Source organism: Nuphar pumila, chromosome 10 (assembly GCF_984573655.1).
Source record: "Nuphar pumila chromosome 10, dmNupPumi1.hap1.1, whole genome shotgun sequence".
NCBI classification, from domain to species: Eukaryota; Viridiplantae; Streptophyta; class Magnoliopsida; order Nymphaeales; family Nymphaeaceae; genus Nuphar; species Nuphar pumila.
This window is the reverse complement of record NC_143258.1, coordinates 85,434,725-85,506,813: the sequence shown is the minus strand read 5'-3', so window position 1 is coordinate 85,506,813 and position 72,089 is coordinate 85,434,725. Positions and strand designations below refer to the sequence as shown.

Here is a 72,089-nt window from a genome sequence, read left to right as displayed (position 1 = left end):
AACGACAAGTGTCAGTACAGTGGATCCTACAGGTCAGATTAGGTGTTTCTGCAAGATTTGTAAGAATAATCGATTTGTAGAACCTCATAGCGTTAGACATCACCTATACAGGAAGGGTTTTGTGAGTGATTATCAGAATTGAACATTTCATGGAGAAGAATTTAGAAACGATTTTGATGCACGGGTGAATGTGGTGCACGATAATCCATATACGGATTTGATATTTGATGTCGCAGGAACAGAATTGGGTTCTGCTATGAGTTCTAGTGATGTAAGAACTGCCGTAGATGAAGAATCACCAAACGATGCAGCTAGTAGATTTTATGATTTACTTAGAGATACTGATGAGCCACTTTAGAACGGTTGTGAGAGTCACATTATCTTGTCTGCAGTTCTTCAACTAATGAATTTGAAGTCCGAGTATAATTTGAGTCAATCATGTTTTGACCGTTTGTGTATGATTGTGAAGAGTATGTTGCCCAAAGATGAGAAATTGCCACAAAATTTTTATCGTGAGAAAGTTATGGTCAACGCTCTAGGTATGGGTTACAAAATGATTGATGCTTGTCCAAATCACTGCATGCTGTATTTCAAGGAGCAGAAAAACAACATATCATGCCCGTCATGTGGGCATCCTCGGTTTAAGCCAAAGACAACAGGCAATGGTAGCACGAGATCAAAGGAAGTTTCATACAAGTCGCTCCGCTACTTTCCTATCACTTCTAGATTGTAGCGATTGTATATGTCTTCAAGGACAGCTAAACACATGAGATGGCATGCAAATAAAGTTTGACACGATGAAAACAAGATCACACATCCTGTTGACGCTGAAGCTTGGAAGCACTTTGATCGTACTTATCAGAACATCGCAATGGAAGTGCGAAATGTTAGACTCGGTCTATATACAGATGGATTTAATCCATTTGGTGGTAGATCAACTCCATACTCATGCTGACCAGTATTTGTAACTCCATACAACCTTCCACCAAGCTTGTGTATGAAACGTCCAAATCTTTTCTTGTCTCTGTTGATCCCTGGTCCGACCTCACCTGGCCAAAATCTTGATGTATATTTAAGGTCATTGATTGATGAATTAAAAGTACTGTGGGATGACGGTGTTACCACGTATGATGCCCACAAAAAACAAAATTTCAACATGAATGCCGATGTTCTATGGACAATCAGTGACTTCCCTGCATATGGTATGCTATCTGGTTGGAGCACACATGGGAAGTTGGCTTGTCTGTACTGCATGGAGGATTCCAAAGCTTTTAGATTGAGGCATGGAAGGAAGCCTTGCTGGTTTGAGTGCCATCGTCGATTTCTACCCAGCGATCATCCGTTCTGACGACAAAAGAATGTGTTTAAAGCAGCCACAACTGAAACAGAAGGTTCATCCTCAAGATTGTCTGGCATAGAGATTCTAAGAAGATTGTGATACTTTCCAGATGCCCGCAGTCCTACACTCTTCGGTGGATTTGGGAAGGATCACAATTGGACGAAGAAATCTATTTTTTGGGAACTACCGTATTGGTCGACCCTATTAATACGACATAATTTGGATGTGATGTATGTAGAGAAAAATGTGTTTGATAATGTGTTCAATACAGTAATGAATATTAAAGGAAAAATGAAGGATAATCCGAAGGCCCGTATAGATTTAAAATTAATATGTAAAAGACCAGAATTGAAACTCAAAGAGTATAATGGCAAAGTACTTAAACCAAAGGCAAAGTATGTGCTCGGACCTGATCAAATAAAACATGTATGTCAATGGTTGAGACAACTGAGATTTCCAGATGGATATGTCTCCAACATTGCTCGGGCTGTGAAGATTGACGATGGATAGTTATATGGGTTAAAGAGCCATGATTGTCATATCTTTATGCAACGATTGATACCCCTAGCATTCCATGATATGTTAGACAAACCTATATGGGGGGTATTGTCTGAATTGAGCGGATTTTTTAGAACATTATGCGCATCGGAGGTCGTAGTATCAGATGTAAAGAATCTCGAGCCCTCTGTCATCACCACTGTTTGTCTGCTAGAAAAGATATTTCCGCCAACATTTTTTGATGTTATGGAACATTTGATCATACATCTGCCATATGAACTAAGAGTTGGTGGCCCTGTGCAATATCGATGGATGTACTCATTTGAAAGGTATATGTTTTTTTATATTTGTCTCTTTAATGACAGATATTTAAAATTTGAAATGTATATTCTTGTCAGATGCATGTTCGACCTAAAAAAAAAGGTTCGTAATAAAGCAAGAGTACAAGGCTCTATTTGTGAGGCGTACACTTTAGAAGAGATTTCAAATTTCTCATCTATGTACTTCAAACCTCATATTCCAACACGTTACACATGCCCGCCCCGTAACGATGATGGAGAACAAGTAACTGTAGCTGACAAGCTGTCGATATTTCAATCACTTGGGCATGCATTTGGTAGTTGTCGATCAAGGCTATTGACAGATCGAGAGCAAGATGCAGCACACATCTATATTCTTTTTAATTGCTCAACGATCGACCCATACATCGAGTAAGTATATGTATATGCAACTCAATTATAAATCATTTTATGTTCTATATATGGATACATGGCTCGGTAATATAAGTATTTGTGGTTTGCAGACGATTTGATCTGGAGTTGCAAAGCAAAGTTTCACATCTCACTGATGCAAAAGTACAAAAAGAACGTGAAACTAAGTTTATGGAGTGGTTGAAACAGTTGGTAAAGAAGCTAACATAAATTTTGTACTTATAAACAACACTAAGTGACTTAATTGATCGTGATCACAATCATTGTTTATGTCTGTGCATAGGTTCGCCATGGTGATGTTAAAGATCAAGGAATATGTGATTTAGAAAATGGTCTGACCAAAGTTGTGCAATGCTACAACGGGTATATCGTAAATGGTTATTGATTCCATACAAAAGATTACGGTATAAACAAATCAACGATAAATAGTGGCGTGTGTGTCAAGGGTAGCAGCTACGGTGAAAATGAACATGATTACTACGGTGTTATAGAGAAAATAATGGAGTTGACTTACTTAGGCATGAATAACAGGGTAACTTTATTCAAGTGTCATTGGTTTGATCCAACTGCAACATGACTCGACAAAGCTTCAGGCATTGTGGAGGTGAATCATAAATCCAGGTTTGGAACATATGAACCATTCATATTAGCCTCGCAAGCTCAACAAGTTTATTATACTTCATATCCGAGTATAAAAAAGTCAGATAGAAATGAATGGTGGGCAGTTTGCAATGTGAAGTTCAAACTATACCCGAGTATGATCAGTTACAGAAAGATGAGTTAGCTGAAGACAGCGATTACTATCAATTAGATGATGTCTATGACTTCGCTTATGGTCACGATGTTGCGCATGATATGCATGTCATATCTCCATTGGTCGATGAAACATTCATAGAGGAATGTGATCCAAATGATGTATCAAGTGGATGGGCAAACAATGAAGAAGAAGAAGAAGAAGAAAGTCAAACTAGTGACGAGGAAGAATTCTCAAGCTAGTGAGCAAAATCTTATACTATAAACCTCTATTTAAATGCATTGCAGTACTTGATGTGAGTTGTATTGCAATACTTGGTGTGAATGATTAAAATTTTTATTTGAATGTATTGTAATACTTGATACGAATGATTCGAATGCATTGCAATACTTGATGTGAATGATTTGAATGATTTTAATGTATTGTAATACTTTATACGAATGATTCGAATGCATTGCAATACTTGATGTGAATGATTTAAATTATTTGAATGTATTATAATTTATGCAACGAATGATTTGAATTATTGCAATACTTGATGTGAATGATTTGAATTATTTGAATGCATTGTAATACTTGATGCGAATGATTTGAATGCATTGCAATGCTTGATGTGAATGACTTGAATGCATCGCAGTACCTGATATGAATGATTTGAATTATTGTAATACTTGATGTGAATGACTTGAATGTATTGTAATACTTGATGTGAATTATTTGAATGTATTGTATGACATATGTTATTTGTTAGAATATGGTTCGTGGAGGTTACAGTGGTCGCTCATCTAGTAGTAGCCAAGCCCAACCTTCATCTTCATGGGCTCCTGTGATAGGTATATTGATTAACTAATTGGATGCTTGATTAGTTCAAATGCACATTCTGAGAACTTCTAACGTATTTTTTTACAGATGATGTTTCGCCTACAGACGACCTACCTACACCAGTTGATCACACAAGTCAGGAGCCAACACAGGAAGCAGGGTTTTCTCAGTCTGGCACAAGAAGACTCATTCGAATAGTGTATATCGATAATCGACCATAAGTATTTTGTTTTCAATTATTGCATATCTTATAAATATTTTATATTGATATTTACTGTGTAACAATTCATGTGCAGCACGAGGTTTGAGCCACAAGAAGTAGTACGGGAGATTAGGAATTCACTTCTTCAACATCTATCAAGACCGGTTGCTCAATGAAAAGAGTACCCAAATGAGGTGTTAGACAGATTGTGGTCCTCATTCACGGTATACAGTTGTTCCTCATAGTTAAATGTGTTTTATATTTAATTTATTTAAGTAATGTCTACTAACTTTCTGAAAATATGCGTAGGCTTCGAATCGCTTCGCAACTACGGTGGAAGAAAATGATGCAAGGAAGGTGTGACAGAAGGTGGCTGTCAATCGATTTGCAGACATGTTGCACACTATGAAGACTGCAGCAAAAAAAGCATCTGGCGTAGTAGATGATCCATAACTGTAAAAGGGCAATGGCCCTATTACTATCAGGAGATATTACTGGGATGAAATGTGTGATAAGTGGGCAGGAGATGCATTTAGAAATCGCTCTGTGAAGGCTGCACAAAATCGATCGAAGATGCCCGAAGCCCATCTACACACAGGTGGATCTAAGACATTTGGGAGCCACCTGAAGAAAATGACAACTCATTAATATATAATATTAATTTTATAAGTATTGATGCAAACTTGTGTACTAAATCTTTTGTCATTTAACTTCGCAGGAAGCAAAAAAATTAGGCAGTGTACTATATAAGGATGTGTTTGTTGAAACACATAAGTGGAAGACCACGGGAGTCTTCGTATCAGAGAAGGCGAGAACGACAATGGTATGTATTTATTCTATTAATAATCATTGCAATATATATGCAAGTTATCATAATGTTATCATTAATTATTAATGAATACTTTAAACATTATTTTGTATGAGGCATATGAGCAACAGATGATAGAGCGATATGGCGATGACGCTACTTAGCATCCATCATTTGATCCTACAGCATGGGTGACTACAGCAAGTGAACCCAAAAAAGGTCGCGTGTTCGGGTTTGGGAGTAATATGAACACTTTACCAGTTATTGCTTCTTCCAGTTACGGCTCATCGACTTCTTGCACCGACATAAGCTCCAAGCAGCAGACTATTCTTTTCGGTGATGATGTACGCCAGATCGTTACAGAATCACTGAATAACTACTTCCATGACACCGTCGCCCCCTTTCTCCGAAATGAGATCAACAATCTTATTCTGAACAGGGGATCTTTGATTCCAGGTCCCTTTCAGGTATAATCACATATTCAGTTTTTTGTCTGCCTTAGAACACATATGAGCATAATCGAATCACATATATAACTTTTTGCCTGCCTTAGAGCACATATAAGCATGATAGAATCACATATAGAGTTTTTTGCCTGCCTTAGAGCACATATGAGCATGCTATAATAACATATAGAGTTTTTTTATTACCTTAGAGCACATATGAGCATGCTATAATCACATATAAATTTTTTTGTCTGCCTTAAAGCACATATGAGCATGCTATAATCACATATTCAGTTTTTTGACTGCCTAAGAACACATATGAGCATGATAGAATCACATATAAAGTTTTTTTGACTGCCCTAGAACACATATGAGCATGATATAATCACATATTCAGTTTTTTGACAGCCTAAGAACACATATGAGCATGTTATAATCACATATTCAGTTTTTTGACTGCCTTAGCACACATATGAGCATGATAGAATCACATATAGAGTTTTTTTATTGCCTTAGAGCACATATGAGCATGCTATAATAACATATAGAGTTTTTTTATTGCCTTAGAGCACATATGAGCATGCTATAATCACATATAAAGTTTTTTTGCCTGCCTTAGAGCACATATGAGTATGCTATAATCACATATTCAGTTTTTTGACTGCCTAAGAACACATATGAGCATGTTATAATCACATATTCAGTTTTTTGACTACCTTAAAACACATATGAGCATGCACAAATCACATATAGAGTTTTTTTACTGCCTTAGAACATATATCATTTATGATAGAATCACATATAATTTTTTTTCCTTTGCCTGCCTTAGAGCACATATGAGCATTCTATAATCACATATTCAATTTTTTTACTACCTTAGCACACATACGAGCATGATCGAATCACATATATAGTTTTTTGCTTACCTTAAAGCACATCTGAGCATGGTAGAATCACATATAGAGTTTTTCTAACTGCCTTAGAACACATATGAACAAGCTATAATCACATATTCAATTTTTTGACTGCCTTAGCACACATATGAGTATGATAGAATCACATATATAACTTTTTGTCTGCCTTAGAGCACATATGAGCATGATAGAATCACATATAGAGTTTTTTTATTGCCTTAGAACACACATGAGCACATGATAGAATCACATATACTGTGTAATTTATTTCATTATATTTTGTTTATCAATATTGACTGTTCTTTTCTTGTGTAGGCTGCTAGCAATAATCAACGTAGTAGAGCTGAAGGGACAGATAAGGCAATGAACAAGAAGACGCACAAAATCTTGGCGATGATTAGAGAACTGTGTTGAAGAAGTTCTATTTTTTTATGTTTCCTAATTGTAATTGTTGAATTGTAAATAATTAAACTTGTTAATTTTAAGGTGGAACTATTAATTGTTGTAGATTCTTTTTATATGGAACTTTTTGTGTGGTTTGTTTTTTATTTACAGGAAATATAAATTGTACAGTACCGTTCTCGGTATTTAATTTTCAAATAAAATTTTTTAAATTTTTTTTCGTGTTTGCGACGGATTAGCGACGTAACCATTCGTCGCTATTCATATAAATCTAGCAACGGCCTAGCGACGAACGTAAATCCGTCGCCAAGCCGTGGTCGCCGTTTAGTACTGGCGGATTGGCGACGGAATAAAGCGCTCGTTAGTCCATCGCAATTAGCGACGAACCTGGCGACGGAATAAATCTGTCGCCAGTTAGCGTCGAAAAATTCGCGACGTATGCATACCATCGCCTCGTCGTCGCTAATCTGTCGCTACGCCTGTTAGCGACGGATTAGCGACGGAATGTGGTCATCGCTAATCCACTGCTTTGTTGTAGTGAGCGGTTATGAGGGGCCGAAGTTACCATATATATATATATATATATATATATATATATATATATATATATATATATATATATATATATATATATATATTAGCTACTTTACATGAAAGTAAGAAACTAATGAGTAGAAATCAATCTTTTGATCAAAAACTTTCAATTTTTTGTAGTTCATATGTGATCTATATGATTTGTTTGGTAGGAAACTTGTTTTGATCATGAAATTATGACAAGTAACCTGGTGATTAAAGGGGGCAAAAAATCAATAGCCCACAATGTGCCAAAAATTCTAAACTCAAAAGATCACATTTTTACATTAGAAAAGCATGATTCAGGGCTTTGATCCTTGGCAAACAAACCATGCTAGACACATCTACGTGGTTAGGTTGAGTCTATACATTTCTAGCTCATTAGTTTCGTACATTCATTAGTAGCAAATACTCTCTCTCTCTCTCTCTCTCTCTCTCTCTCTATATATATATATATATATATATATATATATATATAGAGAGAGAGAGAGAGAGAGAGAGGGGGGGGGATGGGTAGGTTAGATGCCTAACGCTTTTTTGTGCCTACTGTATGCCTACCGAGCAATGACCATGATTATCATGTTTATTGTTTCCAACAATGAAGTAGATGACACATACTTTTGAAATCATTTCCTATTTTGGCCGAGACTAAGAATATGTCAAACAATTATTATTTTAATAACTTCATAAAAAAAGTTATTATTTTTATAACTTTAAATTTGCGCCCTTAGTTCTTTGTTCTTTTTATGAAGATGAATATCCCGTGCATGCCAGGAAAAATGATTTTTGACCAATTAAACACTTATGTAGAGCAACATAAATCCCAAAGTTTTTACAATCTCCACTTTGTAAATCTCTCTCTCTCTCTCTCTCTCTCTCTCTCTCTCTACCAATTTCCCAATACTCCCGCACAATCCCCAGTTGTCCTCCACAATAACCTAATCTTTGTTTAGATGCTATCTTCTTTAAAGATAATTTACGTGGATTTATTGTACAAGCAATTAATTGACGCTTAAGCTCTTTGTTTGCTTATGTCAGGAACAAGGCAAAACTAAAAGATAAGATTGTTGCGAGGGTGGTAACTCAACTAGATAAGATTCCCTTGTATGTTGCAAAATACGATACTGGAATTGAGTCTCGTGTTAAGAAAGTGATGGACCTTTTGAAGACTGGGAAAGAAGGCCCATTTATGATCGGAATCCATGGGATGGGGGGCATTGGAAAGAGTCAAGGCTGTTTACAATAAACTGTTTCGTGAGTTTTGAAGCCAGTGTTTTTCATTTCAGATATCAGGCAAAATTTTGGAAGCCAAGGGGTCGAGTTACAGAAGCAACTCATTCTTAAGATCTCAAAAGTTCAAAACCCATCCATAAATAACATTTCAGAAGGATTAAGCATGATCAAAGAAAGAATTAAATCTAAAAAGGTTTTAATTGTTCTAGATGATGTTGACCATGGAGACCAATTAAATGCATTTGGTGAGAGGGAATGGTTTGGTAGAGAGAGTGTGATCATCATCACATCAAGGGATAAGGATGTACTGCTGAAACCAAGCCAAATTTATATGGCTACCGAGATGGACAGAGATGAATCCTTTAATCTATTCACAAAATATGCCTTTAATGATCAGCAACCAAAAGAAGAGTACCATGACTTACCAAATCAGTTTGTTGAAGCTGTTGGACGGCTACCTTTAGCCCTTGAAGTATTTGGGTCACTGCAGATTTCGGTTTAAACGGGTTTTTCATTGCAGATTTCGGTTTTTGTCCCTTGCTCTTAAAATATTCAGTCGTCATGCTCACTTTAGGCTATTCAATTGGCATCACGATCTGTTTCTGGCTTTTATGTTCTTCTTCAATTGCAATGGCTACCATAAGATCATCTAGGAAAATCTTCCCTCTACGGTGCTTGAGAGACATATCAAAGTCTACCCAAGACTTAGGAAATTTTTTCACGATGGTCATAACTTAAAACTTCTCAGAAAGTTTCATATCAGCCTCAGCCAAACTATGAAGTAACAGCAGAAACTCATGTGTCTGTTCAGTGACCGACTTGCCTTCTACCATCTGATATTTCAGAAACTTGACAACAAAGTACTTTTCAAGACCTTGGTCTTCGGTATTGTACTTCTTGTCAAGTTGATCATATAGGCCCTTAGCAGTGGTAGACGAGGAACAATACGCATCGAACAACGTGTTGGACAGAGCCAACAGTATGCAACCACGGTATATACTGTCCTTTTCTTTCCACTCTACAGCCGCAGAGACCGCAGCAGGGTCAGTATCAGAAACCGAAGGGCAGTCGAGTTCCAGAACCGACAGCAGCCCTATCGTAGTGAACCCGATTTTCATGCGTTGTTGCCAACGCTTGAAATTCTGACCGGCAAACTTTTTCGGCATCCCCGACATGTCCACTTTTGGTACAAAAGCAGAAGAGGTCGACATGCTTAGAATCTTCTGTAAGACTGTTGGATCATTTTTCAGATCACGCTGTTTCACAATCATCATCATGATATAAATCAGGAAATATAACAGTATAGACATCATGATCAGCAGACGATCGAAACAATAACAGGGAGCAAACATGTCGGGTTCCACCATATACCAAAATCCAGATATATGAAAATGAACATACATATGCATAAAACATAGTATAAACAACAGAAGCATGTTAATACTGTATAAACGGTTAAGGCGTACGAAAGTACTCCCCTTAGAAAAGATTCGCCCTCACATACAATGCAAAACAGGGTTTGGCGTCCTTTTCCCAGGATATAATAGCCTCGACGATCAGAACGGTGCACTCTGATGGATCGTGAGTTGAGATCCGTTAAAGAAATCCGAAGAGCCATAATGGGCACGGACTACGAGGAGTCGTTACTCGTTATCATTTTCCATAACCCGTTAAAGAACAAATACTTTGGTCTTGATTAGATATCGCCCTAAAGGGCCAATTACCCAAACCCGAACCGGCCCGGCCCGACACGACACGGTGAGCGGGTTCGCGCGCATGTGTGTGGTAGTCATCCCACCCTCTTGTTCTCAGGAACAAGTGTAAGAGTTTACATGTGGATTATAAATCCTACAACAAACTCAAACACGATCAATGTGGGACTATTCCACGTCATCAAAACCACTTATTCCAAAACCAGCCCATGTTTCTTCTTTTGAATTCTCTCTCCCCTCTCTTCTTACACCTAACAGTAACCAGCGGAAATCCAGTAGAAGAAGCAGATCTGTCCTCACCAGTGTCAGCAGGAGGAGGAGGTGGGTTCATCTACCACGTTTTTCTGAGTTTTAGAGGGGAGGACCTTCGAAATGGTTTCATAAGCCATCTCCATCAAGCCTTACAAGAGAAGGATGCACGTGCCTTTATAGACAGCAAGGATTTGGAGAAGGGTAATAAGATCGATGAGTTATTTAGTTACATTGAGAACTCCAAGTGCTTTCTGCCCGTCATCTCAAAGGGCTATGCCGATTCAAAATGGTGCTTAAAGGAGATAGCAAAGATCGTGGAGGTAGCCAATAAGTTCCTGGGCAAGAGGCTAAATTTCCCCGTGTTCTTTGATGTAGAGCCTTCCGATATTCGTCACCAGCATGGGCCTTTTGCAATAGCATTTGTGGAGCACGAACAGAAATGCAAAGAGGATGTACAGAAGTGGAGGGATGCCTTGAAAAATGTTGCAGATATCAGCGGATTCAGCCACCATAATGATGCAAATAGGTCTCTCGCTCTCTTCGGTTCATGGGTTCAACATTTTGTTGATCTTCATGAGTGGTAATGTCTCTCTCTCTCTCTCTTTTGTGCCTACTGTATGCCTACCGAGCATTGACCATGATTATCATGTTTTTTGTTTCCAACAATGAAGTAGATGACACATACTTTTGAAATCATTTCCTATTTTGGCCGTGACTAAGAAATATGTCAAACAATTATTATTTTAATAACTTCATAAAAAAAGTTATTATTTTTATAACTTTAAATTTGCGCCCTTAGTTCTTTGTTCTTTTTTTATGAAGATGAATATCCCGTGCATGCCAGGAAAAATGATTTTTGACCAATTAAACACTTATGTAGAGCAACTTAAATCCCAAAGTTTTTACAATCTCCACTTTGTAAATCTCTCTCTCTCTCTCTCTCTCTCTCTCTCTCTCTCTATACCAATTTCCCAATACTCCCGCACAATCCCCAGTTGTCCTCCACAATAACCTAATCTTTGTTTAGACGCCATCTTCTTTCAAGATAATTTACGTGGATTTATTGTACAAGCAATTAATTGACGCTTAAGCTCTTTGTTTGCTTATGACAGGAACGAGGCAAAACTAAAAGATAAGATTGTTGCGAGGGTGGTAACTCAACTAGATAAGATTCCCTTGTATGTTGCAAAATACGAAACTGGAATTGAGTCTCGTGTTAAGAAAGTGATGGACCTTTTGAAGACTGGAAAAGAAGGCCCACTTATGATGGGAATCCATGGGATGGGGGGCATTGGAAAGAGTCAAGGCTGTTTACAATTAACTGTTTCGTGAGTTTGATGCCAGTGTTTTCATTTCAGATATCAGGCAAAATTTTGGCAGCCAAGGGGTCGAGTTACAGAAGCAACTCATTCGTAAGATCTCAAAAGTTCAAAACCCATCCATAAATAACATTTCAGAAGGATTAAGCATGATCAAAGAAAGAATTAAATCTAAAAAGGTTTTAATTGTTCTAGATGATGTTGACCATAAAGACCAATTAAATGCATTTGGTAAGAGGGAATGGTTTATCATCATCACATCAAGGGATAAGGATGTACTGCTGAAACCAAGCCAAATTTATATGCCTACCGAGATGGACAGAGATGAATTCTTTAATCTATTCACAAAATATGCCTTTAATGGTCAGCAACCAAAAGAAGAGTACCATGACTTATCAAATCAGTTTGTTGAAGCTGCTGGACGGTTACCCTTAGCCCTTGAAGTATTTGGGACACTTTTGCATGGAAAGATGGAAGAACAATGGAGAACTATATTGGATAGTTTGACAGAAATTTCACACGGAGACATTAAAAAAAGGTTGAGGATAAGTTATGATGGACTCGGGACATCAGAAAAACAAGTGTTTCTATACATATGCTGCCTTTTTATTGGTGAGGATAGAGAAAGGACAACTTATTTGTGGCAAGATCGTAAATGGACTCCTAAAGCTGCAATTGAAACCCTTCAGAATAGGTCTCTCATTAAGGTGGACAGTAGCAATCGGTTTCATATGCATGATCTTCTCCGAGAAATGGGGAGGGACAGAGTTTGCGAAGAAAACACAATAGAAATTTCGAAGAGGAGTAGGTTATGGGAGTTGGATGAGATATTCAATCTGTTGCAAGAGAAGGTAGTGATCTCTCTCTCTCTCTCTCTCTCTCTCTCTCTCTCTCTCTCTAGGGGTGCTGACTATTTTTTTAAGCCTTCGATCAACCATGCCGGTCGTATCCTTATTTTGGGGAAACAATCTTTAAATATTTCTCAACTGGACATGGGTCTGTTGCCTTCACCTTGCAAGACAGTGGCAGGAGGGTTGTGGTCACTGTTGTATATGGCCCTAATCACGCTGTCATGAGGCCTGCTTTCTGGAATGACTTAAATAGATCGTCGTCTCAAACGGGGAGTACCATTTTCTTATGGGAGACTTTAATTGCCGCTTGTCTATTCATGATTCTAATAACCCCGTTCTTCCCAATCCATCTATGCGAGGTTTTCAAGATTTTGTTCATCGGCATCACCTTTACCCAATTCCTTTTAGTGGGGAGCGTTACTCTTGGTAGAATAGGCGAATTCGCCCATGCTGCAGAGTTCTTGAAAGGGTTTTTGTCACTCCAAATTTGCTGGATCTCATTTCAGATGTCAAATGTGTCTTGTTGGCTCCTTCTATCTCGGACCATGGTCGGTTAATCACTACTTGGAGGGGTGGTTTTAATTCCGCCAGGAGTTTTGTGTTTGAACAATGGTGGCTCCAGGAGCAAGATTTTCATACTATTATTTCAGACTCTTGGAACAAGCCCTTCAATGAGCAGTGGGCAGCTATCCGGTGTCATGAGAAGCTGTCAACTCTCGCTAAGGATATCAAAGCTTGGCTACATAATCGAGACGTGGTTAAATTTCAGCAAATGACTGCTTGGGAGCAAGAGATTTCAGCATTGTATCAAACTATGTCTTCCCCGGAGTCTCTATCTGATTCACACTTGCAAAGTTTGCAGGCCAGATCTATTGAGTTATCAACGCTTTTGAAGGACTGGAGGGTCAAAGAGGAAATTAAATGGAAGCAACGGGCAAGGGTGAAATGACTTGCGGCCGGAGACGGTAATATTAAATTTTTTTACTCATATGCTTCTCATCGTCATAGGAGGAATGTCATCCCATCAATCACCATTGGGAATGTTTCGTTCCTTAATCAGCACGTTATTTCAGTTGTCACTCAGTATTTCAAAGATTTATATTCTGTTTCTCTTACTGCGAATGGTGTCATTGGTCCTGTTTCTGTTGGTTCGATTCGGCAAGATCAAGCTAGAATTATGCAAATGAAGTTCTCTGAAGATGAGATTTTTAGGGCAATCAAAGGTTTGTCAGGGTGGAAAGCTCCAGGTTATGATGGGTTTCATGTGGATTTCTTCAGAATTTTTTGGCCTTGTGTGAAGCCTGATGTTATTAACATGTTTGATGAGTTCTATCGCAACTCCAGATTGCCTATTCAAACCCACTTGGCAATTATTTCTTTAATTCCGAAAGATGATGCTGCTACTGATATCTCTAGGTTTCGCCCGATTTCTGTTATGAGTGCCCTTTATCGGATGATTGCCAAGGTGTTGGCTAATAGGTTGAAGGTCGTGGCTCACCAAATTTTTTCGAACTCTCAGTTCGCCTTTATCCACAATAAGAGGATTCAACATTCATTCATCTTGGCCTCTGAAGTCATTCACTCCTTACATCTTAGTGGTCAGGCCTATTTTTCTCTTAAATTAGATTTTCATAAAGCCTTTGATTTTGTGCATTGGCCCTTCTTATTTCAAATGTTATCCAATTTTGGCATTGGTCATCGTTTTTCTGGGTGGCTGAGGGAATTGGTCTCTAATGCTCAGGCCATGATTAAGATTAACGGCACTAGAGGTGGTCAGATCAAATTGGGGTGTGGACTAAGGCAAGGCTGCCCTCTATCGCCTTTGTTGTTCAATGTCATTGCTGAGGGTCTCGTGGTGTTGCTCAAGCGTGCTGCGGAGAAGCGCCTGATAGATCCTCTAGATCTTCCGAATTTTTCAGACCATATTCTTATTTATGCTGATGATATGATTATTTTTGGGCGAGCAAACATGCAACAAATGCTTAGATTCAAGCTTATTCTCCAGTTTTTTCTTTCTCTTTCTGGGCTTTCCCTAAATGATAGCAAATGCTCTATTACTATGTTCAATGTTCAGTATCCTATGCTTGCAGCGGGTCAACGGATTTTCAATTGTGCAATCTCTGAGTTGCCGATGACGTATTTGGGCATGCCGTTACAAGTGAAGTGCCTATCTTCCGCTGCTTGGGCTCCAACTATTCAAAAAGTGAAAAACAAGCTTTTTTCGTGGCAGGCGTCTTATCTCTCCATTGCTGGTCTTCTGACTTTAATCAGACATGTTCTTTCTTCTATCCCTGAATTCTTCATGTCAATGTTCGTGATGCCTGTGGGCGTGGAGAAGCAGATTTGTCGTTTAATGACGAATTTTATTTGGTCTGGGTGTCAGCTTAAGAGTAAGCGCCATTTGGTTGGTTGGCGAACATTGGTGTTACCTAAGCGTATGGCTGGCTTAGGTGTTTTTGCTCCAAGACAGAGGAGTATTGCTCATGTGGCCAAGCAATGTTGGATGGCCCATCAACCAGGTTCTCCTTGTGCTCGTTTGCTTCATGCTAAATATGGTGCTCCTGATTTATCTAACTTTCTTCATGGAACCCGGGGGCTGGCGATCTCGCACTTGCGAAGCATGTGGCTGAGAGCCTTATCGTCCTTCAGAGATCAAATTGGGGATGCAGGTAATTATGATCAGTGGTTGCATTGGGCTATTGCACCAAATGGTGCGTTCCACACCAATAAAGTGTATAGATCGTTGCTCCCCCCAGGGGCAGATTGGTTCCCTGAGTGTGCGTTATGGGGTAAGGGCCCTACCCCAAGATCTCAGGTCTTGGCTTGGTTAATTTTGCATGATAGGGTTCAGACTCACAGTTATTTAAAGAAGTTGGGCTTTCAGTTCCCAAGTTGGTGTGTGTTGTGTCAAGCTGCTGAAGAAACTACTTTTCATTTATTTTGGTCCTGCCCAATCTTCGTGGCCCTATTTAATAGGACGTGGAGATCTCTGAACGTAATTGTTAAAGAGGAGTCTTTTGTGCTTGATCTGCTCCTAGGCCATATTGAAATGAGACGTTGCAAGCGGTGGAGACTGATCTGAAAGACATGGTTGCTTACTACTTGGTGGTTTGTTTGGATGGCACGCAATGATGCTACTTTCCGTCAAATTCCGGTCATCCTTAACAATCTTGTCCATAAAATCTTGGTTGATGTATACGCGATTCTACGTATGCATCTTAGAGACCTCTCCTTCTGTCTGAACAACCTTCACTCATCGATGGTTTCCTTCTTTTTCAGAGGATCCTGGTTGAGCTTGGCTTTGTTGTTTGTTGCTAGCTGGCTATAGTTTCTTTTTCTTTTCCTTTTGCTTTTGCTTTTCTATATTTTAGTTTTGTTTTCTATTTTGTGGGGTTCATGGGTTCAACATTTTGTTGATCTTCATGTGTGATAATGTTGATCCTCTTTCGGCTCTCTCTCTCTCTCTCTCTCTCTCTCTCTCTCTCTCTCTCTCTCTCTCTCTCTCTCTCTCTCTCTCTCTCTCTCTCTCTCTCTCTCTCTCTCTCTCTCTGACGTGCTCTCTCTCTCTCTCTCTGCTCTCTCTCTCTTTGCTCTTTCCCTTTCGTCTGAACCCCAGCATCGCTTCGCCTCCGTCGTCCGGCACCTCCCCGCACCCCCACCCAACGGAGTCCGACGATCCCTTCCGACGAAACCCTAAACCCTAGTGGAGGATGGCCACCATATGGCGAGCGAATCCCCTCTTTCCGTCTTTCGACTCTTAATCCCCTCTTTCCTTAGAGATGGCTAAACCCTTCTGATGAAGCCGTTGTCGACTAGTCCTGGCGATGGAATCATCTCCCGGTGCACGGCCGCCCTGAGCAGCAGCCACCAGCCGAAAACCCCAACTCCGCTCCATTTTCTGTTTGCTGCAGACACCAACTCGGCGACGCCCGACATCCACCATGCCTGAGCTGCCTCCCTCGGCTCACGATGTCTTGTTCTTCCCCTGATTTTTTTCCACTGTCGATGCACCACCACTGCCACCATTTCGGCGACCTCACTGTTTTCCTTTTCTTCTCAAACCCAAGTTGATCCTCACGGTGGGAGCTCGTGTTTGCTTGAGCCGTGTAGCCACACATCCAACCGCATCAGCCTCCCTCCAGTTTTGAGATTGGCGAGCAGCGCGGTGCCTATTGATGCTAAACCCGTGGGAGCCACGAATTCGTTTTCTCTCTTTTCTCCGGTGCCGAAGGGAAGGCCGATGCTGCCATTCTGAGCCCAGGATCCGCCGACGTTTGCCTCCGGTGGTTTTCTAGTTTCGTCGGACGTGGGTTTTCTCCCTCCTCTGCTATTCGTCTTCTTCTTCAAGTTGTTGGCAATCTGACTGCAAGTCTGCAACTGCCAAGCTTCAGTCTGACGAAGGCGTCAAAGTCTGCATTTCAAGCTGCAGGCTCGAACGGAGGTTGCCCTATCTTGTGCTGCATTGGTTGGTTGTGCCGATCACCGCCGGAGCCCCCGACCCTCGCAGGTGTGCCTCTATCTTGTTTATTTCCTTTTTCAGAGTTTCGTAGGCTCCTTCATTGGTGCCTTTCGTCTTTCGATTATGCGCCCCTCGTCTAGCCATTTTTTGGGGACTTGCTCCCGATCTCCCATTGAGGGTCAATCTGCGAGCCCTACATTTCATCAAGGAAGCAGTGAACGACTGGGGTGCAGCTTTTGTGCTTCGCAGATGGGGATTGGATGTCGTCTTGCCTTTCAGACTCAATCGTTGGTTCTTCTCTAAGCTTTCGGAGTCCCTCCGATCATGCCTAGATGTGGGCTCTCTTCGTATTTCGGACATTAGGTTTTTCCTGCGAGCTATTAGACGGGAGCCTCTCGAAGTGTGCTCTGTTAAGGCTTTGCTTGTTTCTCCTTTCTTCATTCGTGAGCTTCCAGAATGGGTTGCTGATCGAGGATGGAAGCAGGTCCCATCTACTTGGCAAAGCTCATTCCATGCTATTCGTTATAGATCCCAGTTGAGTCATGTCAGGCCGGGGGATTGGTGGTGTGCTAATTGTTTTTCTTTGAACTTCCACAAACGTTGTGATTGTCATAAGTGCGGCTTATCTTTTCTCTCTCGTCGGCACCCAGTCTGGAAGTGAAGACGATCTAACCCCTCACATTCTCATTCATCGGGGATGAATCTAGTCTCTAAAGATTTTTCTGGGGTGGTGCGTCATCCGGCAAGTCGGAATCCTGAACGGCCTTCCCAAAAATTATGCTTCTCGCCATGGGTGCAGATTGGCAATCTCCACAACCTGGCGATTTCATTCAATGCAGTCAAGATTGGGTCTATCTGGGTCCTGGTCCAGCCGCAGCACTTTGGGCTATCTTTTTCGTCTATTGCTCCAACTATGTTAGACTCTTTGCCAGCTTTTGATGGCATCTCCCAACCTTTGCAAGTTCTGCCAGGGGTGGGCCCCAAAAAATTTGGGTCTGCCATCAATGCTTTCTCTCTTGGAGATTTGCCGCTTACTATTTATAATGCACAGAGCTCGACGTCTGATTCTTTTTGCGCTAATTCTCGTGGCAGACTGATGGCGCGGTTGGGTAGGCATGCTCGTGGGAAGCAGAGAAAATTTTTGCCATCCTCGCCATCACGAGCTCTGTCTAGGGTGAGCCCACAAATATTTGACCATGATAGCAATGCTTTCTCTAATGGAGTTCAGTCGTCAGCTTTTTCTCAAGCTCGGGGCCTGGTATCTGCTTCTCTTTGTACCAATTGCCATTTCAGCTTGGAGGTGCGGTTGGGCAGGCTTGCGCGTGATGGACAAAGGACGAATCTGCTATCGTCCCTTATTATTTTTCCCTCCAAACGCTATGACTATCTGGTTATCAATCTTATTGCGTTTAATGTTAGAACCAACATGGCAATCAGATACATGGTGCTTGGCTCCTCGGTTCCTCGTCCTTTCCCTGTATCGCATTATGTCTCTGAGGTTTTTTCTTCTACCAAATCTTTTGGTATTCCGCCAAACGCGGTCTCCTACATTAGTCCAGCACAGGCTCAGCAGCATCCTAGTCCACAACCCCTGGGTGTCACGATTGTCGATGCAGCTAAGTTGCTGGATATCTCTCTCTCATCTTCACAGCTGCAAGCGATAGCTGTTGATATGGATTCTACGATTTCAGCTATTTCTGCGATTATTGGGGACTCTCTCTGCAACTCTGGTGGGGCAGATTACGAGCAGTTGGGCATTTTCGATGGTCACTTGAGGTCGTCTGTCAGTGCTGGTGGTCAGCGAAGAAGAAGGAGGCCTTCGTTAATTGTTTCGGCTACCGATGCTAGGTCCCCAAGAAGGTCATCTCGGTGCCACCAACCATGGGTTTTTCCATATTTTGTTCCATGAAGACAGTTTGTTGGAATGTTAGGGGATTAAATTGTCCCAATAAATGCTTGTTTCTGGCTAATTGGGTTAGGGAGCAAAAGCCTGACCTTCTTGCTTTATGTGAAACTAAAATGGAGGTCATCTCGCTCGTGGTCGTTTCTAGCATCTGGCAGGGAGCTGACTATTTCTATAAGTCAGCGGTAAATCATGCAGGAGGTATCCTTATCTTGGGAAAGCAATATTTAAATTTATCTCAGCTGGATGTGGGTCTTTTCTCTTTGTCTGTTGCTTTAAATTTGCAGGCAGTTGATAGAAGAGCAGTGGTTTTTATTGTTTATGGACCTAATATCGCCGCCAAGAGGCCTGCTTTTTGGGATGATTTGGATAGGGTTGTCGTTTTCAGCGCGGATTGTCACCTTCTTATGGGGGATTTCAATTGTTTGTTATCTATCCATGACTCTAATAACCTTGTAATTCATAATCCCTCTATGCGAGGTTTCCAAGACTTTGTTCACCATCATTTTCTCTACCCTATTCCTTTAACCGGGGAGCGCTTCTCTTGGTCGAATATGTGGTCTCGTCCGTGCTATAGGGTCCTTGATAGGGTTTTTGTCACACCTAATTTATTGGACCTCATTCCCGACGTTAAGTGTGTGTTGTTTGCTCCCTCTATCTCGGGTCATGGGCAGATCATCACTCATTGGGGGGATGGCTTTCAACCCACTAGGAGCTTTGCGTTTGAAGAATGGTGGCTTCAGGAGCTAGATTTTCTCACGGTTATTACTAATTCTTGGAACAAAATTATTGATGTGCATTGGGCCGCACTACGTGTTCAAAATAAACTTTCTCGTCTAGCTAAGGATATCAAAGCTTGGCTTCATAGTCATAAGGTGGAGAAATTTCAGCAAATAGCCGCATGGGATCAAGAGATTTCTGAGTTGTATCAGTCTATGTCTTCTCCTGACTCTCTTTCTGATTTGCAACTTCTCAATTTTCAGGCCAGGTCCTTAGAATTAACTATGCTCTTGAAAAACTGGAGGATCAAAGAGAAAATTCGTTGGAAGGAAAGGTCTAGGGTGAAATGGCTTGCGGCTGGTGATGGCAACACTAAATTTTTTCACTCATGTGCTTCTCATCGTCATAGGAGGAAGGTTGTTCCTTCTATCTCTATTGAGGGTGTTTCTTATCTCAATCAGCACGTTAATCTGGTAGTCTCGCTATACTTTAAGGACTTATACTCTGCTTCATCAACTACGGAGGGTGTCTTTGGTAATATCCTAGTTGGCTCAATTCAGCTAGAGCAAGCCAGATATATGCAAAGAAGGTTCTCTGAAGATGAGATTTTTTCGGCCATTAAGGATATGTCAGGTTGGAAAGCGCCTGGCATTGACGGGTTTCATGTCGACTTTTTTAGAATCTTTTGGGACTGTGTTAAATCAGACGTGGTGTGTATGTTTGATGAGTTTCATCGTAACTCCAGACCGCCTTATCATTTGCATGTTGCTATTATTTCGCTCATTTCGAAAGATGATGAGGCCAATGATATTTCTCGATTTCGACCAATCTCAGTTATGAGTGCTCTCTATCGGATGTTTGCCAAAGTTTTGGTGAATAGGCTGAAATCGGTGGCTAACCATATTTTTTCAGACTCTCAGTTCGCCTTTATCCGTAATAAGAGGGTCCAGCACTCGTTCATCATGGCGTCTGAGGTGGTCCATTCCTTGCAGCATAGCAGTCAACCTTACTTTGTCCTTAAATTAGACTTTCATAAAGCTTTTGACTTTGTGCATTGGTCATTCTTATTTCAAATGTTAGCAAATTTCGGTATTGGTCGCCGTTTTTCTGGTTGGGTGAGAGAGTTGGTCTCAAATGCCCAGGCCATGTTAAATATCAATGGTATTAGAGGAGACCGGTTCAAGCTAGGGCGGGGTTTGCGGCAAGGGTGCCCCCTATCACCTTTGTTGTTTAATGCAGTTGCTGAGGGTCTTGTGGTCTTGCTTAAGTGGGCTGTTGTATCGGGTTTCATTGATCCTTTGCAGGTTTCCGACTTTCCGGGTCATATTCTTACTTATGCTGATGATATGATCATTTTTGGTCGTGCAAATGTTCAACAGATGCTTAGGTTCAAGCTTATCATTCAGTTCTTTCTCTCCATGTCCGGGCTTTCTCTAAATGAGACCAAATGCTCTATTACCATGTTCAATGTTAATGCCAATATGCTTGCAGCTGGAAAGAGAATTTTTAATTGCACTACTTCTGACTTGCCTATTATGTACTTTGGCTTGCCGTTACAAGTGAAGCCCCTCTCTTCAGCGGCTTGGGCTCCGACACTTCAGAAAGTGAAGCGCAAATTGCTTTCGTGGCAGTCGTCTTATCTCTCTAGCGCTGGACATCTAACCTTAGTCAGACATGTTCTTTCAACTATTCCAGAATTTTTCATGTCTCTGTTTGTGATGCCTGTGGGAGTAGAGAAGCAACTGACGCGCTTGTTGGCAGGCTTTCTATGGTCTGGGTGTAAACTCAAAGGTAAGTGTCACTTGATTGGTTGGCGTTCGGTGGTACTACCTCGGCGTATGGGTGGTTTAGGCATTCTGGTGCCCAGACTGCGAAGCATTGTTCTTGTCGCCAAGCAATGTTGGTTGGCCCACCAACCGGATAACCCTTGTGCTAGTTTTCTTCTTGCTAAATATGGGGATCCAACTTGTATTCCGGTTCGTCTGGGAACCCGAGGTTTGGTGCTCTCGCACTTGCGTAAATCGTGGTTGAGGGTTTTAGCCTGCTTTAGAGACCATTTTGAGGTCTCTGAAAATTTTGGTCAGTGGTTGCAGTGGGCGTTGGCACCAAGCGGAGAGTTTCTCACCAAAAAAGTCTATAGATCGTTGCTACCGCCAGGGGCTGATTGGTTGCCCGAGGATGTGCTTTGGGCGAAGGGTCCTTCCCCCCGTTCTCGAGTCCTGGCTTGGTTAATTTTGCACGATAGGATCCAGACCCACAGTAATTTAAAGAAGTGGGGCATTCAACTCCCGAGTTGGTGCGTGCTTTGTCAAGCTGCAGAAGAATCTACATTTCACTTGTGCTGGTCTTGCCCAATTTTTATGGAAATCTTTAGTAGGACCTGGAGGCATCTGGAAGTATTTCTTAAGGAGGAGTCCTTTGCGCTAGATCTGATCTTGGGGCCGGTTTGTATTAGGCGCAGCAAGAGGTGGAGGTTCATCTGGCGGATGTAGTTGCTTACTTCTTGGTGGTTTGTTTGGATGGCGCGAAATGATGCTCATTTTCGTCATATTCGAGTTAACATTCAAAACCTGGTGCATAAAATCTTGGTAGATGTTTATGCGATCTTGTGTATGCATCTTAGTGATCTTCCACTCCCTTCTGCTGATGCTACCTATCCTTTGTCGCAATCTGGGCAAGCGGCTCTGGCGTGAGCCCATTTTATCTGTCTAATGTTCTTTTCTCTTGTGCTTTCTTTATTTGTTTTGGCTTTTGTTCTTGTTCAGTTCATGGGTTCAACATTTTGTTGATCTTCATGAGTGGTAATGTTGAATTACTTTCGGCTCTCTCTCTCTCTCTCTCTCTCTCTCTCTCTCTCTCTCTCTCTTGAGTTTGTTTGTGCTATTCAATTTTGGAGGATTTGATTTAGAGATTACAAACCTTCTTTCAAAAGAGATTTAGAGAGTACAAACTATTGACTGGTTGGCACCTTGCAGCAAGGGACACCACCTGTAGGTTTCAAACACATGGTGTCCAGGCAGCTAGGTGACATTCATGGAGGGCTTGATTTGCGAACAGCCATGCATGGACAAGGACACTCAATGACATTTTTTTTTCAAAGTTGTCAAGGGTGCTATGTCCCCCCTATTCCAGGGAAGAACTCCTCCAGACGCCAAAATGTGTCTCAAAGGGACGTGTGGGATGTGGTGTCCCACCCGTTCATGTGTCCTATGTTTGAGTGCATGTGTGGCCCCATGCATTGCACACAGTGGACACCACCGTCCGCTAATCCATAAATAAAGTCTGGTTGACACCAAGGGTTGGAAACAGAAGCAGTCCAAGGCACCTCACCTTATTGAGGTTATAACACCATCCATATTTGGAAGCTTTAAAGCATATTCAAGTACCATATTTGTTTGGGCTGTTAGCTGGAGTCTTTGTTCATACATGGGATAACCAGCTGGAGTTTAAGGAAATAGTAGTAACTGAGTTAAGGGCCTGTTTGGAATCTGTAACTGGAATGGGCATTCATGGAGTTTATGCATTTGAAGAAGTGGCAGCTGCCAAATCCATGATTTAGTGTAAATACAAAAGAGAAAGGGCCTCACTCCCATCCCAAATGCATAAACGCCCCATCCCAGCACCTAGATTCCAAATAGGCCCTAATGTTGCTTGTTTTCTCTAGCACTGTAATTGAGTTAATGTTGCTTGTATTCTCCTCGGGGACATGCGAAAGTCCAAGGAATTAGGCTCAATCAAGGCACACAGAAAGCGCTACTTATTAATACTGAATGCTTTAAAGAAAAGAAGTCTCTCAGGTTTCTTCACATTGAGAGTGTGAAATTTAAAGATAAATTCCATTTTCCTACAAGTCTGGAATGGTTGGGATTGCCGTCGTGTGACTCTAACTTACCACCATCTAATCTTAACCTTCAAAATGCCGTAGTAGTTGATCTATTAGAGAGCAATGTCATGGATGAAGCTCTTGTTACTCAATCCTTTCCTGGAGGCAAGGTTAGTAGTACTACGAGCGAATCCTTTCTGATATTTGTTACACCTTAGATCTCTTTGTTTACCCAAACCTGAAACTTACGAAAACAATTTGCAGGACCTGCACAGTTTGAAAATTCTTGACCTCAGCTATACAAAGATAACTACGATGCCTAATTTCTCCTGACTGTCCCTTGGTGAAATTGATAATCACCGCATGTGTAGAGTTAAAAGGAGTTCACGAGTCCATTGGAAAACTCAAAAGATTACAGTACTTGGATATGCGAACGTGCATGAAGCTGCAGGAATTGTCCGGCGCCATTGGCCAATTAACCTCTCTTAAAGACCATCTCCAATGGTGTGAAGAGTTAATTGGAGTTCATGAATCCATTGGAAAGCTCAAGAGCTTAGAGTAATTGGAAATGAGAACATGCAAGAAGCTAAAGACGTTGCCTAACACCATCAGCCAATTAATCTCTCTCTTAAAGTCTTTAATCTTGGATGGTGTAGAGAACTTAAGTGTTTGCCAGCACAATCATGGAAGATGGAATCACTAGAGGAGCTTCATCTTAACCACACAGGCATAACAAATTTGCATGATTCAATAGGTGAGCTTGGAAAACTGTGTCAGCTAACTTTAGATCATTGCCTCCGCTTTTTGGAAAAGTTGTCGAATTTATTTGACAGTAATTGGCACCCCCCTTGAAGGGATTAGAGGATGGCATTATTGATCTAATGGGCATCCGTGAACTAAGAGTTCCATCGTGCGAGTTGCTTGCTGCACTGCCCAATTCATTGTGTAGAAAAATAAGAGAAATCTATTTAACTGCTTCTTTGATTGAAAAGTTACCAGATGATGTCAATCGACTGAAAAGCCTCGACACCTTGTCACTAAAATGCGAGAAAGTTAGAGATCTACCTGATTGGATTGAGGATCATTTGGGGAACCTTAGGATTTTTGAAGTAGAGTGCAAGAATCTTGAATCACTACCTGATTCAATTGGGAAACTAGAAAGCCTTAAGATCTTCAAACTCAAGTCCAAGAAACTGGAAACTTTACCCCACTTGATTACGTCATTGGGAAGTGTTAAGGAATTGAAATTAGAGTGCTCGATCCTGAAAGCTCTACCTAATTCAATTGGAGAAATGAGCAACCTTGAGACCTTTGAAGTGCACTGTAAGGATCTCAAGGCTCCATCAGACCCAATTGGGCCATTGCCAAACCTCAAGAAGTTCTCATTGAAGTACCAGAAACTAGAGACTTTATCTTACTGGATTGGTGGCATGTCAAGGCTTGAAGAATTGTCATTAGATCTGTGTGAGGATACCAAATACGTGCCAGATGCCTTAAGTTTGCCTGGTTCACACCTGCTAAGATTCCTCTAAAGCCACCCAAGTTTGAAGGTTTTGTGCATAACTAACGCAGAAAGTGAGACGGCTTACTACCAGGTTGAATTATAAAGCAGCCTCAATGCAGCGAGTGGCTCGCAAGTTTGAGGGTTAAATGTGACACATCCTTTCTGGTAATCTTTCCTATCTCACAACAATAGAGAAACTATTTTCCTGGCAATGTAACTGGTCAAACAGTGCATTCCAGACTAATATGGCATATATATTTGATCTGTATGATATTTTCTCTTAGGCTAGAGCAAGGTTGCCCGACTAAAAAGCAGAAAACAATGCATTTTAAAATGTATAGAAGCGAGAAATAAAAAATCAATGTAGGAATTGAATGAGAAATGAATTGAAACAAAAATAAAAACTAAAATAGAAGTGAATATTCTTAAATTTCATAATTTTATAGTGTAGAATTTATTTTTTTAGCAAAATCTAAAAATAATTATTGTCAATTTAAAGAAAGCACATGGAAGTGAGTGAGAAGCGTGAAAGAAAACATATAAAAATATAAAAATCGAGTGAGAAAATATATAAGAAGAATATATGAAGTGTGTAGAAAAAATAAGAGAAGCATGGAAGAATCAAGATTCCCATCAAGTTTCAAAAACATGGAGTATCGTACTTCTGAAACGAGTTTTCGAAAAGCAGACTTCCCACCAATCTTAAAAACTTCTGGTAACTATTAGAACGAGATTCTATCTCAGTCACGATAATCTCTATCATAACTGAGATAAAGATAAAGATAAGCATCGCATAACTATAAGCTTATCGTTATCCCGACTTATTTCATGGAGAAAACCATAATGTTTTTGTATATATATGTGACTCTTGTACATGTGTAAAAGTATTAAATGAAACAATTTTTCCCAGCTTGCATTGGCTCTTCTCCTGAGACATTTTCTTCAACTACATTACCATAATCTTAATATGGTATCAGAGCAATCGACAACCTGGTCGACTTTGTTTTTTTAGCGCTAATTTTTTTCATTTTTTGCTCGCGCTGAAACACCTGAATTCTTTACAGCGAGTCTTCCCTGTGTAACCGCGCTTATATGCATGTCCCTGCAAATCATCGCCTTTCTTCTTCCTGTTTTGGTGAGGACTCTCGAAACCTATGTCTTGGCATCACCCTCAGACATCGCACTCGCGGGTTTGCAGTCGTAGTCATGCACGCAGAACTCACTACAGCCAGCCCTTCCTGCGTATGCGTCCTTCTCTGCGCCAAAGCCTGCACAACCATGCACGCTTACTCTTTCACACTGCATGTAGGCCGCACGTCACCGCTTGTGCACTCCTGTTCGCCGAAGCCATAGAGCACTCACTTCCCATTTCATTTTTGGGGACACCTCAAACCCTTTTGGACGTGTCTCTTACGTGTTTCTTCTCCCACCAGCACTCGCCACAAATTGTTGATCTTGTTGTTCATCTTGATCTTTCGCTGCTACATCATGCACTGCATTGCACATTTTATTTTGTTGGTCTGAGCACCAGCATGTTGCTATGACGTTACTCCTTTTAATGATTGTGTGAAGGTTGTTTAACGTGAAAAGGCAGTCACACCTCTTTTTGTTTCTTTTCACTATTTGTGCTATCGCTGGAGGACTTTTTGTTGTTGCACATCTAAGATCCAGAGATATATTGTTTTGCTCGTTGATCTGAGGATCAACGATCAGAATTAATCTTTGTTTCTATGTGTCTATTGATGCTTCTTCTCTTGATCAGACTAGTGATCAGGTTTGACCTCATTTCCTGTGCATTAGTTGTTCCTTCTTCTCTTGATCAAGATCACCATGGCTATAGAAACCACGACATCCTCCAATACCGAAGAAGATTTGTTGATGTCGTCTCCACATATCACATCTGAATAGTATAAACATTTCATAACCCTCATGTCACAAGGTAAACCTAAAACCCAAGTCAATCTAGCAGGTAAAACTCTAGCTTTTCTATATTCTTCTTGTTGGATAATAGACACTAGGGCTACTGACCATATAGCTTCTAGCCTAGATTTACTACATTCTCCATAATCTATCATTTGTCTACCAATAGGGTTACCCACTGGACTATCTTCTCCATTCACCGCATTGGCATAAATCCACAAATATCTCTCATTGATGTCTTATGTGTTCTAAGTTTTAAGTACAATTTGATATCTGTTAGCAAGTTGACCAAAGATTTATAGTGTGATGTCATTTTTACTAATGAATCGTGTACTTTTTAGGATTGTCGCTCAAAGCAAACGATTGGAGTAGGTGAGATGTAAAATGGACTTTATATGATTGAAATCAAGAGTGGTGTCATTTTTTTTAGTTTCACTCATGCTCATCTTTAGCATTATCGACTTGGGCATATTTCAAGTTCTCATTTTCAATATTTTGTTATTTCTAATAAATTGAATTCTTTTAAATTTGATGGAATATGCTTACTTTGTCCTTTGGCTAAACAATCACGTCTTCCTTTTTCGAACGGAGTCATTAGTTCAACATCAACCTTTGAACTCATCCATATTGATTTATGGGGCGGATATCAAACTCCATCCCTATTTGGTGCACATTATTTTCTAACCATCGCAGATGATTACACTTGTTCTACTTGGGTCTACCTCATGTGTTATAAATCAGAAACATTTTTCCTTATTCAAGATTTTTTTTTCGTGATCAAAACCCAAATCCAAAAAAGTTAGAAGTGATAATGGGAGTACATTTTTTTCAACCGATATGCAGACATTTTGTCAAAATTAGGGTATAGTTCATCAACATAGATGTATATATACCTCTCAACAAAATGGAGTGGTGGAACGCAAGCACCGAGATCTCTTTAATATGTCTTGGGCCTTGAGCTTTCAAGTCAATCTTCCTATAAAATTATGGGGGGAATGTATTATGACTATTTCATACCTCATAAATCGTGTTTTCAGCACAACCCTTAATGGAAAACCCCCACATGATGTTTTATTTTACAAAGGTCCTAATTACCAACATCTCAAAGTTTTCGGATGCATGTGCTATACTCACAATATTCATCACTCCCACAAATTTGACAGTAGAGCGAGAAAATGCATCTTCCTTGTATATTCATATGGCTAAGTTGCTTACCATTTATATGATCTTGAGTCCTATGCTATTTTAACCAGTCGAGACATGGTTTTTCATTAACACATTTTTCCTTTCCAATATGTTTCATGTGCGCCATCTAACTTTAAAGATATCTCATTGTCTGATTTTTCATCAGATGTCTCCCATTCACTCCACCCAATTGATACTCAAGATAATATATCGGTTTTCCAAACTTGTCCACGTCCATCACCACCTATTTTTATCCCTTCGACTACTCTGAGTCCTCCCTTGGCACTCCTTGGATCCGCTATCCTTGTTTAGGGATCCTCCAAGACAAAGGCTTCATCTGCTCATCTTCAAGATTATAAATGCTACGTTGCATTTTGCTTGCCTCAATCAGACACTCTGAGTGCTCACCAGAAAGATATAAGGTATCATCTTTCTCATTACTTTACTTATGATAATTTTTCTCTATCTCACCATGCCTTTTTAGTAGCACTTACCAAAAACCCTGAACCCCGGACATTTGCCAAGCCATAGGGTATGAACATTGATGAAAGGCCATGGTGGTCGAAATTCATCCACTTGAAGACAACCATACATGGACCGTTACACACCTTCCACCAAGTAAACGACCAATCGATTGCAAATGGGTTTACAAAGTGAAGCACAAATCCGATGGGTCAGTTGAGCGTTACAAAGCACATCTTATTACAAAAAGTTATACACAGGTTTAAGGTCTTGACTATCACGAGACCTTTACTCCTGTCACTAAGCCCATCATCGTTCGGTGCCTCTTGGTTGTAGCTGCCGTTAAACATTAGGACCTCCATCAATTTTATGTCAATAATGTGTTTCTACACTGTGATCTTGATGAGAAAATCTATATGACACTCCCTCCTGGTTTTCGTCGACAGGGGGAGCAACGAGTTTGTCGGTTCAATAAATTCATTTATGGACTCAAAAAGTCATCTCAAAATTGGTTTGCAAAATTTTTAAATTTTGTTAAAAGGACTGGTTTTACTCAGTCTAGGGTAGATTATTCATTATTTTCCTGCTTCACAAAGCATGGATACATATTTGTTCTGATATATATTGACGATATCAATATTTCTAGAGACAACATTTCAATAATCAGCCAACTAAAGATACTTCTAAATAATGCTTTTTGCATCAAGGATCCAGGTGTACTCAAATATTTCTTGAGAATCGAAATCACAAGATCCAGTAAGGACATTTTCTTATCACAACACAAATACGCATTGGACATCATTAGAGATCACGAGCACTTAGGGGCAAAGTCGTTAGATTTTTCTATGAAACAATACAAAAAGCTTAATTCAGAGGAAGGAAAGTCATTGAATGATTCAACTTATTATTGAAGACTTGTGGGTCGATTGATATACATCACCATTACAAGGCCTGACATAGCCTATTATGTCAATATTTTAAGCCAATTTATGTATACACCAAGGAGGCCATATCTTGAGGCTGCACAGAGGGTCTTGCGCTATCTTAAGTTCACACCAGGTCAGAGCATACTATTGTCATATGATAGCAAACTTCAACTGTTTGTCTATTGTGATTCAGGTTGGGCATCATGTTCAGAAACTCAAAGATCTACCTCAGGTTATTGTACCATGTTGGGAAAGAGTCCAATATCTTGGAAAACAAAGAAGCAGACAAGCTGAAGCAGGGTATAGATCGATGGCACTTGCAAGTTATGAATTAACATGATTAAAATATTTATTGACAGATTTAGGAATCAAACATCCCCAACCTATGTTGATGTTTTGTGACAACCAAGCAGCATTGCATATTGCAGCCAATCAGGTGTTCCATGAACACACTAATCATATAGAGATCAACTCTCATGTTATAAAAAAAAAATCAAAATGGTTCAATCAGAACTCAATTTATTCTGACAAACTTATAGAGCGCAGATATGTTTACCAAGCCATTGGAACGAGATCAGTTTCTTCAACTCAAGAGCAAGTTGGGTGTTATCAATCCTCATGCTCCAACTTGAGGAGGAGCATGTTAGAACAAGATTCTATCTCAATCACAATAATCTCTATCGTAATTGAGATAAAGATAAGGATAAGCATCGGATAACAATAAGCTTATCGTTATCCCGACTTATTTTGAGAAGATAACCACAATATATATATATATATATGTGTGTGTGTGTGTGTGTGTGTGTGTGTGTGTGTGTCTTGTACATGTGTAAAAGTATTGAAGGAAACAATTTTTCCCTTGGCTCTTCTCCTAAGACATTTTCTTCAACTCTATTACCTTAATCTTAATAGTAACGTTGGGCTAGGGCAACTTCTGCAGCCTTGTTCTTAGAAGGCATGTTCCAGTGATCAGGCCCAAGTAGCAAAGTAGTCAGACCACACAAAACACAGAAAGTGGCTGGCCATGTAGCGATTTTTCATGCAGTGACTGCACATCCCGAGATATTTTTTGTTATGTGTGGCTTTTGTACTTTGTAAAATACTCGGGCCCAATCACTGGGTCTGCCCCACTGAGAAACTCAATATGGTTAGTCTCATGCACAAATTCCCCCATCCGCACTGGACCTTAATGCTAATAAGTGTTGATTTGAAAACAATAACAAGCATTTCAAGCTTGAAACTTGGGAGCTTTTAGGTCCTAGTGAATGCAGAAGCGTTTGTGATAATTTTCAAGAAAAGAATGTTAAATATATGTTAGTCGTTTATGTTGTTTATTTTGTAATTCCATTTGAAAGGTGTCAGTCTAAGCTGCTTTTTTATTTTGTAATTCCGTTCGTTAAAGGAGGTAACGCTTGTGTTCCTTTGATTGTCAAGAAAAAGAATGAGCCAACTGGTTAGACGTCAGCATGTTTATCAAAGTGTGGTTATTCTAACAGCATTTTTGGCGATCAACAGGAAAATTCAGCCTTGAAAAAGGAGTTGCTGCTTATTTTTGCTGAACAAGGGCTCTGCTCTGGAGCGCACGGTTGCAGACCTCGCAAGCACGCGCGCACATAAAGGCAATAAATATGTAATTTCCTTTTTGTTTAATAAAAGTGGTAGGGGTTCTGCCTAACCCCAGCTTTCTCCTTCTAAACAAAGAATATTGTACTTTAGAGTGGAACTGAATGTTAGAGAACGATGCATAAGTTCATATGCGGAGCAACTCTACAAACTCACTAAGAAAACACAAGTTAGAAAACAGGTCAAGTTTGCTCGGCTCCCATGAGAATGATTCTCACAAGTACCATTTTCTCAGGTCATTGCAAGCGTAAAAAAATGTGATTTGAAAGAGTGAATCGAATGTGACCAATCAAGTGTGATCCATTGTCTCACATTTTGTGAGGGATGGGATCACGATAGTAGATCATAATTCTCATCAGTCGTAGAATGGCCAAACAAGTGTGTCATACATGTCCTTTACGTGAGGACTAAATGGAACATCATCCAGAGATGTAACCCTTTAAGCCTAGCATAGTCAATCAATGATAGCATTCATCGCCAGTACATGCATGTCCTAGTACATGATTGTTCGAGACCATCCAAATGAAATACTCGTGCAAACAAGCATATAAACGTACTCAAGTGGCAAGTTTTTTCCTACAAGTTAAAATCTCAATTCTTAAAAAGCTTTTTTTGGAGTCGTTTGGGGGCAGCTTTGTCCAGAACATCACTTCCGACCACTTTCTGGCCTCTCCATGACTGGATCATCGATAAATACAGAAAGAAGGCGGTTTAAATAGTATAGAGTTTACAAGATTCCAATCCATCCCTAGATTAAGCATCAGATACCGTAAAATATGAAAAGAGAAGGCAACCAAAGATCATTCAGCTCTGGTGCCTGAAGCCCGTACGATAGATAATTGTTGCTACACTATCAACTGCATTCACTCACTCTGAAACTGAACTCCTCTTAAAGACTCTAACATCATGCTATGCCTTCAAAGAGACCAATTAGAGTTTTTGAGATTGAGGACCAAGAACGGACAATGATCACTTAAAGCAAACCTCTTCTGCGTTTGTAGTCACTAACAGTCAAGGTCAAGGTGTGCCTTCTCCCATCATTCTCCGGCACTTTCACACCAATTGTGGCTTCCACCCTCTGTTTCTTTGCCATGAACGCCAAAAATGCGCCCTGCGGCCCGCTAAATTTCTGCAGCCCGGCAAGCGAGATGGGCAAGTCAAAGTCATGCAGCAAATGTAACTCGGTTCCTGAGCCAACAGGTGCCTTCGTGTCAACAAGCTTTCCGGCACCAGCAGCTGCCTCAAGAGCAGCTGCAGTTGCCACCTCTCCAGCCTTCTCTCGCAATGCTGCAGTAGTTACTTCTTTGGCATCACCTTCTCCTGCTGGATCAGATACGTAGTAGTTTCTAGAACGAGTCCACCTTCTGGAGAAGGGATCATACCCAGCCTCACCAGCTTTCAGACTCGTATTGACTGGCTTGAGCTCAGATGCATTCTTGAAATTCTCTGCCCTATTCTTCCTGTTCATCTCTGCCAGCTTCATTGCCTTGGAGTCTTTATCCTTCACTTGCCGCGACATAGCCTCTAATTCCTGCAACTTCCCCTTGATCCTCTCCACTTCATCATGGTCATCCTTGCTCGCTGCCACCTCCATCTCCTTCCTCAGGCGATTCTTCTCTGCTGCTATGTTCAATGGCCTGGTAGAAGCAGATTTCTTTTCTTGCAGCATCTGCTTGACTGTTGCAGCTGAATACACAAAATTGCTGACCTTCTGGATGGCTTCGTGCTTCTGCAGCACATCCTCCTTGCTTGGCATGTGGCCACCACTGCGCTCAATTTCTCGTAGCAACTCCGAGAACTCTTCCTCCAGTGGGGGTGAGTCTGAGACCCGAGCCATCTGCCATCTCGCTGCTGCACTTTCATTGCCCCATACACAATTGAGGTACTTGTGTGTGGTCTTGTTCTCAAACTTGTACTGTCTATCAGGATCTGAGGAGTCCACATTTCGGACCTGGCAAAGCCTGTATATGCTGCGCCCTGTCTTGGACATTCCAATCCCAACACGAACAAAGCATCCAACAATCATATCTTCAAAGAAAGGCTCCATGAACCATTTCAGAAGCCTGGAGCGGCGAACCGTGATGCCTTTGATGTCCTCGAAGGTTGCAGCTGCTGTGGCCGATGTGTGTTCATCCTCATCATCGCTTTCAGCCAAGTTCCTTCCACCACTTGCTGCATCATCAGCGCTTGCTTTCCTACTTTCAATACTGCTGCCTTCACTCTCACTGGCACTGGAGCTGCTGCCTTTGCCTCTACCTCTGCCTGGAGGTGAATCACTGATAGGGCTGGCTGTCAGAGATTTTCTCTTTGGAGAAAATCGCCCACCTCCACTGGTAGAGAAGTCTCTTTTCTTCCGTTGACTGCTAGCATCCTGAGCCTTGCGCCTAGCTGCCAATTCAACCAAAGCGTCCTTGTATTCGCTCTTTCCAGGCTTTGATGTAGATGCACGCCCTCGGGCCGGTGGAGGAGCGATTTCTTTTGTAGGCCGGCCTTTCTTGTCACCCTGCCATGCTCCAGCTTTCTTCTTCTTCAAAATATCATCCCTGGACTCTGCTCTGTCTGCCAGGATCATCTCCCGCTCTAATTCTGTCATTTTTGACAACTTTTCCCTGTCATCATCATCTTTGTAAAGGTCACTACCCACTGCTGATGAATCATTATCGGAGTCATCACGCCCACTGTCATCGTCATCAATATGACCCTCACCCCTGTTGCCTCTGTCATCATCTTTTTCACCAGCATCAAATCTCTTCTTAAGAGGAACTTGAGATCCTGAAGGCTTTCTGCTGGCAAAACCTGGATCGTCTGAATCTTCATCCTCTGATGAGGATTTGGAATAACTGGGTTCATCAGAGTATGAAGCCTCGTGTCTCCTCTTAGTCTGTACCCTTGAGTGATGCCTACTTCCAGATGCAGTTGTCCTCCCTGCTGCCTCCAAAAGCAAGTTCTCCAAGTCTGCCATGCTTTTGTGCCCTCACAACCTCCTTGTACCCAATTATCTGTATGAATATTGATCAAATCAATGGATGATTAAACTAAAATGAACATCCTTTTTCTTACAAACCCAGAAAACAAAAGCCATAAACCAATAATGCAATCACGAATGCTTTCTGATCGATGGCATAAGAACATAGACGCAATGGACAATAAAAAACATAAGCAGCATTTTTCAAGGTCTGAAATTGGATTGCTCAGTACTCTAGTTTCTCATCCTGATTATTAAGTTATGCAGTTTTTATCCATGGAGACTTTATTCTTCTATCTTATTTTCAAACTCATGCAAATCTACAGTTCGAAATTTGGGTGGAAGTTTGGCTATGCCTCGACCGCAATCGGATGATGTTTCTGTATAAGTTTGAATTGGCCATGTTTTGTCATCATTTTATTTTCGCTTGCATTTTCTTTCTTCTTTCTTTCTATATCATGAGGTATTTGTTGAAATCTTCTCTAAGTCACCAGCCTAACTTCAAGTTAGTTTACAAGCAGCTATTCCAACTAACACTATTTTCTTATTTTTATTTATTAAAATAAAAATAATAACATTTTCTTCATAAAAACACAAAATAGAAATTCTGAGTTGGAATGTGTCCTTTTGATCTTTGATAAACGGGTGTTGAATTACAAAATGGATTGTAATTCTTCATTTCTCTTTCACCAAGATCATCTATAGATTATTTTTTCCCATGTATCAGACAGTCAATTTGTTTATCTATTTCCTCTCCAGAGAAGGAGAACCTTTACTGAAGTTTTTATTAGATCATTTGCTTGTTAATCAGAATATACCACCAAAAACATGATATTTTTATTTTACGAGAAATTTATTGGGAAAAAACTTTAGTTTGTTTGTTAATGTACTTTCTGGAGTTATGATATTTTCATATGTTTATTTAATTCATTACATTTATTTGTACGTTGCCAGACGTTCTCATGCACATAATACATATGGTTTAGGTGCTAAGCTTAATATACAGATCAATGCCTTAGCTAATTGCTTTGGGTTATTTTAATTGCAGTCCCCTCATTAGGATCATAGGCGATAGATTTCCTTGGCAGGTTAAAAGTGCCATTCTTCCCACTTTGTACATTATAATTAGCAAAGGAGGTGTTGCATTGAAGTCATTGAAGCAAAAGTACTGACTAGGAGAAGATCTTAGTAGAATCAGCTTTTTGATAATAGGACATAACAGTGCTTTTTGAAAGTTATCTAAGTAACCCCATCATCAATAAACAAGAAGAAATACTATAGGGGGAATTCACATAAATCTGGCTGAGACCAATAAAAATGTGATTGATATGCTCAGGTCTTAATTAGATGACAAAGGATAAGTGGATGCTTTTATTCCATAGTGGAGAAGGCCATGAACCAAAGACAGAGTTGAGCCATGACCCACCTCCAAAAATTGAAGGCATACTGGGACCACTTTTAGTTCAGTTGATCCTACACCTGTAGACCAGGGTTTTTAGGTGGTAATGATGAGCTGTCTTTTACAACTACAAAGCAAAAAGGATATCAACCAGCTAATATCCAATCGGGTAATAAAAATCTTTACATTCCATCCAGATATCCTATAATAATTAAAATAACTAGCAAATGCAGTAGAAGAGGAAAACAAAAGACAAACTGAAAAGGGCTTAAGGATATGGTTATTTTTTAAGAACTTTTTTTTGTAATTTTTTGGTATACATATTTATCTAATTGTTGACTGCCTCAATAGTACAATATCACAGCAAACAAACTGCTTGATAAATTTCTTATGTATTTGTGTGAAAATTTCTTATGTTTATCTAATATTAGTTGCTTAATAAATTTCTTATATATTTGTATGTACATCTGAAATAAAAAAAATTCGGATGTCAGAAAAACAATTGCCTTAAACCATCACTATTTTCTTATTTTTATTTATTAAAATAAAAATAATAACATTTTCTTCATAAAAACACAAAATAGAAATTCTGAGTTGGAATGTGTCCTTTTGATCTTTGATAAACGGGTGTTGAATTACAAAATGGATTGTAATTCTTCATTTCTCTTTCACCAAGATCATCTATAGATTATTTTTTCCCATGTATCAGACAGTCAATTTGTTTATCTATTTCCTCTCCAGAGAAGGAGAACCTTTACTGAAGTTTTTATTAGATCATTTGCTTGTTAATCAGAATATACCACCAAAAACATGATATTTTTATTTTACGAGAAATTTATTGGGAAAAAACTTTAGTTTGTTTGTTAATGTACTTTCTGGAGTTATGATATTTTCATATGTTTATTTAATTCATTACATTTATTTGTACGTTGCCAGACGTTCTCATGCACATAATACATATGGTTTAGGTGCAAAGCTTAATATACAGATCAATGCCTTAGCTAATTGATTTGGGTTATTTTAATTGCAGTCCCCTCATTAGGATCATAGGCGATAGATTTCCTTGGCAGGTTAAAAGTGCCATTCTTCCCACTTTGTACATTATAATTAGCAAAGGAGGTGTTGCATTGAAGTCATTGAAGCAAAAGTACTGACTAGGAGAAGATCTTAGTAGAATCAGCTTTTTGATAATAGGACATAACAGTGCTTTTTGAAAGTTATCTAAGTAACCCCATCATCAATAAACAAGAAGAAATACTATAGGGGGAATTCACATAAATCTGGCTGAGACCAATAAAAATGTGATTGATATGCTCAGGTCTTAATTAGATGACAAAGGATAAGTGGATGCTTTTATTCCATAGTGGAGAAGGCCATGAACCAAAGACAGAGTTGAGCCATGACCCACCTCCAAAAATTGAAGGCATACTGGGACCACTTTTAGTTCAGTTGATCCTACACCTGTAGACCAGGGTTTTTAGGTGGTAATGATGAGCTGTCTTTTACAACTACAAAGCAAAAAGGATATCAACCAGCTAATATCCAATCGGGTAATAAAAATCTTTACATTCCATCCAGATATCCTATAATAATTAAAATAACTAGCAAATGCAGTAGAAGAGGAAAACAAAAGACAAACTGAAAAGGGCTTAAGGATATGGTTATTTTTTAAGAACTTTTTTTTGTAATTTTTTGGTATACATATTTATCTAATTGTTGACTGCCTCAATAGTACAATATCACAGCAAACAAACTGCTTGATAAATTTCTTATGTATTTGTGTGAAAATTTCTTATGTTTATCTAATATTAGTTGCTTAATAAATTTCTTATATATTTGTATGTACATCTGAAATAAAAAAAAATCTGCTGTCAGAAAAACAATTGCCTTAAACCATCACTATTTTCTTATTTTTATTTATTAAAATAAAAATAATAACATTTTCTTCATAAAAACACAAAATAGAAATTCTGAGTTGGAATGTGTCCTTTTGATCTTTGATAAACGGGTGTTGAATTACAAAATGGATTGTAATTCTTCATTTCTCTTTCACCAAGATCATCTATAGATTATTTTTTCCCATGTATCAGACAGTCAATTTGTTTATCTATTTCCTCTCCAGAGAAGGAGAACCTTTACTGAAGTTTTTATTAGATCATTTGCTTGTTAATCAGAATATACCACCAAAAACATGATATTTTTATTTTACGAGAAATTTATTGGGAAAAAACTTTAGTTTGTTTGTTAATGTACTTTCTGGAGTTATGATATTTTCATATGTTTATTTAATTCATTACATTTATTTGTACGTTGCCAGACGTTCTCATGCACATAATACATATGGTTTAGGTGCTAAGCTTAATATACAGATCAATGCCTTAGCTAATTGCTTTGGGTTATTTTAATTGCAGTCCCCTCATTAGGATCATAGGCGATAGATTTCCTTGGCAGGTTAAAAGTGCCATTCTTCCCACTTTGTACATTATAATTAGCAAAGGAGGTGTTGCATTGAAGTCATTGAAGCAAAAGTACTGACTAGGAGAAGATCTTAGTAGAATCAGCTTTTTGATAATAGGACATAACAGTGCTTTTTGAAAGTTATCTAAGTAACCCCATCATCAATAAACAAGAAGAAATACTATAGGGGGAATTCACATAAATCTGGCTGAGACCAATAAAAATGTGATTGATATGCTCAGGTCTTAATTAGATGACAAAGGATAAGTGGATGCTTTTATTCCATAGTGGAGAAGGCCATGAACCAAAGACAGAGTTGAGCCATGACCCACCTCCAAAAATTGAAGGCATACTGGGACCACTTTTAGTTCAGTTGATCCTACACCTGTAGACCAGGGTTTTTAGGTGGTAATGATGAGCTGTCTTTTACAACTACAAAGCAAAAAGGATATCAACCAGCTAATATCCAATCGGGTAATAAAAATCTTTACATTCCATCCAGATATCCTATAATAATTAAAATAACTAGCAAATGCAGTAGAAGAGGAAAACAAAAGACAAACTGAAAAGGGCTTAAGGATATGGTTATTTTTTAAGAACTTTTTTTTGTAATTTTTTGGTATACATATTTATCTAATTGTTGACTGCCTCAATAGTACAATATCACAGCAAACAAACTGCTTGATAAATTTCTTATGTATTTGTGTGAAAATTTCTTATGTTTATCTAATATTAGTTGCTTAATAAATTTCTTATATATTTGTATGTACATCTGAAATAAAAAAAATTCGGATGTCAGAAAAACAATTGCCTTAAACCATCACTATTTTCTTATTTTTATTTATTAAAATAAAAATAATAACATTTTCTTCATAAAAACACAAAATAGAAATTCTGAGTTGGAATGTGTCCTTTTGATCTTTGATAAACGGGTGTTGAATTACAAAATGGATTGTAATTCTTCATTTCTCTTTCACCAAGATCATCTATAGATTATTTTTTCCCATGTATCAGACAGTCAATTTGTTTATCTATTTCCTCTCCAGAGAAGGAGAACCTTTACTGAAGTTTTTATTAGATCATTTGCTTGTTAATCAGAATATACCACCAAAAACATGATATTTTTATTTTACGAGAAATTTATTGGGAAAAAACTTTAGTTTGTTTGTTAATGTACTTTCTGGAGTTATGATATTTTCATATGTTTATTTAATTCATTACATTTATTTGTACGTTGCCAGTCGTTCTCATGCACATAATACATATGGTTTAGGTGCAAAGCTTAATATACAGATCAATGCCTTAGCTAATTGATTTGGGTTATTTTAATTGCAGTCCCCTCATTAGGATCATAGGCGATAGATTTCCTTGGCAGGTTAAAAGTGCCATTCTTCCCACTTTGTACATTATAATTAGCAAAGGAGGTGTTGCATTGAAGTCATTGAAGCAAAAGTACTGACTAGGAGAAGATCTTAGTAGAATCAGCTTTTTGATAATAGGACATAACAGTGCTTTTTGAAAGTTATCTAAGTAACCCCATCATCAATAAACAAGAAGAAATACTATAGGGGGAATTCACATAAATCTGGCTGAGACCAATAAAAATGTGATTGATATGCTCAGGTCTTAATTAGATGACAAAGGATAAGTGGATGCTTTTATTCCATAGTGGAGAAGGCCATGAGCCAAAGACAGAGTTGAGCCATGACCCACCTCCAAAAATTGAAGGCATACTGGGACCACTTTTAGTTCAGTTGATCCTACACCTGTAGACCAGGGTTTTTAGGTGGTAATGATGAGCTGTCTTTTACAACTACAAAGCAAAAAGGATATCAACCAGCTAATATCCAATCGGGTAATAAAAATCTTTACATTCCATCCAGATATCCTATAATAATTAAAATAACTAGCAAATGCAGTAGAAGAGGAAAACAAAAGACAAACTGAAAAGGGCTTAAGGATATGGTTATTTTTTAAGAACTTTTTTTTGTAATTTTTTGGTATACATATTTATCTAATTGTTGACTTCCTCAATAGTACAATATCACAGCAAACAAACTGCTTGATAAATTTCTTATGTATTTGTGTGAAAATTTCTTATGTTTATCTAATATTAGTTGCTTAATAAATTTCTTATATATTTGTATGTACATCTGAAATAAAAAAAATTCTGCTGTCAGAAAAACAATTGCCTTAAACCATCAATGGTTCAGCATTTAGCCAGGGATTATTTTATGTTGTTTGGGAGATTGCATGTGAGAAGGGAACTATAAAATCCAACAGTTCTAACTGAATATCCCAAATAAGTTCAACATAGATTTGGTAAATTGTTCGCTGGGATTCTGATAGTGCTCACAAACAAGCAGGCAAAAAGTGTCAAATCCATTGAAGTTGTAGATATCATAGTTCTCATACTAGCTACCACAGACTGCCAGTTTTAAAATATAGCCTAAAATTCATTGAACCCCTGAAAACAAAACCCTAAATCCAAAATCAACCAATTAACAAACCAAATGAACCTTAGAATGAAACCAACTGAACCATCGCAAAATAGAAAAGAAATAGCTCTAAATAAAATCGAAAGAGAAATTATCGTTGCAGATGGAAGAGACTCTAAAAATAGAGGTGACGCCAGAGATGGAAGCAAGCCAGAGCCAAATAGAAACAATAGCAAAACGTTTTGGCTCGTTTGTGGCTGTATCCAGCGTCGTTCGTGAAACCTCCTACAGGTGAGCGCTCTCTCTCTCTCTCTCTCTCTCTCTTTCAGTGATGCAGAAGAAACATTTTGCTAAGATTTATATTTGGCTACGGCTCGCTTCCATCTTCAGCATCACCTCCATTTTCAGCGTCTCCTCCATCTATAGCAATAATCTCTCTTTTGATTTTATCTAGAGGTATTTATTCCCCATTTTGCGATGGTTCGATTAGTTTCATTCTAGGGTTCGGTTAGTTTGTTAATTGGTTGATTTTAAATTTAAGGTTTTGTTTTTAGAAGTTCGATGGATTTTAGGTTATGTTTGGAAACTGGTAGTCTGTGGTAGCTAGCATGAGAACTATGAAATCAACAAATTCAGTGAAATTGATACTTTTCGTCTACTTGTTTGAGAGCACTATGGGTCGACGATTTACCAAATCCATGTTGAACTTGTTTGGGATCTTCAATTAGAACGGTTGGAATTTATAGTTCTCTTTATAAGAAAGTGAAAAAACACCACAAAGATATCTCTCAACAAGCTCTCACAAATGCACCATAAGAACCACTAAGGTTCACAAAGAGAACTCTCAAATATAAACTACCCGAAAAGGGTATAAAAACATAAAATAAATGACTTTAATGAATAGGGATAAAATCCCATACAAGAAGTATACAAGGGGGAATAGTGGAAATATATATAGGGAAGAGGAGAGGAGCCTCAAGGGAGTCATTGGACTCCCAACTGCTCTATTAGAGCAGTTAGAAGTCCAACAGCTCCCTTTGGGGCAGCACCTTTTTTACTTGGTCAAAAAGGTGAAGCCTATATGGGTCCAAAAAAGAGGATTTAAGTTAGTTCTAGTTGGGTTTAAACTAGAACTAATCAAACTAAAAACTAACTAGAAAAAAAAAAGAAAAAATATTACAAGGAAATACTTGAGCTGCCTATGAGATTACATACGAGATATAAGATTTCATATTTTAACACTCTCCCTCAAACTTACGGTTGGATAACCGAAAGTTTGCCTAAGAGAAAGTAAAATCTAGGAGCAGTGACAGGCTTGGTGAAGAAATCAGCCAAGTGATATTCTGAAGCAACATAGGGAAGATTGATGGTGCCGCGCAAGAATTCCTCTCAAACGTAATGATAGTCCATTTCTATATGCTTGGTGCGTTCGTGGAATGTCTGATTGCTTGCAATGTAGATAGAACTCTTGTTGTCACAACACAGATTTGAAGCTTTTGAACTTTCAACTCCCATATCAAAAAGGAGACGTCAAAGTCAGACTAATTCCATAGTGGTTGTGGCCATTGCCCTATATTTAGCTTCTCTTGATGAGAGGGAGACCTTTTGTCGCTTCTTGCATCGCCATGACACCAAGGATTCTCCCAAGAAGACACAAAAACTTGTAGTTGAGTGGCAGTCATTTGGATCACCACCCCAATCTACATCAGTATAAGCAAGCAATTCTAAATTAGAAGAAGCAGATAAAAATAAACCTCGAGAAATTAAATTTTTAATGTATCTAATAATGCGTAGGACTGCACACATATGAATAGAAGTTGGGGCATACTGAAATTGACTAGCTGTATGAACAGCATGTGCAATGTCAGGTCTTGTGATAGAGAGGTACGATAGAGCCCCGACAAGTTGTCTACATGGAGTTAGATTCTCGAGTAGTTCTCCATCATCAATCTTCATCTTGACATTCACAATTTCAGGAGTATCAATATGTCTTTCATCTGAAATATCTGACCTGTCAACAATATCCAATGCAAACTTAGATTGAGTTAGCAAGTATCCCCTAGGTGAGTGCAACTTCTATACCAAGAAAGTATTTCAAGAAACCCAAATCACTCATTTCAAAATGTGTTTTTTAATGTCATATACTCCCTGTTTATCACTTCCGGTGATGATCATGTCGTTAACATAAAGTAGAAGGATGATAATACCTGTATTAGAATTCTTAACAAACAAAACTGTGTCAGTAAGACAAAAACCAAAACCAAAATCAAGCATAACCTTACTAAACTTGTCATATCAAGCTTTTGGAGCTTGTTTGAGACCATACAAAGCCTTGTTCAGACGGAGAATTTTCCCTTTAGAGACATTCATTCCTGGTGGTAGGTTCATATATACTTCTTCAGCTAAATTTTCATTAAGAAAAGCATTTTTGACATGCATTTGAAAAATATATTATCCTTTTATTGATGCAAGCGCTATTAAAATTCTAACAGTGGTCATTCTAGCTACGGGAGCAAAGGTTTCTTCATAGTCTATTTCATACTCTTTGGAGTAGCCTTTTGCCACCAATCGGGTCTTGAATCTTTCAAGAGTGTCATCACTCTTAGTTTTGACCTTGTACACCAAGTGACACCCAATAGGTTTCTTGTTGTTTGGAGGATGGTCTTGAATGGACCAAGTGTTTGCTTTTTCTAAGGCTTCTAATTCGACTTTCATAGCCTCAGGTTTATTCTTGGCTATCTCATAACTAGAAGGTTCTTCATAAGAATGAATTAAGGTAATAAAAGCTTGATGTTTTGGTGAAAAGGACTCGTATGATACAAATTTTTTACGAGCCCTCGAAATCCTAGTGGATTTTCTAGATGAAGTCCCAGATTCTTGTTCCCATGTGTATTTATCCAGAGCGTATTGTCTTTCTAGGTTTCCTCGTCTAGAGTATTGAATGCAATCCTGACTGTTGCTAATAGGATCAGAACCAGTCACATCGGTCTAATTATCTAGATCAATTTCTCTTTCACTATCTCTTGGGACTAGATCCAACAAAAAGGAATATTCATCTATTTCAGTAGAGCTTTTGTTTTCAAAAAAACTTTCATTTTCTAGAAAGGATATATTCCTTGAGACATATAACTTATTATTTTTAGGATTAAAATACCAGTATCCTTTTTTATGACTTGCATATCCTAAAAATGCACAGGGGACAGCTCAGGGAGAGAATTTATCATTCCTATCCGTAAAAACAAAGCATTTTCACCCAAATACCCTCAATCTAGAATAATCAAGAACTTGTTTAAAAAGCTTTTCAGTAGGAGAAATATTGTTAATCAAGGATGAGGGCATTCTGTTGATAAGATAAACCGCGGTCAAAATGGCTTCGGCCCAAAAACTCTTAGGGACTTCATTTGTGATGAGTAATGTTCTAGTTGTCTCTATAATATGTTTGTGTTTTCTCTTAGCTAACCCATTTTGTTGCGTGGTATAGGGACATGATTTTTGGTATGAAATTCCATATGAGTTCAAATATTCTTTAAATTTAGTAGACAAAAATTTTCCCCTTGAATTAGTGCGAAACATAGAAATATCATTTTTAAATTGATTTTTGACCATATTATGAAATATTTGAAAAAATGAGAACACTTCATACTTGTGTTTGAGAAAGTAAATCCAGGTATATCGTGTAAAGTCATCTACAAAAATTACATAATATAGAAAGCCACCTTTTGATATAACCGGTGCAGGACCCCAAACATCAAAATGTATTAATTCGAGTGGTCGAGTAGAAACAAAAGTTCTTTCTTGAAATGGTAGACGTTTCATTTTTCCACGAATACATTTTTCACAAGTGAGTTTCAAAATTACAAAAATTTTCCATGTTTGGAAAATATTGAAGCTTGGATATACAGGGATGTCCAAATCTTTGGTGTAAAAGATCCAAGCCTAATTTTTGAACATTGCAGCATAATATTTTCTTGGGTAATTCCAAAAAGTCCATATAATACAGTCCTCCTTCTCTATGGTCTTCCTCAATCAGCTTCCCTGACTGATGATCTTGTACTTGACAATCATGAGAAGAGAAAGAAACATTACACCCATGATCAGTTAATTGAGAGATAGATAAGATGTTTAGATTAAGCTTAGGGATATATCTATTTTTTGGAACACAAAAGCCTTTTGAGTTTTGAGAGCTATTTTCGAAATTTCGTATTCTTTTTATCTCAAGGGCTGATACATCCGCAGTCAAAACATTCGATCCACTTGAGATATAACAATGTGACAGTAATTTTAAATTTGGTGTCATGTGAAAGGAAGCACCAGAGTCAAGAAATCATTGGGGTTTACCTGGATCGGAGATGCCAACGAAAGAAAGAGCAGCTCCAGCAGAGGAAGAAGTTCCTTTAAGAAGAGGTTGTAGGGCCTCCACCAACTGAGTCAGGGACATGTTTCCAATGGGTACCTCATTGGATTCTTTCGTTGATTCCACAGCAGCTACCTTCTTCTCATAAGTTTTCTTCAACTTTGGACAGTAAGTTTTAACGTGTCCCGGTTCATGACATTAATAACAAATAATCTTTCTTCTTTCAAAATCGCTTCCTTGCCTTTCATTATTCGTCTTTCCAATATGTGGTGGTTTGTATGTGCGAATGTGATTGCCTGGTCTTGATACAGCTAGAATTGTATCATCATCACTCTTGGTGACTCGTTTCTTGAGTCCATTCTCTTTCATACTTAGCTCCTCAATTGTATCTTCAATAGAGGGAACCTTTTCCCGATGTAGAAGAGCGGACTTGGTGGTTTCAAATTCGGGTGTCAACCCATTGATAAATTGAAAGAAATGCTTCGCATTTACTTGATTTTGGTGAAGCTCAATATCTTGTGGGCAATGCCACTTTGGTTCAAGAAGGGCCAACTCTTCCTATAGCTCGGATAAGCTATTATAGTATTCCCTAATACTCTTCTCTCCTTGAATCATATTCCAAACCTTTTATTCCAGATTACAAATGTGAGCAATATCTTTAAGAGAATATATTCTCTTAAGATACTCCCATGCATCATTGGCGTGTTCAAATTTTGCGAGACTTGAACACTTCTTTATATCCACACTAGAGATAAGCCAAGACATGATCTTGGCATGACCCATTCTCCATTCTTTCCAATTTTTCTCATACGTGGAAATAGCCTTAATTTTTTCCATCTCCGAAAGAGGTACTTCTTTTCCTCCTTCTTTAGTGAGAGTTAGTTGAGGTTCCTCATCGGTTCCATCAACTACGCCCCATAGACCTTTTCCCCAAATGAGATGCTTCATGATAGAAGCCCATGTAACATAATTTGAATCGTTGAGTTTTATAGGCTTGATGGTGACATTATCATTGTCATCCATTTTACAATCTTGAGAAAGAGAGGGGAAGAACAAAAACAAAGGAATATTTTTACCACAAGGAGCACGAATGAATAGCCTTCCAAGCTTTTCACGGCCACACAATCAATTCTTCAAAGAGATCTCACTTTCTTGAAAAACCTTAAGTGACACGCTTCCCAATGCACATCTATCAACCCGACTCTGATACCATGTAAGAAAGTGAAAAAACACCACAAAGATATCTCTCAACAAGCTCTCACAAATGCACCATAAGAACCACTAAGGTTCATAAAGAGAACTCTCAAATATAAACTACCTGAAAAGGGTATAAAAACATAAAATAAATGACTTTCATGAATAGGGATAAAATCCCATACAAGAAGTATACAAGAGGGAATAGTGGAAATATATATAGGGAAGAGGAGAGGAGCCTCAAGGGAGTCATTGGACTCCCAACGGCTCTATTAGAGCCGTTAGGAGTCCAACGGCTCCCTTTGGGGCAGCACCTTTTTTACTTGGTCAAAAAGACCTTTTTGACTAGTCAAAAAGGTGAAGCCTATATGGGTCCAAAAAAGAGGATTTAAGTTAGTTCTAGTTGGGTTTAAACTAGAACTAATCAAACTAAAAACTAACTAGAAAAAAAAAGAAAAAATATTACAAGGAAATACATGAGCTGCCTATGAGATTACATATGAGATATGAGATTTCATATTTTAACACTCTTCTCACGTGTCAGTTTCCAAACATCATAAAATAGTCACTGGCTAAATGCTCAATCATTGATAGCTTACGCAATTGTTTTTCTAATAGCATGTAAAAAATTTATTTCAGATATAAATACAAATATATCAGAATTTTATTAAACAATTGGTAATAGATAAAAATAAAAAATATTTACACAAATACATAATAAATTTAGCAAGCAGTTTGTTTGCTATAATATCATTCTATTGAGCATTTTATCAGACAGTTAGTGATACTCATTTAAGTTTTTCAAAGTAACATAAAAAACTTCAAGAAAACTACATATGCCCTTAACCTTATCCCAATTTTCGTCTCCAATCACTCAACGAAAGTTTAGATCATCCACCTTATAACAAGCAAAAGTGTTCTTTTATATCAAGGCACATTGTAATATGAAGTATGTGGAGTTTCATCGGGTGGAAGCATCAAAAAACTTTTTTGATGTAGGAATATCTAATTCCTTTGTTACAAGTCAAAAATTATGAAGTCTTGATGGAGAAACCTTCAGATACTTGATGCTCTTTCTAACAGAATGAATTTGCTCCTTAATTACTTCAAAATCGTCCTGCACTATTAAGTTCAAAATGTGTGCACTCACATGAAATAACTTGTCATCATAAAACAAAGCTGAACCACTTTTTTCTATATTCTCCTTGACTGTCCTCACAAGCACATCATTACTAAATACATTGTCCACTAGCATTGTCAAAAATAAATAAATTTAATGCCTCATTCAATGAGACTCTTGAAAATGTGTGCACTCACATGAAATAACTTGTCATCATAAAACAAATCTGAACCACTTTTTTCTATATTCTCCTTGACTGTCCTCACAAGCACATCATTACTAAATACATTGTCCACTAGCATTGTCAAAAATAAATAAATTTAATGTCTCACTCAATGAGACTCTTGAAAATGATAGTGGCTAGAGATTTTCTACTGTGATAAGGTCCTAATTCATTGAAGTTAATTATACGTTTTTATAGTTTCCAATCTTTATCAACTGTCAAACACAAATAGGAAATAGTATGACAAAAGGTCCACAGATCTGTAGTGAGGAATATCTTGTCCATGTCACTAAAAATGTTCTTAAACTTTATTTTCTCCTCCTCATATAGTTTCATAATATCCCTTTTAATGGTAGTGCGGTGATCATGCATAATTTTTATGCATAAATTCATATATTTTCATGCATGATCATGTGCGATAATTGATTAAAAATGCTTGTTTGCGAAGGTTTTCATGTTTTTATCAGAATTGAAATTCAAGCAAATTTGAGCCTTGTTGGAGTAATTAGGGGAGAATAATTAAATTTTTAGAAATTACTTTTTTAAAGAGAGGTCTTTTGAAATATTGAAAATTTTACGAACTCTTTTTGAAAGATTTTCTGAAAACCTAATTAGAAGACTATAAATAGTTGTTTTTGAGAAAGAGGGGACATTTTTTCCTCTCTAGCCTGTGTCGCCCTCTCTCTCCTCTCTGCCTCCCCTTCTTTCTTTCTCTCCCTTGTTCGATGGACCAATTGCCTACCTCCGTCTTCTTGCTTCTTATGTTTTTCACACCTTCTAAACCTCATCGCCGTTGGTTCCTCGCATCCCCTCTGTCGGAGAGAGAGCGGTGTACGTTCGGTTGCAGAAGGTAAAGACCAATCTTTTTTTCTTCCCTTTCTCGGCAGTTTAGTTTCATGGCATGCATTGTTTTTTTATTTTTATTCACATTGCATATAGCATCATTCATGTTTGAGTTGATTTCATTTTCAGCATATTATTCATGATTTCTTGTTTTTAGAAAAGACAAAAAAATAGAAAACAATAAAATAAGCATTTTTCTTAATTTGGGCACCAAGGTAAATAATCATGTATTTAATTTAATTTTTGAATAATTAGTTTAGTTTATTTTTATTTCCAGAATTTATATTTTTAGCAATTGGATTTAATTTAATTAGTATTAATTGATTATCGTTTCTTTTTTCTGAATAGAATTAGTTTAGCCGGTTTAAGTAGTTTATTTCCTGTAATTAGTTAATTTAATTTCATGTTAAATATGATTTTTTATAGCAATTAGATTAGTTTAAGTTCAGTTTATGTCATTAGAATAGTTAGGAATTAGATATTTAATTTAATTTGATTCAATTTGATTAGCCGATTTTACATTATTGCCTTTAAATTATCGATTTGTGTAGATAATTAATTTGTTGATTGCTTTGTTAATGAATTAATTAAATTTTTTTTTAGAATTTGGTTAGTATAGTTAGATTAGTTTATTTCACGTTAAATTAGTTTAGTTTATATTTTATAGTTCACGTTTTCTTTAGTTGATTAATTAAACTAGTTTATTTCTTGTTCTTTGCTTGTAGTTAATTTCATAGTTTGTTTCTTGTTAAGTAATTAATTAGTTATGTTAATTTGTCTTCTAGCTAGTTTGATTAATAGTTATTTCATGTTAGTTATAGAATTAGTTATGCTATTTTGTCTTTTAGTGTAGTGTATTTCATAACTTGTTTAGTGTTTTTGTGATTTTTCTCAAAACTAACATGTGATTTTCTCGTAGTTTTCTTTCTTTGTTTTATGCTTCGTCTATTTATTTTTACAGAAAAGCGTTTAGACGTGCGATGAGCCCTCAAAAGTACCTCTGAAGAGCCCTCTAAGGTCCCTAAAAGGTCCACTCAAAAGGCTCTTCAAGCCCTCAAAGAGCCCCTCGGGGAAACCTCATATTTAACGAAAACCAATAATGAAGGAAGGGACAATAAGCTCAAGCATCGAAGACTTTTTCTCTTATTTTTAGATTAGGAATTTATTTTATTTTAGTTATTTATTCAATTTGGATTTATAATAAAACCATTTATTTTTATTTGTTTAAGCCCTCTGCAGGGGCAACACTCTTAGTTAAATTAATTAATTATTTTTTATTTTCAAGACAATAAAGAATAGTTTAGCTTTTTTGTGGAATACAAAGTATTTTTTCCGTTGCCTGAGTTCGACCCGGACTTCACCACTAGTGTGAACCGGTTTTTATTATTTGATGCACGGTTTGCACAAACGTTTTTATTGAAAATATCTTTTTAAAATACTTTATTGAAAAAGTTGCATCATGCGGGGTATGGGTTCATCATACCTTGGATTGAAGTACATAATTACTCTATTGAACCCACCATGTTCCACCATTCGAAAGGGATATTCATATTCCACAATCATGGTTGCTATGAGTTTTCTTACAACTTTCAACGCAAACTTTCCACTTGCAACAACCAAATCACAAGTATTTTCTTATATGTATCTACCAAAAGACAATAATGATTGTTTTTCCTTGCCAATATGTCATCTACATGTTTTTTGTAAACTTCGTGAAGTGATCCCATGCGGATGACATTTTCGTTCTTTTCCTTTCCGCATCATCATCATCAATCTAAAAATACTCATTTCGCTCTATCTGCTTGTGTTTCGTTTATCTGATCTTTTGAAGTACTACTAGGATATTGGACCCTAGGATCAGCTTCAGACATTTGAGTTGAAAGAATTGAAAGATCTGAAGAATTTTGCCTTGAAGATGGGCATGATATCTTTTGTTGGCCCAATGGCTGCTTTCCTTTTGCAGCATATCTTTCTTCTTGTGATGACATGTTTCCCTGCTTTTCTATAAAATATTTGAAACGAACAAAACATCAAATCATTCACTAAAAAGAAAAAAATAAAAACTTGAAAACCAATTTACAAACATCGATGCACCACTAAAAGAGCTTAATAGTCATCCCAAAAAAAATAACTAATGTAACCCTTCCAATTAGTTGCTAATGCAAAATCAATATAGAGAGAGAACTGGAGCAGATTATATGCAAAAGATTGACCTCTTTCGTGAGATTGATGAATGACCTGACAAAGAAACTGAAGCAGATTGAAAGCACACCCAGCCAATTTTTCCCTCGGATTTAGAGATGAAGTATCAAACACCTGAATTGAAGAGCATAATAGATTTGACTCACCTTCTCCACTGATTTCAATTGAAGTAGCTCAGGAAGAATGAGATAAAAGAAAATCACTCTTCTGACATGATCCAAAGATTGCAAACCACCAATTTATCTACAAATTAAGAATATAGACTCTGTTAAATCCCCCATCCCACAACCCCAACTGCCACACGCGACACACCACGCTCCCCTCAACCCAACCCAACCCAACCCAACCAACTACGCTACATGTGAATGCAAGCATGCACAAGAACAATATCACCAACAACGGAAATTGATGAAAGGTAGTCCGGTCTCTTTTTACTCTTAAAAGATGCAAAATTCTAATAAATTAAGAGATCAATATCAAACAAAAAAATATTTTGTAGGGTAGCACATGGCAACCAAACCAAGATCTCCGTTCAAAATCAACCATGTCTACAAATCTAAGCATGAGAGAGATCACAGCCCTGTACGTAAATTGTAGAGGTATCCTCAGGCATAAGTTGCTCATCCTCCTTTTTTGCCAAAACCCTTATTTTTTCATGTATTCCAAATCAATTTTCAATCTTGTGAAACATATAAAAACAATCTGGTAGACTGGTACATATTCCAAATCCTCTGATAGAGCTCGGCTCAGGGGAAAGAAACAAAGAGGATGAAGAAAAACAAACGAAAGAAGAGAGAGAACCTTTTGATCAGAACAAATAAGCCCCTCTCCTTGGAGACCTACTACAGAAAAACAATCAAAATGTCAAAGGCGATGATGATGAGGAGGAGGAGGAGGGGGGTGTAAGAAAGTGAGTTGGAATACATTGGGTTCAATAATGAACCCATACTTATGCACGTGAAGTGCAAATATACCCATTAAAGGGAAACAACACAAGCACATAATGTGCTAACCCATAAAACCCATAAAAGGGAAAAATATGACATAAAGTCATAAGTTGCATATTATTGAAGAAACAATGGACAAGGGGTAAAAACCCCATTACAATGGAGCATAAGCTCCCTCAAGAAGTAAAAAATACAAGAGGGGTTCACCCCTATTTATATACAAGAGAAGGAGAGCCACCTAGGGGGCTCCCCATGTAGTCGTTGGGAGCCCCCAACGGTCACAAATGTGACCGTTGGGGGCCCCATCGACTACATGGTGGGGCCCCTTTTGTGTGAGCAAAAAAACAAAAAATAAAAATATGATTTTACAAAAAATAAAGAGGAAAATAAAATAAGAAAAACAAGTACCCCTATCGGGTACTTGTGAAATGACAAAAATACCCCTATTGGGTATTATATATATATATATATATATATATATATGAATTACATGTATTTTAACACCCCCCCTCAATCTTTGCGGGGAAACGAAAAGATTGAACAAAGGGCAAGACTCCAAGAGGCTTCGGCGACTCCAAGAGGCTTCGGCAAGGATGCAATGAAACTTGAAATAGCCTTCCTCCAATTGTCTTCAAATGATGAACCCATTTCCCGAACCATCCAGGGTACTTCCCTTTGTCCTATCTCCAAGATCCTGAGAAAAGAAAACAACAAAGAACAAGTAAACAATATCTTTACACTTTACTAAAAAAGGAACATTCCTAACAAGGTGCAAAATTTATGCATAACATGATAGTTATTTTAGTATGAAACAAAAAATTTAGAAAACCAAAGTTTCTAAATCATACATTATGTTAAAACAAAATGAGCGGAAGCAAATTATGCAAAAATTACAAGAATGCATAATGCATTCATAAGGTCCACCATTGGACAAATATAACCCCATAATGGGGAATAACAAAATGATCCACGAAGGGATACCACAAGAAGCCTACGAAGAGGCATAACATACATGTGCTTTATTGAATGAGAGCCCAAAAAAGGCCATAAAGAGCATATGCATATACTTATCATTAAATGAATTAATACTCAAAGAACTCATTAATGATCATGCTTTAAACATGTAATGAAGTCCCAAACAAGAGAAACGAAGTCTCCAAGCATACTTTAGGCAAAATAAACCCAAGAGTTCACAAGGTTTTAAAAACATTTATGAAAGTCATACTTAATTGACAAAATCCACATTTTGCATATAAGGGTGGCAAAAACCATAAGCACTTAATATATAGATTAAATGCTAAGAAATCAACTTGATATGCATATCAAAAATATGATTTACTTGAAAAACACAAGTCATGAATGGAATTTTGCAAATTTCAATAATAGTTTATTCATTACAAACAACTTCCTCATTAGTCCTCCAAAACCCATAAATCAAGTGTATAAGCTACTAGATCAAGAATATAAAGCCAATAAAGGCCAGAGACATACACAAAGGTGTGTAAACGAACCTCTTATCTACATATAATAATACTTGAAATAAGTGCATCTACGACAAGAGCAAGAGAATACATGCCAACATGGACTAAAAAGTATCTCTTATCTACGTAAAAATACACTTAAAACCAAGTATGTTCAGCTACTAGAACAAGAGTAATAAGCCAACCATGGGCTAAAACATAATACATATCTTGTCTACATAAGATGGCACTTGAAATGAGTGAAATAAGCCAACCATGGGCATACATCTAAGCGACTAGAACAAGAACACAAACGCCAACATGGACTAAGATCACAACCGATGGTGTGAATCAACGTGTCTTGTCTACATATAAGATCACTCAAGACAAGTGTGTTCAGCTACTAGAACAAGAGAGCAAAAGCCAACAAAGGGCTAAAAACACACGAAGGTGCAATAAAATTCTTGTCTACATATGATGACACTTAGATAATGGGCATAAAAGGAAAAGACTTTTGAGGCAATAAACTTGTAATGAAAATAAACCTCGAATAAAACAATGAATTCTCATAACAATAACATGCATGTAAAAAATATCTTCAACAAGATACTATAATCGATAAAATAAAATTCTTGAGAACAAATGTGTGAACATACACACACCAAGAATACTTGTGAAAAAACACAAGAACACATGTGCACAACGAGCACAACATACGGAATCACAAATGTGCAAATGCACTCATAAGATTCATAAACAAATACAAGGTTGGGCTATAATCCCAAAACATCTTGATTTTAAATGTACCTTAAAACATTTAAGGTTTCAAATACCATATGTCCATCACATTTACATAGTAGCATCCATAATATCAATGGCACAAGAGAAAAAATGAGTGACACACTCATAATTAGAGATCAAATAACAAATCATTTTAGAGTCCCAAGGTGCCCATAACTCACCTCAACAACCATCTATAATATGGAAGGTGGACAATCTAAAAATGATACAACACGAGGTGCCCATAACTCACCTCGTCAAACATCTCTAATATAACAATACTAAGGCCAAATAAATGATGCATTAAATAACATGTGATGGACAAACATAAATGCCACAAAAGGGCAATAAACACATAAGGAATCATTTTCCAAATAAAAGTTTTTACAAAGAGGACCGATTAACAAATTGAATCAAGGTCCAATATAATCCATCAAAACAATTTTGCATAAACACGAATTATGCTTAATCTTCAAAAGAAGTCTTGTACACCAAAAAAAGGCTTACTATGCAACATAATATGAAATATTAAGCAACATCATGTGTATGAACCAATTTGGAACAAACAAGCCTTAACTATGAAAGACATAAGGTGCAATTAAACGGTGAAGTTGGTGAAGTTCAAAAATAACAAACTTAGGCCAATATAGGCATTCATAAAGATGGTGAAGTTCGAAAAACTTATGAAATCTACTATTGCAACTTAAAAATGATACACAATCATGAAATCTTCATAAAAGAGTATATACTCACAAGAATATCATAAGGACCGAAAGGCTCCTTAAGGAGAGTTTGAACAAAAAAAAACATATACAACTCCCAAGAAGGAGAAAACTCCATTAAAGTGGGAGAAATCCCAACAAAATAGATTCATTAACAAAACCTTATGATAAATAAGATTGTACTATGGCTTAAATAACATTTATTGAGGAAAAATTTAACACTCTTAAGTTTTATCAAAAAACATGACTTAATAGATTATTACCTACTCCTAATGAAATAAGTACACACTAGACATTAGTGAAGACCATAACTTTTGTAATGAAATATGCGGAAAAGCAAAAGAGTGCATTAAGCACTTACAACATTCACTAATGAACAAACAAAAGGGCAAACACCAAAACCCACAAGAGACAATCACAACATAAAATTATAAATGTCTCTTATTGAAAAGAGAGAGAACTCTCTAAATGTTGAAAACATCCTTAAGAGTGTAAAGATGGAAAGAAAATCACCATATTCCATAAGATCATTTTAAAACTTAATTCAACCGGTATTATAAAAAAAAAACTTTCTTAGTTAAACGTTGCTCATATAAAACGGACACATAATATGGAATTTTTCATATATGCCAAACATTTTTCAAAAAACTATATTTCACAAGCATTTTAATCTTAACATACCTTTCTTTAAAGACTAAACATTCATATAAAGGTATTTTCATAAACAAGATTAGGTTTAAAATGTAAATTCAAAGTTCCAACGGTCATAAATTTTTACCGACCCATTAAAGCAAGTTTTGAGCAATCATATATCTAATTTTTCGCCAAACAAGTTATCATTTAAAGTTTTTCAAAGAAAAACATACGAAAACGATTTAATGGAGTAGCAAGTAACTCAAAAAAAAAGACATAATGACAAAAAGCACACATAAAGAAAAGGACATATTACATTCTTCATACAATACTCAAAGAAATAAAATGCATACCGAATAACTATAAGAAAGACAATAGAGAGAAACGAATACTTCACCATTTTTCTTTAACAAATTCTTGAGTACCACGCTTCCCGATGCACCAAAGAGCAACTCGATCTCAACCTTGCTCTGATACCATGTAAGAAAGTGAGTTGGAATACATTGGGTTCAATAATGAACCCATACTTATGCACGTGAAGTGCAAATATACCCATTAAAGGGAAACAACACAAGCACATAATGTGCTAACCCATAAAACCCATAAAAGAGAAAAATATGACATAAAGTCATAAGTTGCATATTATTGAAGAAACAATGGACAAGGGGTAAAAACCCCATTACAATGGAGCATAAGCTCCCTCAAGAAGTAAAAAATACAAGAGGGGTTCACCCCTATTTATATACAAGAGAAGGAGAGCCACCTAGGGGGCTCCCCATGTAGTCGTTGGGAGCCCCCAACGGTCACAAATGTGACCGTTGGGGGCCCCATCGACTACATGGTGGGGCCCCTTTTGTGTGAGCAAAAAAACAAAAAATAAAAATATGATTTTACAAAAAATAAAGAGGAAAATAAAATAAGAAAAACAAGTACCCCTATCGGGTACTTGTGAAATGACAAAAATACCCCTATTGGGTATTATAGATATATATATATATATATATATATGAATTACATGTATTTTAACACCCCCCCTCAATCTTTGCGGGGAAACGAAAAGATTGAACAAAGGGCAAGACTCCAAGAGGCTTCGGCGACTCCAAGAGGCTTCGGCGACTCCAAGAGGCTTCGGCAAGGATGCAATGAAACTTGAAATAGCCTTCCTCCAATTGTCTTCAAATGATGAACCCATTTCCCGAACCATCCAGGGTACTTCCCTTTGTCCTATCTCCAAGATCCTGAGAAAAGAAAACAACAAAGAACAAGTAAACAATATCTTTACACTTTACTAAAAAAGGAACATTCCTAACAAGGTGCAAAATTTATGCATAACATGATAGTTATTTTAGTATGAAACAAAAAATTTAGAAAACCAAAGTTTCTAAATCATACATTATGTTAAAACAAAATGAGCGGAAGCAAATTATGCAAAAATTACAAGAATGCATAATGCATTCATAAGGTCCACCATTGGACAAATATAACCCCATAATGGGGAATAACAAAATGATCCACGAAGGGATACCACAAGAAGCCTACGAAGAGGCATAACATACATGTGCTTTATTGAATGAGAGCCCAAAAAAGGCCATAAAGAGCATATGCATATACTTATCATTAAATGAATTAATACTCAAAGAACTCATTAATGATCATGCTTTAAACATGTAATGAAGTCCCAAACAAGAGAAACGAAGTCTCCAAGCATACTTTAGGCAAAATAAACCCAAGAGTTCACAAGGTTTTAAAAACATTTATGAAAGTCATACTTAATTGACAAAATCCACATTTTGCATATAAGGGTGGCAAAAACCATAAGCACTTAATATATAGATTAAATGCTAAGAAATCAACTTGATATGCATATCAAAAATATGATTTACTTGAAAAACACAAGTCATGAATGGAATTTTGCAAATTTCAATAATAGTTTATTCATTACAAACAACTTCCTCATTAGTCCTCCAAAACCCATAAATCAAGTGTATAAGCTACTAGATCAAGAATATAAAGCCAATAAAGGCCAGAGACATACACAAAGGTGTGTAAACGAACCTCTTATCTACATATAATAATACTTGAAATAAGTGCATCTACGACAAGAGCAAGAGAATACATGCCAACATGGACTAAAAAGTATCTCTTATCTACGTAAAAATACACTTAAAACCAAGTATGTTCAGCTACTAGAACAAGAGTAATAAGCCAACCATGGGCTAAAACATAATACATATCTTGTCTACATAAGATGGCACTTGAAATGAGTGAAATAAGCCAACCATGGGCATACATCTAAGCGACTAGAACAAGAACACAAACGCCAACATGGACTAAGATCACAACCGATGGTGTGAATCAACGTGTCTTGTCTACATATAAGATCACTCAAGACAAGTGTGTTCAGCTACTAGAACAAGAGAGCAAAAGCCAACAAAGGGCTAAAAACACACGAAGGTGCAATAAAATTCTTGTCTACATATGATGACACTTAGATAATGGGCATAAAAGGAAAAGACTTTTGAGGCAATAAACTTGTAATGAAAATAAACCTCGAATAAAACAATGAATTCTCATAACAATAACATGCATGTAAAAAATATCTTCAACAAGATACTATAATCGATAAAATAAAATTCTTGAGAACAAATGTGTGAACATACACACACCAAGAATACTTGTGAAAAAACACAAGAACACATGTGCACAACGAGCACAACATACGGAATCACAAATGTGCAAATGCACTCATAAGATTCATAAACAAATACAAGGTTGGGCTATAATCCCAAAACATCTTGATTTTAAATGTACCTTAAAACATTTAAGGTTTCAAATACCATATGTCCATCACATTTACATAGTAGCATCCATAATATCAATGGCACAAGAGAAAAAATGAGTGACACACTCATAATTAGAGATCAAATAACAAATCATTTTAGAGTCCCAAGGTGCCCATAACTCACCTCAACAACCATCTATAATATGGAAGGTGGACAATCTAAAAATGATACAACACGAGGTGCCCATAACTCACCTCGTCAAACATCTCTAATATAACAATACTAAGGCCAAATAAATGATGCATTAAATAACATGTGATGGACAAACATAAATGCCACAAAAGGGCAATAAACACATAAGGAATCATTTTCCAAATAAAAGTTTTTACAAAGAGGACCGATTAACAAATTGAATCAAGGTCCAATATAATCCATCAAAACAATTTTGCATAAACACGAATTATGCTTAATCTTCAAAAGAAGTCTTGTACACCAAAAAAAGGCTTACTATGCAACATAATATGAAATATTAAGCAACATCATGTGTATGAACCAATTTGGAACAAACAAGCCTTAACTATGAAAGACATAAGGTGCAATTAAACGGTGAAGTTGGTGAAGTTCAAAAATAACAAACTTAGGCCAATATAGGCATTCATAAAGATGGTGAAGTTCGAAAAACTTATGAAATCTACTATTGCAACTTAAAAATGATACACAATCATGAAATCTTCATAAAAGAGTATATACTCACAAGAATATCATAAGGACCGAAAGGCTCCTTAAGGAGAGTTTGAACAAAAAAAAACATATACAACTCCCAAGAAGGAGAAAACTCCATTAAAGTGGGAGAAATCCCAACAAAATAGATTCATTAACAAAACCTTATGATAAATAAGATTGTACTATGGCTTAAATAACATTTATTGAGGAAAAATTTAACACTCTTAAGTTTTATCAAAAAACATGACTTAATAGATTATTACCTACTCCTAATGAAATAAGTACACACTAGACATTAGTGAAGACCATAACTTTTGTAATGAAATATGCGGAAAAGCAAAAGAGTGCATTAAGCACTTACAACATTCACTAATGAACAAACAAAAGGGCAAACACCAAAACCCACAAGAGACAATCACAACATAAAATTATAAATGTCTCTTATTGAAAAGAGAGAGAACTCTCTAAATGTTGAAAACATCCTTAAGAGTGTAAAGATGGAAAGAAAATCACCATATTCCATAAGATCATTTTAAAACTTAATTCAACCGGTATTATAAAAAAAAAACTTTCTTAGTTAAACGTTGCTCATATAAAACGGACACATAATATGGAATTTTTCATATATGCCAAACATTTTTCAAAAAACTATATTTCACAAGCATTTTAATCTTAACATACCTTTCTTTAAAGACTAAACATTCATATAAAGGTATTTTCATAAACAAGATTAGGTTTAAAATGTAAATTCAAAGTTCCAACGGTCATAAATTTTTACCGACCCATTAAAGCAAGTTTTGAGCAATCATATATCTAATTTTTCGCCAAACAAGTTATCATTTAAAGTTTTTCAAAGAAAAACATACGAAAACGATTTAATGGAGTAGCAAGTAACTCAAAAAAAAAGACATAATGACAAAAAGCACACATAAAGAAAAGGACATATTACATTCTTCATACAATACTCAAAGAAATAAAATGCATACCGAATAACTATAAGAAAGACAATAGAGAGAAACGAATACTTCACCATTTTTCTTTAACAAATTCTTGAGTACCACGCTTCCCGATGCACCAAAGAGCAACTCGATCTCAACCTTGCTCTGATACCATGTAAGAAAGTGAGTTGGAATACATTGGGTTCAATAATGAACCCATACTTATGCACGTGAAGTGCAAATATACCCATTAAAGGGAAACAACACAAGCACATAATGTGCTAACCCATAAAACCCATAAAAGGGAAAAATATGACATAAAGTCATAAGTTGCATATTATTGAAGAAACAATGGACAAGGGGTAAAAACCCCATTACAATGGAGCATAAGCTCCCTCAAGAAGTAAAAAATACAAGAGGGGTTCACCCCTATTTATATACAAGAGAAGGAGAGCCACCTAGGGGGCTCCCCATGTAGTCGTTGGGAGCCCCCAACGGTCACAAATGTGACCGTTGGGGGCCCCATCGACTACATGGTGGGGCCCCTTTTGTGTGAGCAAAAAAACAAAAAATAAAAATATGATTTTACAAAAAATAAAGAGGAAAATAAAATAAGAAAAACAAGTACCCCTATCGGGTACTTGTGAAATGACAAAAATACCCCTATTGGGTATTATATATATATATATATATATATGAATTACATGTATTTTAACACCCCCCCTCAATCTTTGCGGGGAAACGAAAAGATTGAACAAAGGGCAAGACTCCAAGAGGCTTCGGCGACTCCAAGAGGCTTCGGCAAGGATGCAATGAAACTTGAAATAGCCTTCCTCCAATTGTCTTCAAATGATGAACCCATTTCCCGAACCATCCAGGGTACTTCCCTTTGTCCTATCTCCAAGATCCTGAGAAAAGAAAACAACAAAGAACAAGTAAACAATATCTTTACACTTTACTAAAAAAGGAACATTCCTAACAAGGTGCAAAATTTATGCATAACATGATAGTTATTTTAGTATGAAACAAAAAATTTAGAAAACCAAAGTTTCTAAATCATACATTATGTTAAAACAAAATGAGCGGAAGCAAATTATGCAAAAATTACAAGAATGCATAATGCATTCATAAGGTCCACCATTGGACAAATATAACCCCATAATGGGGAATAACAAAATGATCCACGAAGGGATACCACAAGAAGCCTACGAAGAGGCATAACATACATGTGCTTTATTGAATGAGAGCCCAAAAAAGGCCATAAAGAGCATATGCATATACTTATCATTAAATGAATTAATACTCAAAGAACTCATTAATGATCATGCTTTAAACATGTAATGAAGTCCCAAACAAGAGAAACGAAGTCTCCAAGCATACTTTAGGCAAAATAAACCCAAGAGTTCACAAGGTTTTAAAAACATTTATGAAAGTCATACTTAATTGACAAAATCCACATTTTGCATATAAGGGTGGCAAAAACCATAAGCACTTAATATATAGATTAAATGCTAAGAAATCAACTTGATATGCATATCAAAAATATGATTTACTTGAAAAACACAAGTCATGAATGGAATTTTGCAAATTTCAATAATAGTTTATTCATTACAAACAACTTCCTCATTAGTCCTCCAAAACCCATAAATCAAGTGTATAAGCTACTAGATCAAGAATATAAAGCCAATAAAGGCCAGAGACATACACAAAGGTGTGTAAACGAACCTCTTATCTACATATAATAATACTTGAAATAAGTGCATCTACGACAAGAGCAAGAGAATACATGCCAACATGGACTAAAAAGTATCTCTTATCTACGTAAAAATACACTTAAAACCAAGTATGTTCAGCTACTAGAACAAGAGTAATAAGCCAACCATGGGCTAAAACATAATACATATCTTGTCTACATAAGATGGCACTTGAAATGAGTGAAATAAGCCAACCATGGGCATACATCTAAGCGACTAGAACAAGAACACAAACGCCAACATGGACTAAGATCACAACCGATGGTGTGAATCAACGTGTCTTGTCTACATATAAGATCACTCAAGACAAGTGTGTTCAGCTACTAGAACAAGAGAGCAAAAGCCAACAAAGGGCTAAAAACACACGAAGGTGCAATAAAATTCTTGTCTACATATGATGACACTTAGATAATGGGCATAAAAGGAAAAGACTTTTGAGGCAATAAACTTGTAATGAAAATAAACCTCGAATAAAACAATGAATTCTCATAACAATAACATGCATGTAAAAAATATCTTCAACAAGATACTATAATCGATAAAATAAAATTCTTGAGAACAAATGTGTGAACATACACACACCAAGAATACTTGTGAAAAAACACAAGAACACATGTGCACAACGAGCACAACATACGGAATCACAAATGTGCAAATGCACTCATAAGATTCATAAACAAATACAAGGTTGGGCTATAATCCCAAAACATCTTGATTTTAAATGTACCTTAAAACATTTAAGGTTTCAAATACCATATGTCCATCACATTTACATAGTAGCATCCATAATATCAATGGCACAAGAGAAAAAATGAGTGACACACTCATAATTAGAGATCAAATAACAAATCATTTTAGAGTCCCAAGGTGCCCATAACTCACCTCAACAACCATCTATAATATGGAAGGTGGACAATCTAAAAATGATACAACACGAGGTGCCCATAACTCACCTCGTCAAACATCTCTAATATAACAATACTAAGGCCAAATAAATGATGCATTAAATAACATGTGATGGACAAACATAAATGCCACAAAAGGGCAATAAACACATAAGGAATCATTTTCCAAATAAAAGTTTTTACAAAGAGGACCGATTAACAAATTGAATCAAGGTCCAATATAATCCATCAAAACAATTTTGCATAAACACGAATTATGCTTAATCTTCAAAAGAAGTCTTGTACACCAAAAAAAGGCTTACTATGCAACATAATATGAAATATTAAGCAACATCATGTGTATGAACCAATTTGGAACAAACAAGCCTTAACTATGAAAGACATAAGGTGCAATTAAACGGTGAAGTTGGTGAAGTTCAAAAATAACAAACTTAGGCCAATATAGGCATTCATAAAGATGGTGAAGTTCGAAAAACTTATGAAATCTACTATTGCAACTTAAAAATGATACACAATCATGAAATCTTCATAAAAGAGTATATACTCACAAGAATATCATAAGGACCGAAAGGCTCCTTAAGGAGAGTTTGAACAAAAAAAAACATATACAACTCCCAAGAAGGAGAAAACTCCATTAAAGTGGGAGAAATCCCAACAAAATAGATTCATTAACAAAACCTTATGATAAATAAGATTGTACTATGGCTTAAATAACATTTATTGAGGAAAAATTTAACACTCTTAAGTTTTATCAAAAAACATGACTTAATAGATTATTACCTACTCCTAATGAAATAAGTACACACTAGACATTAGTGAAGACCATAACTTTTGTAATGAAATATGCGGAAAAGCAAAAGAGTGCATTAAGCACTTACAACATTCACTAATGAACAAACAAAAGGGCAAACACCAAAACCCACAAGAGACAATCACAACATAAAATTATAAATGTCTCTTATTGAAAAGAGAGAGAACTCTCTAAATGTTGAAAACATCCTTAAGAGTGTAAAGATGGAAAGAAAATCACCATATTCCATAAGATCATTTTAAAACTTAATTCAACCGGTATTATAAAAAAAAAACTTTCTTAGTTAAACGTTGCTCATATAAAACGGACACATAATATGGAATTTTTCATATATGCCAAACATTTTTCAAAAAACTATATTTCACAAGCATTTTAATCTTAACATACCTTTCTTTAAAGACTAAACATTCATATAAAGGTATTTTCATAAACAAGATTAGGTTTAAAATGTAAATTCAAAGTTCCAACGGTCATAAATTTTTACCGACCCATTAAAGCAAGTTTTGAGCAATCATATATCTAATTTTTCGCCAAACAAGTTATCATTTAAAGTTTTTCAAAGAAAAACATACGAAAACGATTTAATGGAGTAGCAAGTAACTCAAAAAAAAAGACATAATGACAAAAAGCACACATAAAGAAAAGGACATATTACATTCTTCATACAATACTCAAAGAAATAAAATGCATACCGAATAACTATAAGAAAGACAATAGAGAGAAACGAATACTTCACCATTTTTCTTTAACAAATTCTTGAGTACCACGCTTCCCGATGCACCAAAGAGCAACTCGATCTCAACCTTGCTCTGATACCATGTAAGAAAGTGAGTTGGAATACATTGGGTTCAATAATGAACCCATACTTATGCACGTGAAGTGCAAATATACCCATTAAAGGGAAACAACACAAGCACATAATGTGCTAACCCATAAAACCCATAAAAGAGAAAAATATGACATAAAGTCATAAGTTGCATATTATTGAAGAAACAATGGACAAGGGGTAAAAACCCCATTACAATGGAGCATAAGCTCCCTCAAGAAGTAAAAAATACAAGAGGGGTTCACCCCTATTTATATACAAGAGAAGGAGAGCCACCTAGGGGGCTCCCCATGTAGTCGTTGGGAGCCCCCAACGGTCACAAATGTGACCGTTGGGGGCCCCATCGACTACATGGTGGGGCCCCTTTTGTGTGAGCAAAAAAACAAAAAATAAAAATATGATTTTACAAAAAATAAAGAGGAAAATAAAATAAGAAAAACAAGTACCCCTATCGGGTACTTGTGAAATGACAAAAATACCCCTATCGGGTATTACATATATATATATATATATATATATATATATGAATTACATGTATTTTAACAGGGGGGAGTGCACGTGCCTGCCCTGGCTGCCCATGTATCGTAACAGGGGAGGCACCACCGCACGGGGGAGGGGAGTCCGTCGAGTGACAGATGCGCCAGAACTCGGAGTGTGGTGGACTGGTGGTGTGGTGGTGGGCGACTGGCGACGGCGTCGGAGGGGGCGTCGACTGTTGGGGCATCGGAGGAGGCACTGAAACTCGGAGTATGGCGTTGGACCGAGGGGCCATCGCATCGGCCTTTGGGGAGAGGCAACTCAGGCGAGGGGGTCAGCCGGGAGCGAGAAGGGAAGAGAGAGAGAAAGAGAAAACAACCAAAAGGGGAAGATAAACCTAACCCTGTTCGACTTTCGAAAGGGTGAAAGCGGGGTGGGTCAGGTCGGTTCCTCAATACCCATTACCAAACCAATCTAGCCTTTTATTCGTGCTTGACAAGTCGTTCAAACTCGGTTTGTTAGCTCGTCCATAGGTTTAAGCTCAGCTCATTTACAAAATGGGCGAGCCCAAGCCTACTCAGTTCGAGGTTCCTTCCTAGGTAGATATTGTCTTGTTCGATGTAGAGATAACATTAAGGGTACGTTCGGGTGCCTCAAATTCTGATTCTATTCTCCGGGGGCAACCAGTGAAATTTGGTTGCCATGAATTTCAATCAAAATGATTCAACTTTTAAAATCACTTTCTCAAGTAGCCTGAGAAAGTGATTCTGTGAGAACGAACCGAACTTACTCTAAGTCATGCCAATAAGAATAAGTTAAGCGGTTCGGGCGAAGTGTGGATAGTGGAACCAGGAAAATACAACTCCCACATAGGGAGTTTCTATGCCAATGACTGCATTCGTGAGCTCAACACCAACAAATCAAGCCAATGATGTCAATCCTAAAGGTTGAAAAAGTTGCACTTACACAAGTGTCCAAGACGGCCCAAAGAAAGCCTCACCATTAAGCATACATCATGTTTTTTTGTTAGGTTCTCTTTAAGAGTTGGTAGTTGGGATGAGAGTAGGGTTAGGTTGAAGTTTAGTCAAACAATTATGACCAGGGTTGAGGCATTGAGAAGGCACGAACCCGAATGTTGGCTATTTCTAATGTAGTAGCCGCTTCATTGAACTATGAAAATGGTGAGGCTTTCTTTGGGTCGGCTTAGACACTTGTGTAAGTTCAGCTTTTTCAACCTTTAGGATTGACATCAGTGGCTTGATTTGTTGATGTTGAGCTCATGAATGCAGACATTGGCATAGAAACTCCCTATGTGGGAGTTGTATTTTCCTGGTTCCGAACTGCTTAACTCATTCTTAGTGTCATGACTTAGAGTAAGTTCGGTTCGTTCTCACATAATCACTTTCTCAGGGTACCTGAGAAAGCGATTTTAAAAGTTGGATCATTTTGATTGAAATTCATGGCAACCAAATTTCAATGGTTGCCACCAGAGAATAGAATCAGAATTTGAGGCACCCGAACGTACCCTTAATGTCATCTCTACATCAAACAAGACAATATCTACCTAGAAAGGAAGGCTTGAGCTCACCCATTTTGTAAATGAGTTGAGCTTGAACCTCCGGATGAGCTAACGAGTCGAGCTTGAACGACCTGTCGAGCACAAATAAAAGGCTAGATTGGTTTGGTAATGGGTATTGAGGAACCAACCTGACCCACCCCGCTTTCACCCTTTCTAAAGTCGAACAAGGTTAGGTTTATCTTCCCCTTTCGGTTGTTCTCTCTCTTCCCCTCTTGCTCCCGGCTGACCCCCTCGCCTGAGTTGCCTCTCCCCAAAGGTCGACGCGATAGCCCCTCAGTCCAATGCCATACTCTGAGTTCCAACGCCCCCAACGGTCGACGCCCCCTCTAACGCTGTCGTCAGTCGCTTGTTGGTGATAAAGCGGAAACAAACTGATGGATCGAGTCTTCCCCACAAGTGTGAATCGATGAAAACAATGCAACGATGACAGTGGAAGAAATAAAAACAAACCAACAGCAGAAACAAAAACAGCACACAACGATTTACGTGGTTCCCTCTCAATTGAGGTACGTCCACGGCGACCAATAGGTCAGCACCTTCCACTATCTTCTTGCAAAGATTACAAGATGGCCAAAAGGCATAAGCCTTACAAACACACAAGGTATAACAAACAAACAAGAGGATATACCTCAGTGAAGAACAAAGAACGAATGATCTGAAGAACCAGTTTGACGAAGTTGTCCTGAAAAGAAGTGTAGCAGCACTTCTTACCCTTACTCTCTTTGCACCTTTTTTGGTGCCCTAAAAGTGTTCCTCACACTTTCTGCCTTTTTGCGCTCTACAAAGCTCTCACCGAAAAGTCTCAAAAAGGTTACCCTAACCTTTCTCATCCATCCTATATATATATAGGGGACGAGACCCGCATTAAATGCGAAAAAGACCAAACGTCTTTCAACTTACGAAACATCATGACCACAAATCGCCATGCAGTGATGTCACGAACCGACTTCCTGCAGAAGCCACAGGCTCACAGCACAAATAGCTACCGTCCTCAACAAGATCAGGCGACGTGCTTGAAAAAGAGACTGCAGCGAATGGGTCTGGAGTGCAGCGAAAGAAACCCAACATCGCCCACCACCACACTCCGAGTTCCGGCACCATCTGTCACCCGGCGGACTCCCCTCCCCTGTGCGGTGGTGCCTCCCCTGGTACGATAAGGGGGCAGCCAGGGCAGGCACGTGCACTCCCCCCCTCCTCCTCCTCCTCATCGCCTTTGACATTTTGATTGTTTTTCTGTAGCAGGTCTCCAAGGAGAGGGGTTCTCTCTCTTCTTTCGTTTGTTTTTCTTCATTCTCTTTGTTTCTTTCCCCTGAACCGAGCTCCATCGGAGCATTTTGAATATGTACCAGATTGTTTTTATATGTTTCACAAGATTGAAAATGGATTTGGAATACATGAAAAAATAAGGGTTTGAGCAAAAAAGGAGGATGAGCACTTTTAGCGCGGTCTAGGTGCCGAGGACGACATGGATGGCCGATCCCGGCGAAAGTCCAGCCTAAATTCCCCCCGATCTCCAAAAAAAAAACGAGGATCGAAGATCCTCCGACCAAGAAAAAGCCGGAGAGTGTTGTTTGAGATCGAATTCGGAATCAAGAGAGGGATATCAATCGAGATCTGAGGGGGAATCTGAGAGAGAGAGAGAGAGGCGAACCTTTTTCTCAGGGAAGGAAGAGGAACGAAGAGCGTTCTCTCTCTCACGAAGGGAAGTGGCGTTGCTCCCGACGTCCGGCTGATCCTCGACAGCGAAAGAGTGGCGGACGGAGGCAGACGTGGAAGAAAAGGAAAGTAGGAGGCTGGGAACGGCTCATCAAACATGCCCTTATGTTCTTTTGAACTCGTGAAGGTTATTTATGAAAATGAGAAAAGAAGTAAGATGCCCTTATTTGCTGTGTAAGGGACACTTCAACGTGCTCTTTAGTCCCCTTCGTACTATTCTTAATATAAAATTGCACATAAATGGTGTGTCTAGTGTCCCTTGAGCCGTGTCCTCGTTGCACAGTTCATTTGTATTTGCACTCAAAACCGAAATTTTTCTAAATCCATAAAATTTCCTCCAACTCTCAGCTCCCACATGGAGCCTTAATAACGGACACTTTACTTAGGCTATGGCTGGATCTATTTCATGTTTACAGATATCAAACTGTTATTGAAACATGACCTGATGCCTCTTATTAGTTCAAATGGAATGAAGACACAAATCAAATTCCTTTTATACATGTTTTGTTATTAAAGCTGTCTATTTTTATGAGTGGTGCTGGTCATGAAAATGTTTCTCAAGGTTGCCATACTAAAAAGTGGAAGCGAGAATCAAGGCATTTTAAAATTGATAGGAAGCAAAAAGCAAAGTATCAAACAAGAATAAAAAAGAAGCAATATGAGAGCTGCATAAAAATAAAAAAAGAAATAAATAAAAAATTAAATAAAATTGATTATTCTTATGTTTCATGATTTCTCAGTGATTAATTTATTTTTTTGTTAAAATTTAACAATGATGCTTAGCAATTTAGAGAAAACACATAGGAAGCGAGTGGAAGCGTGTGAGGAAGCACATGAAAACAATAAAAAAAAAGTAACAAAAGCATGTAGAAATATTAACTTGGATTGATGTTTTTTGATGACACCCAAACAACTAGAATTTGTTGGATCTTTGGCTTTACCGTTACCAAGAATCTTTGTGGCCAGGGTTGAGGCAAATATGAGGTTTCTCAATTTCCCACATCTATTGTACAATTTGTATGCTATGGAATTCATTATAACTTGACACTATGAATATGCAATTTAGACCCAGTATACTTTAAGGTGTCTCGTGTCACTCCTCCAAATTTCAAGATTTATTGAGCTCTCTCTATGAAGATAACTCGATTTTACAAGTTGGTTTGCCTTTCTCCAAAACTCAGTATATCCTTGTTTTATCCTGTCATGTTCCTACGTTCAATTCTTAAAGTCATATCTTTTTGTTGTCGAACCTCCTGCTCCTCAAATTTTACCCAAACCTAGTCCAAGGTATTTGGAATCATCCCTCCAAATTTAAGATTTTTCCTTCATATTGTTTGAGTGTACTTATCTTTTTACGTAAACCTATAAGAAAACTTAGACCTTGTTCAACCAAATTGACCTATTAACCTAGACCTTGACCTAACCGAGCCTACCAGCTGCCTAAAACAGTGAACCCATACCCAGGAATGCATCAAAGTGGTATAAGAGTGAACGGTCCTTATTCTTCAAAATTGTTAAAATGAGTTCTACCTTCGTTAACAAATTTGCCAAGAAAAGGAGGAACCCCAAGCTGGTTCGTGTGAGAAAGAGCATGTTCAAACTTGCGCCAAGCTTTCCACCAATATTGAACCTATTGCAGCAAATCCAGGAAGCAGTTCGGTCTGTGCTATAGACGCTTTGGTCCACTGCCCAAGGTGTAGATATTTTCAAGAAGCGTGTCGATTTTTTGACATGCAAATAAGCCTCGCCACAACACGTCGACCAAACCAGCAAGCATGGTCTTGCCATTGTCCTCGAGGTCAATGCAGTTTCTAAAGTTCTCTCGACGGAGGCGCAAGAACCCGTGTGTGGATCATGAACAGACAAGTGTGAAAATGACACGTGCATGTAGATTCATTTCACTCTATGGTCGAGGATGCTAAAAACTTTTGTCCTCATCTTTATAGAAAGGAACTCGTGATGAGACATGTAAGGCCTAAAAGGCAAGTGTAAGTCAAATGAAACCCTTTGAACATAGTCTAGGATGTGCAAAGGAACTCCTCAATAGAGAAGTTTTAATGTGGGATCAGTTGCACGAAAAATGTCATGAGACCCCTACTAGGGTAAATCTTGAAAAAGAAACCCTAACAAAGTTTGGACCTTCGGTTCACGAAGGCTCATATTTCAGGAGCAAGGATTGGTCCAAAATTGCCTTGGTAAAAGCTTTAGTGGGAGAAACTGGGAAGGAAATATAGAATGAGCTCATGGCTAGAAACTCCCAACTCATAGAAGGTTATTTCATAAAGGATAAGGTTAAGAAGGAGCGACTAAAAGGGTCATTCTTCATAAAGATACTGAGTCGACCCCTCGATTGGCCGAAGGGCCGCAAACAAAACAAGAAGGGGAAAGTCAATTTAAAGGTCAACACTATGGTGAAACCTAAATTCACTTGGAGGACCCAAACAACTAAAGGTGATGAAGTATAAATGCCCAAGAAGTTGTGGTTCTTCTTGAAACGAATAAGATTCTCATCAATCTTGGAAAATGTTTGATAAACCCACCTCCTTACCTCTCCAAGGTTTTCAAGAACGGGATATCCTCTATGGAGAGTGTAAGTTTATGGCCCTATGGACTTCTTGTAAATTGAGGCAACCTATAGTATCCTACCATGATCATAATGTGAACAGAGAAGCCAAAAGTGTGAAGCCCGACAAGACCAAGTCTACGATCTCTTGGCCTAAGTTTGCATTGATTGCGACTTCAAGAAGGTTTCTTGGATATGTCATAGATAGTGAAGGGTGTGAATGGGATGGAAAAACTATTGTTGTCTCCTTATAAGCAATGTTGGAAAGGAACGCCTTCGTGTGGTTATCAAGCAAACCGTATGCAAGGCTTCCTTGCTTGCCTTGCCTAAAATCTTCATGGTGTTTGTTGTGCAGCTCAATGTGTGTGTCATTGAAAATAGATCTCATTTAATGGTTGTAGGTCATTCAATGGCTTTTGTGAACCTCGCCAATCGAGTCATATGCCTTAAGGGTCATAAGCTTATAGGAAACGATAATGATGGCTTTAATGAAGCTCTTAAAGCTTATAGAGCTTTTTAAATGATCTATCTCGACCTACTCAAAGTAGAAAAGTCAAGTAATAAGGAAGGCAAGGTCATGACCCAATGGTCTACATGCAATAATAGACATCTTTGAGTGTCCTAACATCATCAAGTTATGGAAGAACGAGGTGGACATGCAAAACCCAAGAAAATTGATGTCATACTCACTTGGCCTAAAACATCAGTCAAAAGGCACCTTAGAACCATCAAGAAAAGTCAAAGGTTCGAAAGAAAACCTGGAATGATTATTGCCCCCTCAAAAGGAAATATCCTAGTGCGGACGGAGGGGGCCCGATCTTGTGATCCTCACATGAGACATGTGTAGTACCCCAATGCTTGCCTTGTCCAAGTTCTTCAAGATGCTTATAGTTGATCACAATGTATATGACATCAAAACCAGAGTCATGATGAGGAACAAAGGTCACCCATTGGCTTTCTTAAGTTGGAGGCTTAGCAACCATGACAAACCCTTTCCAAAGAACATGAAGGAGATGAGTGCCAAAGTCTTGGTACTTTATGGAAAGAGATTGTGTTCCTTAGAAAAGCACTTTATGGTTCACTTCGACCATAGGAACTTAGATGATTGATCTCACTTTAGCAAAATGGGGTTGTCAATGCCTTGAAGGACTATTGCAAACTTCAACCCAAAAATCATCATATGACCAATTCCTTGTTTTAGCAAATGAAGGCGACGAATGTTCTTTTGGAAACATGTAAAGCATATATCATATCTTAGAAGGTAGCAACAAATAAGAAGAATCAAGTAGTAGATTGGAATTTAAAGCAAAGGCAGGTCATCTGCAAACTCCCTTTATATGACAATGGCCAAACTGAAGCATAAATCAATCTGAACTGGTTGCATACTCTTACATAAGCCCTCCCATGATCTATGAATTCCTCCAAGTTAAAGCACCATGAACACATGCCTTTTCTGTCAAGACTTAGAATGAAGGGATAGCATCGACAAGGAAGATGAGTGATGATGGTGGATTTTTGCCTAAGAGACTAGGCAAAACTCAAGGGGCAGGAGATGATGTGGACTAAGTCTCAGGTGAGCCGATCCAACTCCTAGGGTCCATAAGAAGCAAACAAATCTAATGGTGATCGACCCAGGTCTGTTATCCAAGCTCCACGTGGTGCAAGTCACCTGGTCCTCAACCAAGTGAGACCTGTGTCAAGTGATGCCACCTCAGCCTTGCAAGCCACCTCAGCCATCAGTCACATCAGTCATGTGGGACCCACCCTTGGATGCTTCTTGTTTATTGAGGGGATTGAATGCAAGTGGCACCCAAGACTTCATAGAAGGACATGTGGGCCCCACTCCCTTAACACCCAAGGTCATTAAGCCCTCTAGGGAACTTGTGTAGCCTCTTGGGGTCCCTTTTTAAAGGTTTT

The 72,089-nt window shown here is 37.9% G+C and overlaps 1 protein-coding gene across 3 annotated transcripts; it reads right to left on the bottom strand.

Moving 5' to 3' along the window:
* Window positions 1-32,054: 32,054 nt before the first annotated feature.
* On the bottom strand, window positions 32,055-67,724 carry LOC149827163 (protein RTF1 homolog). Of its 3 annotated transcripts, none has more exons than XM_090019187.1 (3): window positions 67,545-67,724; window positions 50,702-50,798; window positions 32,055-34,359 (listed from the first exon to the last, which is right to left on the bottom strand). In XM_090019187.1, exon 3 carries the CDS (start codon window positions 34,320-34,322, stop codon window positions 32,334-32,336), a length of 1,989 nt encoding a protein of 662 aa, XP_089875313.1. In that variant the 5' UTR covers window positions 34,323-34,359; window positions 50,702-50,798; window positions 67,545-67,724; the 3' UTR covers window positions 32,055-32,333. The 3 variants fall into 3 exon arrangements, with proteins under 3 accessions (XP_089875313.1, XP_089875315.1, XP_089875314.1); XM_090019189.1 differs by lacking the exon at window positions 50,702-50,798 and adding an exon at window positions 50,567-50,669 and having other exon boundaries at window positions 67,545-67,700; XM_090019188.1 differs by lacking the exon at window positions 50,702-50,798.
* Window positions 67,725-72,089: the final 4,365 nt, after the last annotated feature.

What these genes read in the sequence shown, in the direction of transcription:
- LOC149827163 (XM_090019187.1), bottom strand. Translation starts at nt 34,322, where the DNA reads ATGGCAGACTTGGAGAACTTGCTTTTGGAGGCAGCAGGGAGGACAACT.